Genomic DNA, 70620 nt, shown 5'->3' on the forward strand with positions numbered 1-70620 from the left:
AAGGAGAGGGCGGCAGGGAGGGAAGAGGCTTGGTGTGTGACTGGGAAGAGTGGTACAGGTGCTTCCTCAGAACAGGAAGCGTGTCCCGCCCCACCTCTGCCCGAGGCCCTGCACTATGTCTGCACTGGGTAGCTGCTCGGTGGATGAGCCGCGCCACATTTTTCCTTTTGTCTGTTTGGTTTTGCACTGCTCAGGGCAGAATCCAAGTCCTTGTTCATGCCAGGCAAGGACTCGTCAACTGAGCAACTCGCTACTCTGCAACACAATTTTGATAGTCTGCTGGACACCGATTTCTTCATCAGCATTCGATTTCTCCCATCCCAGCAATTCTCAATTTCCATCTGAACGACTTTGTGGTTTGGGAAATGCTAGCTCTAAGCGAGGCTAATTCATGTATTCCGTCACTGTGACTTAAGTAATCGGCTCAAACATGGGCATGAAACCTGAGTGTGTGCAGGGACATAGTGTTGTAGAACATTATGTTAAGGTGTGTTATTTTTGTTTTTGTTGCATTTGTTTAACTCTGTGCAGCTGTGTTACTGTGCCTCTCTAAAACATCTAATGGTCTAATAAAGAGCTGAATGGCCAATAGCCAGGCAGGAGAAAGGATAGGTGGGGCTGGCAGACAGAGAGAATAAATAGAAGGAGAAATCTGGGAGGAAAAGAAGAAAGAGGAAGTGAGAGGAGGAGGAGGACACAAGGGGCCAGCCACCCAGCTACACAACCAGCAACAGAGTAAGAAAGAAAGATATACAAAAATAGAAAAAGGTAAAGGCCCAGAGGCAAAAAGGTAAACAGAATAATTTAAAGTTAAGAAAAGCTGGCAAGAAACAAGCCAAGCTAAGCCCTGGAATTTATAATTAAGAATAAGCCTCCATGTATGATTTATTTGGGATCTGGGTAGTAAAAAAAAAAATGGTGTTTGTTTCTTATGCAAACATAAAGCAAAGCCTCAGCACTCTGGAGGTAGAAGCAAAAGGTTCAGAAGTTCAAATTCACCTTTGCCCACAATTGGTTTTGAGACTAAGCTAGGCTACATGAAATCCTACCTCAAAAAATAAATAGGGCTTAATGGGAGAGGACTTACAAGCACAAGGCCCTGGTGCCATTCCAAACACTGCCAAAAAGAGAAAAAAGAAAGTGTGGGGTGGGAGGTACATGGGGAGGGGAAGTGATGTCCCACAGTGACTTCTGAAGTTAAGAAAGCAACTTCTTTAGCTGAAGAGTGTTGCAGAATATTTCTTTACACTGTGTGAAGATGTGTCTCTGTGATTGGTTTAATAAAGAGCTGAATGGCCAATAGCCAGACAGGAAGAGGTTAGGTAAAACTTTTGAGGAAAGAGAGGACTCTGGGAAGAAGAAAGGTGGAGTCACTGGCCAGACTTGGAGGAAGCAAGATGGGCAGTGCAGAGATGAGGTAATGCTATGTGGCAGAACATAGATTAATATAAATGGGTTAATTAAAGTTATGAGAGCTAGTGGGACCAGCCTAAGCTAATGGCCAAGCTTTCATAATCCGGAAGTCTCCTTGTCATTATTTGTAAGCTGGCACTCGACAACAAAGCTTGCTACAGAAATAGATGGCTCGGCAGTTAGGAGCACTTGGCTGACCTTCTAGAGGAGCCAGGTTCAATTCCCAGGGCACACATGGCTGCTCACAACCATCTGGAATGCCAATTCCAGGACCTCTGACATCCTCTTCTGACCTCCGTTGGCACTGCACACATGTTAGATGGATCAACAGTTAAGAGCACATACAGCTCTTCCAAAGGACCTGAGCTGGGTTCCCAGCACCCACGTTGGATGGCTGACAACCTCCTGTAACTCCAGCTCCAGGGAGATCCAGCTCCTGTGGTTTCTGTGGGTACCTGCACTCATGTACACACACACACATTAAAATAATACAAGGAAATATTTAAAAATGAAGAAGAAAATATGGCAGGGCATGGTGGTACACGCTTTAATCCTAGCACTCAGGAAGCACAGGCAGCTAGGCTCTGTGAGTTCGAGGCCAACCTGTTCTACATAGTGAGTTCCAAGACAGCCAGAGCTACATAGAGAGACCCTTTCTCACAACATACAAAAAAAAGAAAAGAAAAGAGAAAAACAAAAAAGCAGGGTGGAGAGATGGTTTTGTAGTGGTTCTCAACCTTCCTAATACTGTGACCCTTTAATACAGTTCCTTGTGTTATGGTAACCCCGACCATAAAATTATTTTGTTCCTACTTCATAACTGTAATTTTGCTACTATTATAAATTGTAATGTAAATATCTGAATGTGACTCTGGGGGTTGTGACCCACAGGTTGAGAACCATTGGTTTAGAAGTTAAGCACACTTGCTGTTCTTCCAGAGCACCTAAGTTATATTCCCAGCACCAATATTAAGTGCACTCATCCAGGGAAATCCAATGCCCTCTTCTGGCCTCCTTGGGCACCTGCACAAAAACACACTTTTTTTAAGTAGTATATTGGTCTTTTATATGCCTTTAACTTGCCACACTACAAGTTAGGAAACTAAGCCCTGTGGATAACTGTACAGTTTCTACACCTACACAATCAATAAGTGGTTTGAGCCAAATCATTGCTACATTTCTCTGAAAAGAGAGACCCTTGGTAGGTCAACCCCACTCCAGTGAATGCCCACATATCCAAGAGTATATGGGCAGCACAAATTGGACTCAGCCAGGGATGTGTGTGTGTGTGTGTGTGTGTGTGTGTGTGTGTGTGTTAATGAAAATATTAATTTGGATGGATAGGGAATGTCATGTTCTACATGAGAAATTGGGTAATGAATATGATCAAAATACATTATATAAAATTCTCAAATAATTATTTTTTTAATTAAAAAATGATAAGGCATGGTAATATGTGCTTATAATCCTAGCTCTTGAGAGGCTAAGGCAGGAGTTCCAGACCATCTTGGGCTATAGAGTGAATTGAAGGTAGTCCAGGCTACATAGCAACACTATGTCTAAACGAAAAGGATGACTAAATCCTGAGAAGAAAGACAAAAACACAATACAGGCCTTTGGCAGCAAGCTTCTGGCCCCGCCCAGCAGCACAGAGCCCTAGCACTTAGCTCTCCTGTTACACCTACTCCTCACATCCTCCACCAGGTCCTCAACTCCGATTCCTACCCACTGTTTTCTAGACCCTGTATCTGGCCCCCATCTTGTCTCTATAAAAGTTGTGTTGAGCCCATTCCCTTGTGTCCCAAACTTAGCCTCTCCTTCCTCTCCCATCTGTCCTCCCAATTCAGACATCCTGGTCTAGCATTTAACCTGTCTTGGGAAATCCATCCTGTCCCTAAAGACCCAGTGCAAGACCTAATGGTCCATGAAGCTACTACCTACATCTCCCTCCTCCAAGCCCACACTGTTTCTTCCAGACACCCTAGTGCAGGCAGGGCCAGGCCCCAGCAATCAAGCCCAGAGAGAGTGGAACATGGTCCTCACAGCAGGAATGACTCAACCACCTTGAAGGGCACACCAGTGGAGCCTCACACTCCAGCCTTCACTGTCACACGAAGACTAAGCTCACCAGAATCTTTGTCTTGGAGACAGAAAAACAAATGTCCAGAAGACAACCTGGCCTCCCCAAAACCCACATCACCATGGATGATGGCCCAAATGGCCTCCTCCACTTAGGTGGAATTTGTCAAAGTACTTCAATTCTGTACTGGCTAGTTGTTATGGCAACTTGACACAAGCTGGAGTCATTTTGGAAGAGGAAACTTCAACTGAGTAAATGCTCCCACCAGACTGACCTGTGAGCAGCCCTATGATGCATTTTCTCAATGGATGATTGATATGGGAGGGCCCAGCTCACTGTGGACAGTACCATCCCTGAGCAGATGGTCCTGGATGATATAAGAAAGCAGACTGAGGAAACCATGAGAAGCAAGCCAGTAAAGCAGCTCCTCTCCATGGCCTCTGCATCAGCTCCTGCCTCCAGGTTCCTGCCCTGAGTTCCTGCCCTGACTTCTCTCAATGATGTATGTAAGATTTTAGGTGAAATAAACCCTTTCCTCCCCAAGTTGCTTTTGGTCATAGTGTTTCATCATATCACTAGAAACCCTGACTAAGACACAGCCCTTCCAGCAAGCAGAGTGTGTTGGTACTGCGGTGCATAGAAGTTGAGGATCAGAAGAGAGAAAGGGTGAACTGAAATCAGTCAATCTGCTTGTCAAAGACTCCATTCTAGACATTCACTGTTTCTCTGTCATAAAAGTATTGCAGAAGTACTGAATTTTGCTTGTTTTGAGACAGGGTCACCTTGGGTGACCTAAAATTTGCTATATAGACCAGGCTGGCCTCAAAATGGCAGAAATCCACTTGCCTCTGCCTCCTGGGTGCTGGAATTAAATGTGTGTGCAGTGTTTAAATTCCTAATAGGAACTTTCTCCTACACTGAATCAGCAGGATAACGGGAATCCTGAAACAGAAACAATGTGCTCATAGATGAGTCACTAAGTGGCAGTGCCCACATAAAATCACCTGCTTATCTCATGGGCTCAAGCTATAATTAGTTCTACAGAATTGGTGTAGCCACCGCATGTTTGTGTGGAGCGTTGACACTCTCGCTGGTTTGAAAAAGAAAATAGCATTGGTGATCTGTTGTGAAATATTAATTTAACTATGTGAAGGTGTATTACATTTGTTTATGTTGCCTTTGATTAATCATGTAAAGATGTGTTTCTGTTTCACCTTGCCTGCCTAAGGCACCTGCCTAAGAGCTGAATGGCCAATAGCTAGGCAGAAGAGGGATAGGCGGGGCTGGTGGGCAGAGAGAATAAATACGAGGAGGAATCTAGGCTCGAGAAGAATGAGAGAAGAAGAAAGAAGAAAACAAGGGAGAAAGAAAGGGACACCCCCAGGGCCAGAAGCCAGGCAGCTAGACGCGAGAAGCAGTGAAAGTGAGATATACAGAAGGAAGAAAAGTAAAAAGCCCTGAGGCAAAATGTAGATGGTGAGAAACAGGTTAAGTTATAAGAGCTATGAAAAAACAAGCTTAACATACACCCAAAAGATGCTCAATCACACCACAAGGACACTTACTCAACCATGTTCATAGCAGCATTACTCATAAGAGCCAGAACCTGGAAACAACCTAGATCCCCCTCAACCAAAGAATGGATAAGGCAAATGTGGTACATATACACAATGCAGTACTACTCAGCAGTGAAAAAACAATGACATCATGAAATTTGTAGGCAAATGGATGAAACTAGAAAGAATCATCCTGAATGAGGTAAGCCAGACTCAGAAAGACAAACACAGTATGTACTCACTCTTAAATGTATATGAGACACAAAACAAAGGATAACCAGGCTACAATCCACAACTCCAGAGAAGCTAAATATAGCCAGAAGTTTCTCGGGTCCCACCCAGCCCCCCACAGTCCAGACAAATCTCTCTCACCTGCAGTCCTGCAGCCACTCAGACCCAAGTAAACACACAGAGGCTTGTATTATTTACAAATTGTATGGCCTATGGCTTTAGCCACTTACCAGCTAGCTCTTTCATCTTAAATCAACCCATTTCTATTAATCTTTATGTTGCCGTGTGGCCGTGGCGTTACCAATCTGCCGACATCTTGTTGCTCCTTCAGCAGCTGGCTCGCATCTCTCTGCCTCTGCCTTTCTTCTTTCCTGTCTCCTTGGATTTCCTGCCTGCCTCTAAGTTGCCTTGCCATAGGCCAAAACAGCTTTTTTTTTAACCAGTGGGAACAACATGTATTCATAACATACAGAAAGATATCCCACAGCAGCTAGGTAAAAAGGAGGACCTAAGAGGGACACACATAGAGGGCCCCAGGAAGGGGAAATAGTTAAGATCTCCTGGGTAAACAGGGAGGGGTGGGTTGTAGCAGGAATCTTAAAAGTTCTTATTAATAAAATCAAACCTGAGCCAGGTATTGGGGTGAACTGGAAGATCAGAGAGACAGAACAAGCCACAGCTAACCTCACCTGGCCAACTTCTCAGCTGCTCTTGTTTCCTCAGACTGAAAGCCTCTGTGTCCTCATATCCGAATGGCTCTCAGCTGAACTGTGCTGCTCAAAACCTAAAAGCTTAACCAGCCAAAAGCTTAACCAGCCAAATGCTTCTAGTTTCTGGTCCTCACGCCTTATATACCTTTCTGCTTTCTACTACCACTCCCTGGGATTAAAGGCGTGAGTCACCATGCTTGGCTGTATGTATCCTTGAACACGTGGATCTCTGCCTCTGGAATGCTAGGATTAAAGGCGTGTGCTACCACTGCCTAACTTCTATGTTTAATATTGTGGCTTTTCTGTTCTCTGACCCCCAGATAAGTTTATTAGGGTACACAATATTTTGGGGAACACAATACCACCACAGTGGGTAGAAGAGAAGGGATGGGGGATGGGAGCAGGAGGAACTGAGATGGCCCAGTGGAGGGAGGGACGGAGAGGAAGAGCAATGAAAGAGATATCTTGGTAGAGGGAACCATTAAGGGGGTTAGGAAGAAACCTGGTGCTAGGGAAATCCCCAGGAATCCACAAGGATGACAGCAGCTAAGACTCCTAGCAATAATGGAGAGGGTGCCTGAATTTACCTTTCCCTATAATCAGATTAGTGACTACCCTAATTGTCATCACAGAACCTACATCCAGTAACTGATGGAAGCAGATGCAGTGATCCACAAGCAAGCTCTGGGCTGAGTTCCTAGACTTCAGCTGAAGAGAGGGAGGAGGGATCACAGGAGCAAGTGAGGTCAAGATCATGATGGAGAAACCCACAGAGACAGCTGACCCAAGATGGTGGGAGCTCATGGACTCTGGCCTGTCAGCTGGGAAACACGCTGGGACTGAACTAAACCCTCTGAATGTGGGTGACAGTTATGTGGCTAGATCTGTTTGCGGAGCCCCTGGCAGTGGGACCAGGACTCATTCCGGGTGCATGAAATGGCTTTTTGGAACACATTCCCTAGGGTGGGATACCTTGCTCAGCCTTGACACAGGGAGGAGGATCTTGGTCCTGCCTCAATTTAATATGCCAGACTTTGTTGACTCCCCAAGGGAGGCCTTGCCCTCTCTGAGGAGTGGATGGGGGATAGGATTGGGGGAGGTGGGGGGGGCAGGATAAGAGCAGGGAGGGGGAACTGGAATTGGTATGTAAAATGAAAAAACTTTTTTAAAAATAAATAGATAGATAAAATAAATAAAGAAAGAAAAAGAAATGAGCCTAAACTAAGGTTGAGCATTCATAACTAATAATAAGTCTCTGTGTCATGACTTGGGAGCTGGTTGGTATCCCAAAAGAACAAGCCTGGTACAGTAGTCACATCTCAGAGCTCCCCTAAGTGTGTATTCCCATGAAACATTCCTCTCTGAGTTCTCATTCCCCATCCTGTGAATATTAAGACAGTGCCTGCTTCCCGTCAAAAGTGGGAGACTTCAGAAAACATAAAGATGAGAAGTTAAATTGTCACCCATGATCCCTCAATAATATGGCTGCTGAAACGAGACATGAAGAAGTGCAATATCAGTAGACATATTGACACGGAAGGGAGAAACCTCACGGGGCCCACCCGTAGACGAAGAGCTACAGGCCACTAGGGGAAGCTGAGAAGTAGTCTTCCCCAGGGATGAGCCTACTCCCCAGTTGGTTATTCAATCCCAAGTAGTTAGCCCTGAATCATATGCATACAAGTAACACTAAAACTGAGCAGGGTGTGTGTGTGTGTGTGTGTGTGTGTGTGTGTGTGTGTGTGTGTGTGTAACAATGACAACCAAAGGGAACAAAGGCCATGATTTCAATGGGACATAGAAGGGGTTGAAGGAAGGAAAGGAAAGGGGAAAGTGATGTGACTATATTTTTTTCAGAGATTTTTTTCCTCATAATTGTAACTAGAGTGGATTTATAATTTGACATAATTGTTTTTCCACTAGAAAAACTAGACTTAATTCTGTCCCTCCCCAAAAGTATTCAATGAGATTGTGAAGTTGAAAATGCTCTGCATAGTGTGAGTTGACTATGACATAGACTTGTGTCTTAAATACTTAATTCCCAGCTGGTGGCACTATTTTGAGGGGTTCTAGAAACTTAAGGAGGTTGGGCCAAATTGAGAGAAGTAAGTCGCTTAGGGTAGTGTTTCATTAAAAACTCTTTGACATGGCATCTGCCTTCAATGTCAGCACCTGAAAAGTGGAAGCAGAAAGAATTGAAGGCCATTTTCAGCTGCTTAGTGAGTGGTTAGTCAGGGTTCCTCTAGAGTACCAGAACTTACAGAATATAAGTATATATTCCTATATACTTGTGAATATGTAATATAGATGGGATTTATTAGAATGACAGGCTGTGGTCCAGCTAATCCAACAATGGCTAACAGTAAAACTTTTAGGCATTTTATCAAGGTCCTTCCTCAGGGGAACCTGAAGGTCCCTTCTTTCTAGGGGTTCTAGGTCTGCAAACTGGATCAAGTCTGGAAATTGGTTCACAGGCCAAGATTCACCTTTGCCACAATCCAATGGAGCCTTTCTTTCATTTGTTGGAGAATTTTTTCCACTTATATAGATCAAACAAAACTTCACGCCTGGAAACACCATGACTGATTAGCCAGTACCAAAGGTCCATATGGGTTATGCCGCCATAAAGTTCACTTTGCCTGTGCTGACCATTACAGGCCAGGCCATTATGGATATTGCTTTGCCCATGCTGCCCATTATGATAACTGCAATCACCTTGCCTTTGGCAATTCAGTGCTGCCACCTGGTCCCTGCTACTTTGGGGTCCAATTAAACCCACTGCATTTAATTCATCCAACTGAGCACCAACATCTCAACCCTAGGGTCTGGCAGAAGGAAAAGGGTGACAACAATTCTTCAGATGTGCTGGTGCCCTTATCACCACTTTTTGTCTTTTTTAAAAATAATTTATTTATTTTTATTTCATGTTCATTGGTGTTTTGCCTGCACGTGTATTTGTGTGAGGGTGTCAGATCCCCTGGAACTCAAGTTACAGACAGTTGTGAGCTGCCATGTGGATACTAAGAATTGAACCTAGATCCTCTGGAAGAGCAGCCAGCGCTCTTAATGGCTAAGCCATTTCTCCAGACCCTGCTTTTTTTGTCTTATAGGATTATTGCAGGGCATGTCTTCTGGGCCTTCCAATTGGGAGGACTACTCTAGCATTGAATTTCCCTGAGACTTAAAGCCCCTTCATCAATACTCAGCTGGGGATACCAGGTATCTCCAACTCCTTTTCAGTACATCATCTTTTGACAAATTCTTCACTCAAGCATTGAAACAAACTTTCGACACTTCTTTTTAACTATGCAGGCTTCCATATTAAACCTAGAATCTCCATTCAGTGTGTCTATATCAATAAACTCAGCCTGATCAAGTTTTATGTTCCTTCCTCTATTATCCCACACCCTCAAAATCCAGTCCCACACATATTCCCCAGACTTGTTTGAATGAATTAGCAAACTCATTAAGCTCTTTAGCAGTGTAGCGCACCTCCTCATGGACTACACTTTCTAGCTCCCTTGAGGAGTCTGCTCTGCCTTAAGTCTGGTTATAGGTCTAGAGACAACTATTGGTGCGCCGTGAGGGACATCGGAATTCTCTTGCCTGGCATCTCCTTCAGAGAACGTCACTGCTGGTTTAGCAGACAATGAAGGATTGATTAATCTCCTCACTCAAAGGTGAAAAGACAATATTTCAGGGGTTCATGTGAGTACATCTTCTGTTAAGGGTAGAGAGACTTCTTTCTCAGGTGAGATAAACCCTTGAGAATCTGAAGGCTCAAAGTTCTCAGCTTCAAATTAAGCAAAAATCCCTCACTATGTGCCCCTCCATTTTGGGGTTTTACTTAATTCCAGATGTAATCAAGTTGACAATCAAGAATAGCCAATCACAGTTAGTTTGAGGCTAGTCTGAGCAACATGAAATTTCATCAAAGAAAGAAAGAGAGAGAGAGAGACAGGAAGGGAGGGAGGGAGGAAGGAAGGAAGGAAGGAAGGAAGGAAGGAAGGAAGGAAGGAAGATCTCTTTTGTAGTATATCACCTACTATTTGCTTTACAAAGTTTTGTGATGGTTTAAAGGAAAAATGGAAGTGTTGAGAGCTGTTACTATCCATTGACCAAAGCTTGTGTATAGCTCTGTGGTAAAGAATGTGCCTGTTAGGCAATTGAACCCATGGGTGTCTCTTGACTCACAAGTTCCCTCTTAAGAAACTCACCTCCACCCTAACCTTGTGAAATTCTATGTTCAAGTCCAGGCATGATGGTGCATGCCATTAGTCACAGCATTTGGGAGGCAGAAGCAGGTGGATCTCTGTGAGCTCCAGGCCAACCTGGTCTACATAGTGAGAATTTGTCTTTAAAAAAAATGAGAATAATGAAAAAGAATTATTTTTAAAACTAGACATGATGGCATATGCCTATAGTCTCAGTACTTAGCAGGCAGAGGACAAAAGAAATCCAGAGTTCTCACACATCTTTAGCTACACAGCAAGTTTAAGGCCTGCCCAGGCTATAGAAGACTTTGTCTCAAAAGGAAAAAGCGAGTGTGTGTGTGTGTGTGTGTGTGTGTGTGTGTGTGTGTGTGTGTGGCTGGCTGGCTGGAAGGATGGCTCAGTGGTTAAGAATGCTAGCTGCTCTTGCAGAGGACCTGAGTTTTGTTCCCAAAACCCACGTGGTGACTCATAACTCCAGTCCCAGAGGATCACGATGCCTTCTTCTGACGTCAGTTATAGTGACAGCAGAAAAGCAGTGACTGTAGAAAGCAGGATAGTAAAAAGAGGTCACTGCCGGGAGAGTGGGGTTGGGGAGCCACAGTGGGGGACAGCAGGGTACAAGTGACCTAACCTGGAAAATGGAAAAGGGGGGCTCTTTAAGGAGGGGAGATAGAGGTAAACACAAAATGAGGAGATAAGAGGGTAAAATAACAAGGAGTCTGAAAAAAGTATTAAGTATGAAAATGTCATAAGTATAAAAAAAGCAATAGTGTGATTCATATTATTAACTGTATCTAAAAAAATCTATAACATACGTAATTCTGTGGATAAATATACATGTATATTTTAAATAAAGTTTTCTCAATTGACTTGACAATGTTCCCTTCAAGAGCCAAAGACTACCAAAAAAATCCCAATACCAGAAATAAGCCCCCTTTTGAGTTGTTGGTCAGGGGTTGTCCAAGAATCACAAAACATACAGCCTATTGTTGTTGCTCTTGGTGGCCCCAGAGGTGGAAGGTAAATCCCTTTTGCTGAAGACACCATGCACTCCAGAAAAAGGGCCCAGAGGGCCCTGAGCTAAAACTGATCTGAACACCCCCTCCCTGAGGCCTACCTTTCATGGTACCAGCAGGCACAAGGCAAGCTTCCAAAGGAAGGATGCAGCCAACAGTCCTACCCAGGTACACTGCCTATGAACTACACAATGACCAGCATGGCAAGATAACACTAAGGTTGCAGTCCAGTAGTGGCACCATAGATTGGCGGTAACCAACAGCTCTCTACTTGGACTTAAGACACACTCAACACAAGGGAGACCATGCCTGGTACTGGAACCTAGCCAACCATTCAGTGCTAGTGAAGTCATGGATCTTGGAGGAGAACCTGCAACCACAAGTTTACTAAACCACCATGATCCCTAAGGACAATCTAAACATCTGTCCTTGTACTCACAGGTAAGTGTAGTCCTCACGCCTCATCAAGGAAACTTCTCTTCACAACATATGGAGACCACTACAGAAAACCACAACCAAGCAAAATGCAAAATGGTTGTAGACCCCAGTCCCAGTGAACATATTTACAAAACAACTTCCACACCTAAGGTTCAGGGAACACTGAGGAAGAGGAGGCAGAAAGGTTGAAGAGCCAGAGGATCAGTTTACTATGAGATTGTGTCTCTTTTAAATGCCAGAAGCTACAGCCATAGTCTCCCCAACATGGCTGCCCAAACATGAGCTGAACGAGGACAACAGCAATAAATGTGCAGAAGTGAATGGGGAAAGATCATGAGGCCTCAACTCTACACAAAGAACTACGAAGGAAAACTGAGAGTGAGAGAAATAGTCTTCTCAAAGGAGGAGGAGCAAACCAATTGGTTATCCAATACCAAATGGTCATTCTTGACAATACAAGTAACTGAGCAGGTAATGTATAGGAATAGATACAGCATACACACATATATGCATGTAACAACAATTAATGAAAAAAGAGGTCATGAATTTGAAAGAGAGTTTAGGAAGGGTATATGGAAGGATCTGGGGGGAGGAAAGGGAAGGGAGAAATAGTGTAATTATATTATAACCTCAAAAATAAAAGGAGCTAGATATTTTGGCCCACACCTTTAATCCTAGCACTCAGGAGGCAGAGGCAGGCGGATCTCTGTGAGTTTGAGGTCAGCCTGGTCTACAGAGCGAGATCCAGGACAGGCACCAAAACTACACAGAAAAACCCTGTCTCAAAAAACCAAAAAATAATAAATAAATAACTATAGCTCATGAAGAAAATGAGTAAGGGGCTGGAGAGATGGCTCAGTGGTTAAGAACACTGGCTGCTTTTGCAGAGAATCGAGGTTCAGTTACCAGCATCCACAAGGAGATGACTCACTGTCCATAACTCTAGTTCCAGGGGATCCAGGGCCTCCTTCTGGACTCCTGGGCACTAACTGTGCATGGTACACATACATACACACAGGCAAAACACCCATACACATAAAATAAAAGAAATTTTAAAAAAGAAAATGAGTAAATAATATTAATGAGCAATTTTCAGAAGGAGAAATATAGTTAGATATTTGAAGTGATGGAAATGTCAGTTATTCTAATCTGATCATTATATATCAAAAATATGAATTGAGATATGTGGCAATACATTATGATTTTTAAAATTACATTCTAAGAGATTGGAACTTTTGCTGAATCTCTCAGCCAGAGTTAATAATACACCTTGAAGTCACTCAAGACTGTTATCCTGCCAAGCATTGTGGCTCATGCCTTTAATCCCAGCAATTGGAAAACTGAGAAAGGCAGATCTCTGTGAGTACAAGGCCACTCTGGTCTAAAAAAGTAAGTTCCGGGACAGCCAGGGTTGTTACACAGAGAAACCCTGTCTAGAAAAAAAATTTTTTTTTGATATTTGATAGTTGAAGATTGGGAAACCTCATTCACACGATGCTGTTTGGGTTCTAGCCCAAAAACCAAAAAGAAAAAAATAAACCCAAAGTTAAGGACAAAATGTGATTTATCAAAGTCCTGTTGTGTGGCCTTTTCCTGAGAAAATATAGACACTTCCTCCTCGACAACAGTTCAAAGAAATGATGAATGAATGCGTGTAACCAGGGTGAGAGGTGACTCACAGAAGTGTGAGCAACCTGCACACAACTACTGAAGACAAGGTCTCTTACTCCCCAGCCACCATTAATGTCTGTACATCCTTGGAGGGTGAGTCCTTCCTTCTAGCAACCCGTGAGCTGTCTCTGAAAGCTTGGGGCAAGGCCAGACTCCTGAGCCCCTCCCCGACTCCATGATGGGGAAAGTTAATAAGCCCAATCTTACACGGGTCTCCTTCCAGGAAACACGGTTCAAAAGGGCAATGGCTTAGTCATGCCCAGAGAACAGTGTTTCACAACAGCTCCGCAGCATATAGAGGGCTGCCCATACAGCCTTCAGGATTTCCTAGTGACAGGGCAGGGTCAGCACTGCACTTTCCAGGGTCCTTACTCATGTCATTTGTCCTCCTGCCACCACAACAGGCTCCCCAACCTCAAAGTAAGTGAACTCCTGTAACCGCCCCAGACTTTAGTAGGCCTCCTCCACGGTGGAAGTACCATTCAGGCCGTAAAACTCAGCATGTAGATAATACCACTTGATAAAATGAAAACAAAGTCCATAGTTCTGGGAAAGTCTCTAACTGCACTAACCTAGATTTCAGATTCTATGGTTTTGCTTTTGGCTAACTGTTCTTACTAACTGAAGTATGTCAACCCAGACCATGATTTTTGTGCTTAAAAGTTCACCCTGAAGCTGGGCAGTGGTGGCACACGCCTTTAATCCCAGCACTCGGGAGGCAGAGGTAGGTGAATCTATGTGAGTTTGAGGCCAGCCTGATCTACAAAGCGAGTTTCAGGACTGTTTCACAGAGAAACCCTGTCTCGAAAAATTTACAAAAAGGAAGGAAGGAAGGAAGGAAGGAAGGAAGGAAGGAAGGAAGGAAGGAAGGAAGGAAAAAAGAAAGAAAGAGAGAGAGAGAGAGAGAGAGAGAGAGAGAGAGAGAGAGAGAGAGAGAAAGAAAGAAAGAAAGAAAGAAAGAAAGAAAGAAAGAAAGAAAGAAAGAAAGAAAGAAGAGAAAAGAGAAGAGAAGAGAAGAGAAAAAAGAAAAGAAAAAGCTCACCTTGAGAAAGACTCAGGGCTACAATGGGATTCCAAACATCCAGTGTAGTTACTAGCCGACTAATAAAGACTTTCTCTTGGCTTAAACCCATGTCTGAGCGGTCTTCTCTGGTGGATACCCACAACAGCCCATATGGAGACCAAAAGTCTCTGTGGATCACAGAAGTTAGAGAGCCTAGATGAAGCCTAAAGAGAGCCTGTTGCTCATCACCAGGATGTAGATGTCTTCAGGAACTGGACAACTTGTGTCACTTTCTGAAAGGTGGTGTAGAGATGGCTAGGAGCAGCTTAGATGTCCAGACAAGAAAAGATAAGAGTGTGTCCCTTAGAGAGGTAAGAATACATGAGACACCCTAGAACAAGTGAGTAGTGGAGCTAGCAGGATTGAGGTGGGGAGACAGTCTCTGCCCAAGACAGCTGTCTGCCTTGGCAAACAGGCCAGTGAATGGGGCTGCAGGAGACACAACATGGGGCAGGGGTGGGGACAGTGCACAAGTGTCACAGCAAGTCAGGCCTGAGAGATTGTTCCGTGGTTCAGAGCACACATTGACCTTGTAGAGGATCTGAGTCCAGTTCCCAGTGCCCCCCACGTCAAGCAGCTCAAAACACCTGTAATTTTATCTCCAGGGGGATCCAAAGCCTCTGGCCACGCACATGCACACACCCCCACATAGACACACGTGCATGCACATAGTTAAAAATAATAAAGGTAAGTCTTGGGTGGGAGAGTCAGGCAGAGAATGTATGTCTGGATCAGCATTGATAAACCCGATGCCTCTCTTCTGTGTGTTAATCAGTATCCTAGTTAGGTTTCTATTCCTACGATAAACACCATGACCAAAAGCAACTTGGGGAGGAAAGCTTTATTTGACTTACACATTCTGATCACAGCCCATCATGATGGGAAGTCACGGTAGGAACCCAAGGCAGGGACCTGAAGGAAGGAGCTGAAGCAGAGGCCGTGGAGGAACACTGCTTACTGGCTTCTTCTCCACAGCTTACTACCTTCCTTTCTTGTTCCACCCCGTACCACCTGCCCGGAGGTGGCACCACCTTCAGGGGGGTGAGCCCTCCCACATCAGTTAGGAAATCCAGAGATGCCTACAGTCTTGCCTACAGACCAATACGATGGAGACACTTTCTCAGTTGAGGGTCTCTAGCTTACGTCAAGCTGAGAGAAAAATAAAACAAGAAACTAACCAGCACAGCTGGATTTAGTGTGATCAGGAGGAAGGGTTCGCCTGGCTCAAGGTTTCCGACGCCTCAGCCCACGGTGACTTAGGCTCCTGTGCTTAGGCAGAGCGACATGGCAGAAGGAACATGTGGCAGACAGGGTTCTTTACTTCAGGGTGGACAGGGAGCGGAGCTTCCTAGGGACCAGGCATAACTTTCAAAGGCCACTAGTGATCTTCCTCAGCCAGGCCCTTCTTCCTCATCTTCTTCTTCTTGAAGTTTCCAATACTACCCAAAATAATGCCCCCAGCTGCGTCCAAGTATTCAACACACACATTCAAACATAAAACGTGAGAGCATATGGCCCTTAACTTAAAGAAACGTTAATCGTACCAGGAAATGTGTTTAGACTCAATGCCTCTGTCCACACTTAGAGCTGACTAGTCAGGGTGTGCTCTCAGTGGGATCCCAGGTGACCTGCAGCTACAGGACTACTCAGAAACCTGTTAGAAGCAACCATCTTTGCTGGGCATGGTGACATACACCTGAAACCCCAACACACCAGAGGCTGAGGAAGAGAATCAAGAATCTGAAGCCAACCTGGCCCACATGGTGAATTCTAGGCTAGCCTGAGCTACACAGTAAGACCTTGTCTCCAAAGAGAGACAGAAACAGAAATAGCGATATAGAGGCAATCTTTTTTGTTTTAAACATGTGTGAGTGCTTTGCCTGCACATGTCTGTGTACCACAAGTGCCCACAGAGGCCAGAAGAGGCCATCGGGTTCATTGCAACTGGAGTGTTGTGAGCCACAGTGCCAGTGCTGGGACCCGAACCTCAACGATCTGCAGCAGCAGCAAGTGTTCTTAACCACTGAGCCATCTCCCCAGCTTCAAGAAGCCTTCTTTGACCTCCCCCAGATCTACTACCTCAGAAACAGCAACGTTTTATCAAGTCACTGGTCTGTGCACATTGGTTTTGTCTGTGACAGAGTCCTGCTGACTTTCAACTTTCCATTCTCCTGCCTCAGCCCCACCCCACCCCCTCAGTGCTGGGATTACAGTCATGCACCAGCAGTCTGTCAGGATTGTTGGGGGCTTTGAAAAGGCAGTTAGAAGCCAGGTGGTGGTGGTGGCGGCGGCGGCGGAGGCGGCGGCAGCAGCAGCGGCGGCGCACACCTTTAATCCCAGCACTGGGGAGGCAGAGGCAGGCGGATCTCAGGGAGTTCGAGGCCAGCCTGGTCTGCAAAGTGGATTTCAGAACAGCCAGGACTGTTTCACAGAGAAATCCTGTCTCGAAAAAAACCAAAAGGAAAAGAAAAGGCAGTTAGATGTAAGCACTAACTGAAAACCTGTCGGGTAAGGGGAATCCGCAGCCTTGAGGAGGAAGTGGCCTTCAGGAGTGGGTTGTGAGGCTGAAGGGACCATTGTTCCACAGACTTCCCTAGATCCTCCATCAAATCCCACCCTCTCCCCAGCCTCCCTAAACCTCAGCTGGCACTCTTGGCCCAAACTCACCGATCTGTCTCATCGTGCTTCTTCACAGACCCTATCCCTCAATCCCTCACCCTCGGGTCCCCTGTCCGCCCCAACCTGTGTACTTCTCTGACCCCTATGAGACAAACACCCCCTCCCTGACCACCCCTCCGCCTAGCCTTCAGTCCCAGAAACCCGCCCCACCCACTCCAGGCCTACAAAGGCGACCTCAGGCCTGCTCGCTGTCAGGCCCCACGAGCAGCAGCGGCTGCGAGTTCTTGCCCTTGTCGTGCCAGCACACGTCAAAGAAGGGGTACACGGGCCCGGGCAGGCGCTCGTGGAAGGAAAAGAGGGGTGCCAGCGCGTCGGCGTCGCTCGCATCGTAGAACGCCAGGACGCCGTCGGCGAAGCTCAGGTAGAGGCCGATGCGCACCGGGCGCCTCTCGGGCACGCGCAGCGCCCGCGGCTCCTTGGCCTCCACGTGCGCCTCCAGGATCTTGCCATCGCGCAGGCCGAGCAGCCACAGGCCCTGCGAGGGCACCGCGTGCAGCCGGCCACGGCGGGGAGCGTCGGCCGCCATCACGCCCAGGGCCCAGCGCGGCTTGTCGCCCACCTCCACCTCCCAGTAGTGCTCGCCCTGGGCCAGCAGCTGCTGAGCCACCACCGCCACCGCCTTGTCGAACTGGCGCGCCTCTTCTCCCGCCGGCGGTGCCTTCTGCTCCGAGCACTCCACGCGGCGACCCGAAGGGGACACGACCAGGCTCGGGTGCGCGGAGCTGGGGTCAAAAGTCAGTTCCTCCAGCGCTGCCAAACAGAGCATGGTCAGGCTGGCTGGGGAGCCTTGCTGCTCCCCAACCGACCAAGGGACCTTAGACGCCTCTCGCCCACCCCGCATCCTCTCGGGTTTGCTCAGCTGCACGGTGAGGCACGTGGTAGGCAGGGCAGGGGAGTACCAAATGAGTGGTGTTTTCTGAGGCCCACAGAAACGCCCAAGGTCCAGAACAGGAGGCAGGAAGCCCCGTTCTGTGTGTCTTGATGTAGTCTCTGGGTCTTAAAAGTTTACTCTTGAGTAAACCAAAGTTCCTTTCTTTCCCACCCTACCTAGACCAGAGGCAGTAAAGGCTGAACAGCTGTGTGTGTGTGTGTGTGTGTGTGTGTGTGTGTGTGTGTGTGTGTGTGTCCGTCCTGTGGGCACCCAGAAATGTTAGCTCCTAGGAGAGGAGGCTGAGCTCTTGGCTCCCAGCTACAGGTTCCCAGAGGCAGTGTCAGATGCCCCAGGTTTCCAGGAACTCTGCCAAACCTCAGCCTACAGCCACCAGGAACCATCATCTCTATGGTCAGAGAAGGACAATAACTGGCCAAGGACCACACAGCCAGTGGCCCAGACCCAGCCATAGCAGCACTCCTGGGGTCAGCTGGGTACTCTCCATGGCATTTACCCACTGTAAACTCCAGGCCCTCACAGCTGGGAGGGTGCAAGGAAGAATCCAAACAGCAAAGAGTATCTTCCACGGCTTTCTGAGGTGGGGCTGGGAGGCTGCTCTCTGTGTCTTGGGCCTCCCTCCGACCCCACAGTTATACAAACCCAGAACCTCCCCTCTCAGTACCTGGCATCAGAGCCCGGAACATCTTCCTCCACACCTGGAATTTGAAGTCATCTGAGATGACAGGCAGCTGGATATCCAGCCTTGCAGGTGGTGGTGACTCTGACAGGATCTTCTGCAGCCTGGGTACAGAGGGGTAGAGAGGTGATGCTGGGGGTGGGGGCAGGAAGAATTCCTCCAGGGACAAGAGGACCTGGGTACAGAGGGGTAGAGAGGTGATGCTGGGGGTGGGGGCAGGAAGAATTCCTCCAGGGACAAGAGGACCTGGGTACAGAGGGGTAGAGAGGTGATGCTGGGGGTGGGGGCAGGAAGAATTCCTCCAGGGACAAGAGGACCTGGGTACAGAGGGGTAGAGAGGTGATGCTGGGGGTGGGGGCAGGAAGAATTCCTCCAGGGACAAGAGGACCTGGGTACAGAGGGGTAGAGAGGTGATGCTGGGGGTGGGGGCAGGAAGAATTCCTCCAGGGACAAGAGGACCTGGGTACAGAGGGGTAGAGAGGTGATGCTGGGGGTGGGGGCAGGAAGAATTCCTCCAGGGACAAGAGGACCTGGGTACAGAGGGGTAGAGAGGTGATGCTGGGGCCTGAGGGCTGGGGGCAGGAGGAATTCCTCCAGGGACAAGAGGACACAGGTTGTTGGAGAGGGGCTTCCAGGATCCCCCCACATCACACCCCTGCCTTAAACTCTTCCACTGAAATTTCTGTTTGGGAATATGGAAGAACTCTGGAAATGGATAAAGATGGCAACTGTACAACATGAATGTATATGATACAATTGAATATAAAATGTCCTCTCTAAAATGCTTAAGCGGGGCATGGCGGTCCATGCCAGTCGTCCTAGCATCTGAGAGGCTAAGATCATTAGTTCCAGGCCTGCCTACATTGTGAGTGTAAGGCCAGCCTGCACTGCAGGGCTACTTCTCCAACTCCTGTCCATTCCTCCAGGATCCAACTCTAACGTCCGTTCTTCTGGAACGTCTCCTTTGGCTCCCCCTTTCCCTCCCAGCAGTCTTGAGGTGATACCTGTGACCTGTCCACATCTGTGGCACTGTGGCACCAGTACATGAGGTCCCCGGGGGTAAGGACCGAGGCTGTCTCATTTCTGTGTTCAACACAAAGTGCACAGAAATGGTTGTGAGCTGAGTGAGGTGACAGGCACATGGTAAGCAGAGGGTTTCCCTGGAAGACTAGCGCAAGGAAGGTCAGCAAAAGAAAGAGACAGGTTCTCACCTGCTGGTCACCAGGCAGTATTTCTGGAGAAAGAGAAAACGAGAATGGAGATAAAGCAGCAAGGAAGGACTCTGGGGCGTTCTAATGGTGTAGCAGACAACCAAGGACGTGCGGTCAGAAAGATCAGAAAAGCCAAAGCCCAGGACTCAAAGCCACTCTTGGATGATAACTTTTATGTGAACAGAAAAAGGTGCCCTTCCTTATCCCAGAGACATATATCCACCTGTTAGAAGACTGTCCTAATAGACACACAAGCCTACACCGTTTGACGTGTATGGTGCCACTCAGACACTTACGCACTATCCAATCTGAGCAACAGTTCAGAGACCCAACTCTGATACGAAGTCCCAGCTTATCCCTTCACGGCTATGGGCGTCAGGGTCCCCCCATGACAACTGGATGAGGTCTCGGGAACCTGAGCCATGGCCAGGAGGCGGGGTGTGTGTGTGTGTGTGTGTGTGTGTGTGTGTGTGTGTGTGTGTGTCCTTCAGTGCTCACCATAAGGAACTCTGTCTGTGGCTTGTCAGCCACCTCCTCCAGCACCTTCTCCATCTGCCGCAGCTGCTCCAGGTAAGAATTCAGGCTCGACAGCTCCCGCCGCAGGGCAACCCCAGCCTCACCCCGAACCCTTTCTGCTTCACGGTCCAAAGAACTTTCTAGGGCAGTCAGGAACACCCGCATCTTCCCCAGCTGCTCCCCGACAGCTCCCCGGAAATGACGCACTGTCTCCTGAGATGGGGTGAGAAGATTCTTGCCTAAGGATCCTCAGCCTGAACCCCCAGTCCCAGGGCTCTGACACTGTGGGAGCCCATTTTCAGGTTCCTCGTGGCTTTACCCAGCAGGTCTGCATAGAGAGGATGGTTAGACCACAGGCCTGAGTGCAGGTGTCTGAGATGGTCTGCACTTGGTGGTGCTGGGGGGAGGTCTTTTGCTCCACCCCTTGGCATTTCTTTAAATACCCTAGGGCAGAGACAGTCAGGGTGCGTTGGAGTAGGTTCCAGGCCCTCTCGAGGCTATCCTGTATTTTCTATCGGTTTATCTCCACACCCTAAATCCTTTTATCTAATATTTCCTGCTGCTCCCATTCAAGAAAACTCTGGGGAACTGTGAGGTTGGTGGGTAGCTGCCCCGCATGCCACCCTCAGCCCCCTCACCTCCACCTCCACCAACTGATGCTCCAGCACGGCCACACTTTTCTCCTTCCGCATACATGCCTCCTGCAGCTGCAGTTTCTGTTGCGGAAGCTGCGTCTAGGGGACAGGATAAAAGAGATGCTGGAATGCCACCCCGAAACAACAGTCCCCTTATCTTGCCGTCTGTACTTTTCCCCCTCAATGCCAGCTCCTTCTCCAGCCCTCTGCTCAGTCCCCAATCCACGTGCATGCCTGGCCGTACTTCACCCTAGTGCCTTTGCCTGCAGTGGTCTATTTTCTTAACTCTCCGCTGGCCTCACTTTCCCCAACCTCACCCCCTGGCAGTTAACCCCAGATAGGTCCTTGCAAGGATTACAAGCACAATATCATCACCAGACTGGAAAGTGTAGCATGTGGCACACAACGGGCTTCCAGAAATGAGTGAAGGATGTATGAAAAAAGAAATAAAGCTGGCCATGATAGTGCATGTCTGTGACCCCAGCACTCAGGAGGCTGAGGCAGGAGGATCACAAGTTTGAAGTCAGCCTAAGTTATGTAATAACGCTCTGTCTCAGAGGAGAAGTAAAGAAGGGAGAGAAGGGGCTGGAGAGGTGACTCAGAGGTTAAGAGCACTGGCTCCTCTTCCAGAGGACCTGGGTTCAATTCCCAGCACCCATATGGCAGCTCACAACTGTCTGTGACTCCAGTTCCAGGGGATCTGACACCTTCACACCAGTGCACATAAAATAAAGTTAAATTACTTTTTAAAAAAAGAAGAGAAGAGGAAGGAAATGAGGGGGAGGAGGAAGAAGGGGAGGAGGGAGAGGAAAAGGGGGAGGAGGAAGAAGGAGAGGAGGGAGAGGAGAAAGAAGGGGAGGAGGGGGAGGAAGAAGGGGAGGAGGAAGGGGGAGGGGAGGGGGAAGAAAGTGGAAGAGGAGGAGGAGGGAGGAAGAGTGCAATCTTCCCTTCCTGGGTTTCGCCCCTTACTTAAAAATCCAGTCTCAGGCAGCCTGGTGCCCTGGCCAGCCTCTTCACACACCTATGGATTCTGAGAACAGAAAATGTATGTGCATACCTGCTATGAATCAACTAACCCCCCCCCCCCCCCGCCATGGGCTGGTTAGGGGTCCCTGAAATGCAAGTATAGAGGAGCTTCTAAAGGGCCTGCCACAGTCACCTCTGCCTGCCTACAACCCTTGCTCCCATCGGTCTCCTCCTGTGCAGAATGGGAACAGTCCCACCCCCACTTCAACCAAGTGACACCTCCCCTGGGGAAACTGAAGACAGGGGGTGGTGTTTGTTGAGGAATACTCCCCAGGGGAAGCCACAGAGCTGAACCAAGGACTCCTGGCTGGCTGCCAGATCAGTCTCCCTCTTGGATGTCCTCCCTTGAGGCCAGTCTGATTGCTCTAGGTCCTGCAGTCAGAGGCTCAGAGGTCTCAGGGCTGAGCCGTGGCAAAGGAGCACCATCCGGAAGGTGCTGGAGAGCCTGACTGGCTCAGGAAGTTCAAGCTTGAAGCTAGTGGAGCTCTTGGGGCTTTCGACACATCCTGGGAGGTGAGGGGAACCTGGGCCGCTGGATGCCACCAACCTCACAGCAGGCCGGTTGCCTTCTACTTCAAGGACTACAGCGCCAACTATAGCAACCATGCTGCAGGACATGGGTATGCAGGAGCAGCCAGCACAGAGTCAAAAAGGACCATGAGCCGGGTGGTGGTGGCGCACGCCTTTAATCCCAGCACTCGGGAGGCAGAGCCAGGCGGATCTCTGTGAGTTCGAGGCCAGCCTGGACTACCAAGTGAGTCCCAGGAAAGGCGCAAAGCTACACAGAGAAACCCTGTCTCGAAAAACCAAAAAAAAAAAAAAAAAAAAAAAAAAAAGCACCATGAGCCTCCAGTGCCGAGGAACTTGGTCACCCGCTCTGAGTCTGGTAAGTGGCTTCCTGACCCAAACCCTCTAACTTGTCAAAACTCCAGGCATCAAGTCCCAGAGCCGTCCTGTTCCCTTCCTCCTTCGGGTTCTTTTCTAGGATCTCCTTTAAGGCTTAGGGCTAGGCTATTGCGGGTCACTGAGACTGGAGCTTCACATCTGCCCTTTCAAAGTTCCCAGAAGCCTGATACACGTCTACTTCACAGGTTCTAGTCTCTCTTCACAGATAAAAATGAGCAAGGTTAGAGTTCCGGGGTCAGCAAAGAGGAAACTGGGCCGGGTGGGCTCCTAGCAATAGACTCCTGCCCTTCGCTAGAATACCACAGCCAGGTCTGAGCTGGACTGAGCAAGGCAGGAGCAGGAAGGAGGGCTGGGAGGCGAGGCCCTGGGAAGTCTGGGAATCACTAGCAAAGGACAGTGAAGACCAGACGCTTAGAAAAGCTACACCTCTGAGGCAGCTGAAGACACCGGCTGAAGGAGGACCGCCCCAGACCCCACCTCCTCCCCCACCTCTGCACCTGTTCACTTCTCCACAGGCTAACAAATGCTTAATAGCAGGGCTTTCTGGGCCAACCGGGCACATATCTGTCAGTATCTGAATGCATGTAATTTGTGATATGCATGACTTGTAGCAGCACGTATACCTGGCATGTGTGTTCGACTACTATCAGATATTTTTCCTGGTGCAACTTCAGGAGCGCAAGACTGTGTAAGGGCTGTATTCTAGCTCCAACTGGAATAACAGCCTGGACTGGAGTCTCGGTGCTGCCTACCTACCGCGAGCCTTGGCCAGATGTGCCTTGCCCTTCCTACATCCCTCTCGAACTTCAGGCTCACACAAGGTTAGCCGCTTCAGGGATGAGTGGACCTCTACCATGCACAGTACACAGCTGGACAGCCGGGTTCTGGGACGCCTGGCCTCGCCTCTTACCGTATACTCCACCCCGCAAACATGCCAATCTAGCAGGTCCAGCCAGTTCACCCAAGAGCGTGTGGGCGGCAGGTGGCAACCCAGTTTCAGTCTGCCAGGAGGCACAGCACGGTTTGGTCAGATCCCTCTCGGGCATCTCTAGGCTGGCTGGAAGACTTCAGCCAGGTAAGCGCTCTTCTGCACGCTGCTCCCAGGGCGTTCCTGCGGGCTTTGCTCTACTAGAAGGCTCCTGCGGACTTTTGGCCACCTAGCCCCGCAACCCTCCATAGCAACCCGGACTCCTACCCTCTGAAGTTCATAATGCAAATCAACGCAGCGTTTTTCCCGTGGTCAGACCCCCACACACACTCTATTCAGCCGTCCCACCCAGACCCCTGCTGGGTCCCGCACCTTGAGGCGTGCGTGGGCCTCAGCGGCAGGCAGAAGACGGTGGCCACGGTGTGAACCGAGCGAAGCACACACACCACACACAAGTGTGCGGTCCTGCTCACAGTAGATACTCAATGGATCCAGGTGTTCCTCGCAGTGGCCTTGGGGCACTTGGGCCAGACTCTCCACGAGACGCGCCAACTGCAGGTTAGTGCTGAGCGCCTGCGGCCGCGTGGGTGCCTGACAGCAAGGACAGGGCACTGTGCCATCGGCGGCAGGGTCGCCTGCCACGCGGGCCAGGCAGGCACGGCAGAAACTGTGGCCACACTCAGCGGTCACTGGCGCATCAAACAGCGTCAGGCACAGTGGGCAGGACAATTCCTGGTGCAGAAGGCCTGGAGCAGCCGACATGGTGAGCCTGGGAAGAGTAGTCTGTCAGAGAGACCCAAAGACAGAATTCCAGCTCGGTCCCACACTGGGTCTGTGGCCCCGCAGCCTATAACTACCTCATAGCCCATACCGGAAGAGATTTTGGTTATGGCCAACGGGTAAAGGAGATTTAGTGTCGTCCCAAAGTGAGTATATATTGCCTTTCGCGGCCCAGATAAAAACAAATGTGACCCAATTGGGCCTTTGTCAACCCTGGTTTCTAACACACCCAGTTCCTTGCTCCTGATTTAGCCCAGGCTTCAGCCTCGGACCTAGGTCTGGGCCCGAACTTCTCTGAAATGATCCAGAATCCCCTCCCCATCTGTCCTCCCACGGACCTCTCCCAGCCCTCCCTTCCCCCATATCTCCAAGACTCACAGATCTGAAGGGAGAACTCAAGCCAAAAGAGATTCCCGGGAGCACCAGTCAGGGACAGGCCTAACAGCAGGCTGATCAGAGCTGTGTCCAGAGACCAGCAAGCAGCAGGCAGCAGGTTCAGTGCAAGGACGGGACTCAGGGCCAGATGGCAGTGGGTGGATTCAACAGTTGACAAGCACATGCCGAACAGAGGGCAGACCCTCCCAGATAGCTCAGTGGCCCAAGAACTATATTTAGTCGCCCTGCCCTCTCCCTCCCACCACTTCTGGAAACTGTTCTAAAAGTGAAGCATGAGTAGTCAACAGGCAGACATCCCGTGTCCAGGCCACCTGTCCTGACCCGTCCACGTCCTCCCCTCAGGCCAGGGTAGAGCTTAGAATCAGTGGGGAAACAGGACCTTCTACACACACAGAAGACGGTTACCAAGGGCTGCCCCTCTACACACACAAAGACAGACAGATGCCCAGGGCTGCCCCTCTACACACACATAGACAGCTGCCCAGGGCCGCCGGTTCTTCCTGTTCTCACCCCTACACTCTCTGGCTTCCTTCCTCCTTGTCTGCAGTTAGTTAACCCATTCATTTCCCAAGCTGACCATTATCAAGCCACACTGACAGTACCACCACCACCCCACCCCTGTGGGAAGGCAGGACCTCCCCAAGCCCTGAAAGGTTTTCTTCTTCCATGGCTAAGGTGTGAGGGCATTTTCTCCCCTATTTCTAGCAAGGGCCCTGGAACAAATGTACCCCTCCCCTGAATGCTTGGAGAATGAATGCTAGGTAATTAATTGAAAGGACTGAACCCACAGTCTGCAGCTCAGAGCTGGAGCTTGCCCTGGGAGCACCCAGGCTTTCTTACAGGCTTATCCTTCAGGATGTCAGTATAAATTTCAATCCGACTAATAATCATGGTCTTCCTTATGGCCTGTCATCTCTGTCCTATCTGGCGCCATTCATTGCTCTGGCCTGTGTGTCTCGCCCCTTTCCTCTTGCTCCTTAAGGACTTTGCTCTTGCCACCCTCTGCCTAGAATGTTCTTTCAGCCCAGATATCGCACAGCTCTTGTCCTTCTCTCCTCACATTTCCTCTCAATGTCAACCTTTCAGTGATGCCTTTTCAAGCTCCTGGGTTTTTAATTCCTGAGTGTCATTGTGCTGCCCTATAGTAACAAGACAGCTATACACAATATTCCCACACTGTCTTTAAAGTACCAGGGGCTGGAGAGACGGCTCAGAGGTTAGGAGCGTGGACTGTTCTTCCAGAGGTCCTGAGTTCAATTCCCAGCAACCACATGGTGGCTCACAACCATCTGTAATGAGATCTGGTGCCCTCTTCTGGCCTGAAGGGACACATGCAGGCAGAACACTGTATACGTAATAAATAAATAAATAAATCTTTAAATAAATAAATTTAAAGTACCGGACTAGGGAGATGGCTCAATGGTTAAGAATCACTATCTTCTCCTCCAGAGAACCTGGGTTCTATTCCCAGTAACTACATGGTAGTGTTGTGCCTGTGTTGCAAAATACCCCAGAGACAACCAAGGAGCCAGTTTCCAATGCAAGCACACAAAGATCTTTTTACTTTCAGGTTCAAACCCGGACCACCACCTTATGTTCTGATGCAGCAGATGGAGGGAAATGTGACAGCGGCCAGGGGCTCAGGGGTAGGAGAGTTTTTAAAGGAAAAAAAAAAACACAAGCTGAGAATTACATGCCTGGGCATTTTGAGATTGGGTAGAAGAGATATGGAGCAAGGTGATTTTTTGAAACTATTGGTCTAGACTTTCAGCACGAAACCACATTTGGGTTAGACTTTTAGCGTGGAACCACAGCCTGCTGACAGAATTATCTGGATATCTTCAAGGGCCAAAAACCACAGACAGAATGTCTGAATCTTGTTAAACTTTTCTGCCCTATTTCTTAATCGGTTGCTTTTAGGATATCTGTTTGAGTTGTCATGGTACATTCCTGAGGTTCTTCCTGGAACTGAGTACAGACCCTGGTCACCAGGTGGTCTAAGATGGGGACCGTCCCTAAGATGGAGTCTGTAAAGTCAAATCTAGGCCTTCATATTGCCTTCACAATAGCTCACCACCATCTATTGTTAGGGTCCACAGATTACCCCACAAAAGACCACCACTCACGTATGCAAAAGCAAGAGCATTTATTTCTCAAGAGATGAATTCCTGCATGTGGGAGTCAGCCACACAACAAAATGGCGATGACCCCCAGAGAAGCTCCCAGGCTCCTTTTCTAGATAGCTAGGAGGAAATTAGGTCATCCTAAACATGATTGGCAGCAACAGCCACACTAACACATTTCTGTTTGCCTGGGGCTGTAAGTGCTGAATCAAGCCTGGTGTACTATATCTCCCTCACCTGCTTTACCAAAAACCGAAACTGCAACAGAAACTGAAACTCAGGCCTGGTAGAGGCTGGGGCCAAGAGAAGTCCACCATTGTACTACCATGGCCTCTCACTGTAACTCCAGTTCCTGTCACCCTCTTCTGATCTCTGTGGCACCAGGCACACAAGTGGTACATAAACATACAGGCAGGCAAAACACCCATACACATAAAAAATAAATTTTAAATCATTTTTTAAAAAAATAGCCAGGCGGTGGTGGCGCACGCCTTTAATCCCAGCACTCGGGAGGCAGAGCCAGGCGGATCTCTGTGAGTTTGAGGCCAGTCTGGACTACCAAGTGAGTCTCAGGAAAGGCGCAAAGCTACACAGAGAAACCCTGTCTCGAAGAACCAAAAAAAAAAAAAAAATTAAAGCAAGAAGCTGGAGATGGGGGCTGGAGAGATGGCTCAGAGGTTAAGAGCATTGGCTGTTCTTCCTGAGGACCTGAGTTCAATTCCCAGCAACCACATGGTGGCTCACAACTATCTATAATGAGATCTGGTGCCCTCTTCTGGCATGCAGGCAAACATGTAGGCAGAACACTGTACACACAATAATAATAATAATAATAATAATATAATTAAAAATAAATAAATAAATCTTTTTAAAAAAAGAGGATGGTGTGGGGTGACTCATGACTGAGAAGCTGAGACAAGAGGATCAAGATATTGTGGAATACTAGTTTAAGATGTGTTACATTCGTTTATGCTGTGGAACATTTGTTCAATGATGCAATAATGTGTTGCATTCTTTTATGTTGCATTTGTTTAACTCTGTGAAGCTGTGCTACTTTACCTATCTAAAACACCTGATTGATCTAATAAAGAGCTGAACAGCCAATAGCTAAGCAGGAGATGGATAGGTGGGGCTGGCAGGCAGAGAGAACAAATAGAGGGAGAAATCAAGGTCAAGAGAAGTGTGAGGACTGAGAAAAGGAGAAGGAGAGGAGGACACCAGGGGCCAGTCACCCAGCCACCTAGCCACCCAGCCTGGAGTAAGAAGAAAAGAAAGACTTATAGAATAAAGAAAGGTAAAAAGACCAGAGGCAAAACATAGTTCAATAGAAACAGGATAATTTAAGTTAGAAAAGCTGGCTAGAAACAAGCCAAGCTAAGGCCAGGCATTCATAAGTAAGACTAAGTCTCTGTGTATTTATTTGGGAGCTGGGTGGTGGGCCCCTAAAGAGTTAAATAAATAAATAAATTATGGTGTCCCATGTTGTTTTGCATTCAACACAGTGGCTGCACCTTGAGCAACTGCTATCCCAACCAGCAATTGCAACTCCACAGCAACTCGATCACAACTGCTAAAGGAAACTTTATCTAGATCTCTATCCTTCTATAGAACTCAGGATTCAAAGGTTGAGGTGAAATCCTGCTGGCTCAGAGAGCCTGAATAGCAAGTAGCTAACCTCCTCTCCTTGTTCACGTCTCCTGAAAAAAGGCCATCCTTCTGCTCAGGCCCCCACTTAAGAACCCTGGCTACATTTAGTTCCTCCCTACCACTTCTTGTCAGCTAGTTGCTGGCTCAGCCTCATGACCCCAGGTTAATTTTATTTAATCAAACAAATGTAACACATCTTTGCATCATTAACAAAGGTAGCAGAAACAAATGTAACACACCTTTGCACATTTAAAATAGTATTCCACAACATCAAGATATATTAAAGATTATATATATTAAATATATGTATTATATAAAAGAGAACCAAGCAGCTGTGGCACATGCCTTTAATCCCAGCACTCAGGAGGCAGAGGCCAGGGTTACACAGAGAAACTCTGTCTCAAAAAACAACAAAAAAAAAATTATAGCAAAAAACCCGGCTCTGGCGAGCATCTGTAATCCCGCACTCAGGAAGGAAAGGCAGAAAGACTACAAGCTCCAGGACATCAGGACTACAGCAGAAGCCTGTGTATAAACAAGCACATGAAGTAAAGCAAGATTATTTGAGGTTTTTTATTTTGTTTTTAATTTTCAGTTTGGGTTTCTTTTTGTTGTAGTAGTGTTTTGTTTAGCTGTTCGAGACAGTGTCACGCAGCCCAAGCTGGCCTCCAACTCCCTATATACCAGATCCTCCTGATTCTCCTGCCTCCACTACCTAAGTGCTAGGATCACATGTATGTACTGCCATGCCCAGACTTAAAGCAAGTATGTTCCTCTTACGGATACACAGAAAACCTCTCATTCACGAGACATGCAATGGCCCTCTGCTGGAGAGATGGCTCAGAGGTTAAGAGCACTTGTTGCTCTCACAGTGGAGCCAAGTTTGGTTCCCAGCAATACATGGTGGCTCCCAATCACCCATAACTTCAATTTCAGGGGATCCAACACACTTTCTGACCTCTGAAGGCAGGCATACACATGGGACACACACGTATGCAGAAAAGACATCCATATACATAAACTAAATAAATCTAAAAATGTGTATTCTCAATTCCAGCATGACACACACAAAAAGAACAACAGTCTTGCCCAAAAAGGCCACAACATGGGGCTAGAGAGATGGATCAACAGTTAGAGCATTTGCTCTTCAAGAGGACCCAAACTCAATTCCTAGCCCCAGCATCCAATGGCTCACAATTGCCTATAGCTCCAGGGGAATCTGATGCTCTCTTCTGGCTTCAATGGGCACCTGTATGCATATGCACAAACAGAGACAGAGAAATAAAAAAATAGAAGCTTTTGATAAAGTAAGGCTGTACATTGCTGTGGGATGGTCTGTATGTCAAGTGTGTTGCTGATTGGTCAGTAAATAAATCACTGATTGGCCATTGGCTAGGCAGGAAGTATAGGCGGGACAAGGAGAAGAATTCTGGGAAGTGGAAGGCTGAGAGAGAGAGACACTGCCAGCCGCCACCATGACAAGCCACATGTGAAGATCCCGGTAAGCCACGAGCCATGTGGCAAGGTATAGATTAATGGAAATGGATTAATTTAAGATATAAGAACAGTTAGCAAGAAGCCTGCCACGGCCATACAGTTTGTAACCAATATAAGTCTCTGTGTTTACTTGGTCGGGTCTGAATGGCTGTGGGACTGGCGGGTGAGAGAGATTTGTCCTGAGGTGGGCCAGGCAGGAAAACTCTAACTATAAATGGTGCCCAACGTGTTGGCAAGAGTTTCCACCTAAAACCTGAGTAAAAAGATTCTAAAACGGAGCTAAAAACAGCTCCTAGTTGTCTCTTTCAAGCTAGCGGCAGCCTGCGTGTTTGAGCTACTATGGCGGGTTCCTGGCGTGCATGCTTGACCTGCAGTATGGCGGGAATGAGGCCTCTGCAAGTGGCACATTAAGCTGTGTGGTGGATTTAGCCTTTGCTAGTACAAAACAAAACAAAACAAAACAAAAAGAGGTTTCTGGGCTACACGCTGCTTTGATAGAAGCATAGACCCACTATTTCTGAGAGTTGATGGCTCCCAGAGCTGGTGGAAAACCACCGCCATGTTGGGAAGCTGAAGTGGGCGGAGCCAGCAGCCATAGCACCAGCGCCATTTCAGGCTTAGAAGGCTGCAGTTTAAAGCAATAGGCTCAAGCTAATATAAAAAAATAAGCCACGTAAAGATGGCTACCACACAGAGAATCTGGATTATGTTCTCTTTGACATTCGTAACTGAAGAAAAACATTTGATTACAAAAGCTGTTGAGTTATGCCAAAATGTATATTTTAAAGGTACCTTGACTTCAAAATTTGGATGTAAGGATATGTTGCTTTGGAAAGGAGGCTCTGCTTTTGTTTCCACAGAAAACCAGAGGCTATGGATTTGTTCCAGATTAAGATACATCAGGTTTGACCAGCCAAGACCACCTGAAAGGTCTCCGATGATACCATGGCCCAGATGATCCAACATCCAGAATGGTTTCAAGGCAACTGGCTCAGACGATACACCCTCATGAACTACTCCATAATCCTAAAATATTCTTTATGTCCCCATAAGATACAGCGCCCCCCTCCAGCAGGAAGTATTAAGAGAAGCTACGCCCAAATTCCCAAATATACCAAGCTGACTTTGGAGATGTGTAAAGGTTAAAACCTTCCTTTTTAAGAAAAGAAAAGGGGAAGTGCTGTGGGATGGTCTGTATGTCAAGTGTGTTGCTGATTGGTCAGTAAATAAATCACTGATTGGCCATTGGCTAGGCAGGAAGTATAGGCGGGACAAGGAGAAGAATTCTGGGAAGTGGAAGGCTGAGAGGGAGACACTGCCAGCCGCCACCATGACAAGCCACATGTGAAGATCCCGGTAAGCCACGAGCCATGTGGCAAGGTATAGATTAATGGAAATGGATTAATTTAAGATATAAGAACAGTTAGCAAGAAGCCTGCCACGGCCAACAGTTTGTAACCAATATAAGTCTCTGTGTTTACTTGGTTGGGTCTGAATGGCTGTGGGACTGGCGGGTGAGAGAGATTTGTCCTGAGGTGGGCCAGGCAGGAAAACTCTAGCTACAGTACATCCAATACGCTCCCTATCTGCCATATAAACTGCCCCGTTTGTGCACAAAGAACTTTGTCATTTAGAGCATATTAGGAACTACAGGCATCATGAACATTTCCAAAGCGAGGGTCTCCAATGCGCATGTGCTTCCCAAGCTCCAGGCACAGCTGCTGCATTACTGTGTGAGTTATGTCGTCCACGGCAAGCTATTCAGGAATCAATCTTGTGAAGTCCCATGCCCCCTACCACAGCCTGTGTAAAGAAGTGATTGGCAGGAGAGGACCAAAATAGAATGAAAACTATAAAAATATTCAAGCCAAGGAAGAAATCTCATATTTTTATATATGTGTCCACATATAATCAATTGTGTGATAAATGAAGAAACCTAGTTTCCCACAAGTCATGTATTTTCAATTTATCAGAAGTATATGATATATATATAACTAATTTTAAACTTTTTTAGATTTAGATTCTATGTATGAGTGTTTTGCCTGCATGTAGGTAAGTGTACCTTGTGCATGCCTGGTACCCACAGAGGTCAGAAGCCATGGGATCCCCTGGAACAAAAGTTACAGATGGCAGCTAAGGCTAGCTTGGAACGTATGATTCTTCTGTCTCCACATTGCACGGACTGGGATTACGACCATGACTGATGTCTGTTTTGAGACTGACTTTGAACTCATCATCCTGCCTCAGTCCCCTGCCAATAGTCCCCTGCTATGACTACAGATGAGCCAGAGCTGACAGTCAACGTCTCCTCAAACCTCCCCTTCTCTGATTCCTTTTTCTACATAACAGTTACCACCATTTAAGATGTAATACATTTGACTCATTGGTTTATTGTCTTCTGCTAGAATATAAATTGTGTTCTATACTTGTCTCTGGCTTGGAATAAAGTGTATGGCACACTATCATGATCAACTATTATTCCAAAACTGAATAAAGAGAGAAACTAACTCTTCCTCATTTAGCCTCTCAGATTCAACCAGTTTTGCTCAGAGTTGAGTTAGCTTTGCTCATCCCTTGCTCAACGGCTATCTCACTCAGTCAAGAGTTTCTATTTTAAATTCTCAGTTTCCTCTTTGAAGGCTCTGCCTTCTCCTGCCATGGTCTTTGGATGCTGGTATTTCAGGCATGCTGTAATCCTATCTGTGTTTGAGGCTAGCGTTCTTTACCAGGGAACTGAAAAGTCCAGGCAAGGTTTATTTCTCCTGTTCTCATTATCTCTAAGCCTTCAACTACCTTGCTGGTATTTTGGACTGATCAGATTTGACCTGATGTTTGTGACAGGAAGGGTGTGGGGCAAATGGATATTTGGAGCTGTTCATCAAAGCCACAAGCAGTTTCATTTAGGTTCAAAAGCTAACATCCCAAATTCTTATCTCATCTAGAATTTCCATCACTGTCAATTTGAGGCTAACGAATCTAGATTTGATTCATCCATAGAAGTGTGTATCCAGGGCCAGAAGGTGACAGAGATGGATTAGGTCTGTCTTTGACCAAAGAAAGAGACATTATCTTAAGCAGATTACAGAACAAGACAGAGCAAGAAGCCATGTCTAAGGGAGGAGGAGGGAACCAGTGTTGCTGCTCCTGAAACTAAAGTTTTACAAACTCCCTGGGCTCAGAGACGAGGTCTCAGTTTGTACCATGGGAAAGACTCCCAACAGCTAGAGTGATAAATCAAATGAGTGAGCCATGAGCAATGGCTCACACCTGTGGCCCTCGCACCCAGGAAGCTGAGGCAGGAAGGGAGCCACAAGTTGAATGCTACTCTGGTCTAGAAAGTGAGATATCACTGGGAGTGGTGGCACACACCTTTTGGGGGGTTTTGGTTTTTGTTGGTTGGTTGGTTGGGTTTTTTTGTTGTTGGTTTTTTGTTTTTTTGTTTTTTTTGTTTTTGTTTGTTTGTTTGTTTGTTTGTTTTTATTTTTCGAGACATGGTTTCTCTGTGTAGCTTTGCCCCTTTCCTGGAACTCACTTGGTAGTCCAGGCTGGCCATGAACTCACAGAGATCTGCCTGGCTCTGCCTCCCGAGTGCTGGGATTAAAGGTGTGCGCCACTGCCCGGCAGTTTTGCTTTTTGTTTTTTCAAGACAGGGTTTCTTTTCTTTTTTTTTTTTTTTGGTTTTTGGTTTTTGAGACTGGGTTTCTTTGTGTAGTCTGTAGTCTTGGCTGTCCTGGAATTTGCTTTGTAGACCAGGCTGGACTCAAATTCAAAGAGATCCATCTGGGATTAAAGGTGTACCATCAGAGGCAGACAGATCTCTGAATGTGAAGCCAGTTTAGTCTACATAATGAGTTCCAGAACATCCAGAGCTGGAGAGAGAGAGAGAGAGACTGTTACAAACAAACAAACAAATAAATGAATTCAGGATGTTATCTCAGAAAAAAAAAAAAAGTTCATGAGCGGTGAGCATTTCTTATGACTGAATATGAGAAGCCGAGCCCCCAGCAGGCTGCTACCGATGCACACCCGTCCTAACGCTGACATCACTAACTCACACTGACTGCCCTGGGAAAATCACCTGTGTCAATGGGCTTCAGCATCTTCAGCCACACCAGCAGGATATGGCCAAGGTCCTGGGCATATCATGAGGATTAAAGAAACCAAATAAGCCGGGCGGTGGTGGCGCACGCCTTTAATCCCAGCACTCGGGAGGCAGAGCCAGGCGGATCTCTGTGAGTTCGAGGCCAGCCTGGGCTACCAAGTGAGTTCCAGGAAAGGCGCAAAGCTACACAGAGAAACCCTGTCTCGAAAAACCAAAAAAAAAAAAAAAAACCAAAAAAAAAGAAACCAAATAAACAGGGACAGCATCCAAGACCTTAGGAAGTGCTACATGCCATTATTAAATTCAAATCCTGACTCCACCATCGCGTATGTCCTTGCACAAGTCAGGTAACCTGGTTTTCTTGTCAATTTAAAATGGGGATTACATGTTACAATAAATATTATTAGGTTATTATGAAGAGTCAACAAATTAGTTCTTTGGTCTTGGAGACAGGCTCTCATATTTGTTGGTTTCTCAGAGACAGATCTACAAAGATCCAGGCTGGCCTCTATATGTAGTCCTAGCTGGCCTCAATTTCAATAATTTCTATCTGCCCACTGATGATTACAGGTGTGAGCTACCACACCCGGCAAGCATGCAAAAAATGTTCAACAAATGTTAGATATTGATATTGATCATGTTGTAGAATAGAATATTTGTTTAACTACATAAAGATGTGTTGCATTTGTTTGTGTTGCAGAATAATTGTCTAACTATGTAAAGGTGTGTTGCATTTGTTTATGATGCATTTGTTTAACTATGTGAAGATGTGTTGCTGTTTCACCTTGCCTGCATAAGGCACCTGGTTGGTCTAATAAAAAGCTAAATGGCCAATAGCTAGGCAGAGGTAAGGCAGGTGGGCAAAGAGAAAAGGGGAGCTGGCCAGCCAACCAGGGCCCAGACAGTTGGGGACCAGACAGCCAGACACAGAGGAAGCAGGAAAGCGGGATGGACAGTACATAGATGAGGTAAATGAGCCTCAGGGCAACACATAGATTAATAGAAATGGGTTAATTTAAGTTTAAAAAAACTAGCTAGAAACAAGCCTAAGCTAAGGCTGAGCATTCATAATAAGAAGTCTCCATGTCATGATTTGGGGGCTGTCAGTCCAAGAAAACCTCCTATAATTACAGTTATTACCACTAATTTTTCCAGTGAACCCTCCCTGCAACCTTGTGAGATCAGTAACATGCCCAGCCCTCAGATTGGAAAACTAAGGCTCAGAGGCTGTATGTACCAGCTCTGTTCCAAGTACTTCAAAATTCTTAATTTATTTAAGACTTTCCTGTAACTGCACTGTCCCTGCCTGTGTCTCAGGGAACCAAGGAGGCACAGAAAAGGTTGAGTAACTTGCCTGATGTTCTGGAAATATTGGAAATATGTGTTCTTTCCAAGCATGGTGGTGTATTCCTTTAATCCCAGAACTTTGTGAGGCAAAGGCAAGATGATTTATGTGAGACCAGCCTGGTCTACATAGCAATATCCAGGCCAGTTGGGGCTACATAGACCTTGTCTCAAAAAAGAAAAAGAAAGAGAGAGAGAGAGACAGAGAGAGAGAGAGAGAGAGAGAGAGAGAGAGAGAGAGAGAGAGAGAGAGAGAGAAAGGAAAAGAGAAAGGAGAGGAGAGGAGAGGAGAGGAGAGGAGAGGAGAGGAGAGGAGAGGAGAGGAGAGGAAAGAAAAGGAAAGGAAAGGAAAGGAAAGGAAAGGAAAGGAAAGGAAAGGAAAGGAAAGGAAAGGAAAGGAAAGGAAAGGAAAGGAAAGGAAAGGGAAAGGGAAAAGGAAAAAGAAAAGAAAGCCAGGCATGGTGGCACAGGCCTTTAATCCCATCATGTTGGAGGCAGGTGGATCTCTGTTAGTTCAAGGCCCTGGTCTACAGAGCTAGTTCCAGTACAGCTGGGGCTACACAGAGAAACCCTGTCTCAAAAAAACAAAAAAAGAAAAATAGAGTCTTTCTGACCCTAGAAGTAACAATATGGTTCCAACAACTAGTTATTTTAGGGGTTAGGGGATTATACACCAAGAAGCATCTCACCTTACTCACCACTCTGGCTCTGGTCCAGGGGGGCAAGGGAAAGCCTAAGCTGACTAGAGGTCCTCTGGTCAAAGCTCAGCTCTCTAGACTCTCTAGATGAGTACCTCATCTAGAAAGATGTGAGGAGCACTTCCAAAGAGAAGGGGGCATTTGACTTCCCAAGAACTCTAAAACCTACATATTTACCTCCTGGGTACAAGCTGCCTGGCAGACTCCAGGAACCAGCAGGCCTTGTCTCTATCTCCCTAGGTGACAATGGTCAAGACACTGCCTTTCTCAGAGCACTGACTGGAAGGATTGAGACCGAGAGGGGAAGTGACGTCCTGATTCAGAGACAGAGGGCCTGGGAGTTAAACCTGCCTGGGACTGACACCCCTCTGCCCCTGCCTTCTGCTGTTCCATATCTTCTGAATATGCTTTGTATGCTCTAGGGCACGTAGAGCACTCTGCACACACGGGGAAGTTAATTTCACCATTTAATTAACTTCACTGCAACACTCACCTTCCTGGTGGCACTTCCAGAGGCGCTTTGCAGGTATTTACTTCCTTTATACATAATCACTCCAAGAAATAAGCCAACTTATAGAGCAGGAAAGTGGGACCTGGAGATGTTGGGTGGAATCTGGGGGCCACAGGTGACATGTGGATAGGGTTCCCATCTATGTTTCAACATTGACTAGCAGTGTTGTTCCCAGGGTGACTTCTGAAATTGTTTCCCACTGTATGTTGGGAAAAAATACACAATTCCTTTTGAGGTTACTGGGGAAATTAAAGGAAACTGTGTGTGCTAAGTGCTTACCACATGCCTAGAAAAATAGTGAGATTCAAAAATGGAAGCTAATAATAAAAGTCATCCAAAGAGGCTGCAACTTCAGTAGAATCTTAATACATCTTTTTCAAATAAAATAGGCTTCTCCCAAAATTGTTCCAGTTCAGAATCTGCAGAGTGCTAATAGCACCCATCCACTAAGGCATCACTTGTCCCTATTGGGGTTCAGCTTAAAACTGCCATCAGGATGACACTTCCAGTTCTGTGACAGCAAGGGTGGCATTTCCCCAGTCCGTGTCTCTTGCTTCACTGTGGCATCTTATCAAAGTGCTAACACTTCCTGAGACCTGCGGCAGGTGAACATCCCAGCCAGGCATCTCTATGTCTGAATTGTAAGTAACTGCTCAGATGTCATCTGGCCCAACGTGATCCCCTCTCAGTCACCAGGAGGGAAGTCAGGGTGCGAGTCCCATTGTTCCTCAGAAGCATCACACACACAATTACTCCCTCCTGGCACTCTCTGCAGCCCCCAAGTTTCAGTTAAAAGCAAATGCCACTCCATCCAAACAAAGGCTCAATATGGGTAGCCAGAAGACATAAGGGACAGTGTATGGTACACAGCTGGAATCCCAGCACTTGAGGTCAGGGCAGAAGGATCAGGAGTTCAAGGTCATCTTCAACTACAAAGCAAATTTGAGACCCTATCTTATGAAACCAAAATAAATAATGTGATTTACCAAACAAGCCTGAAACTTTAGTTCAATCTCTGGAATCTGGGATGGAAGGCAAGTACTAACTCCCAAACGCTGTTCTCTGACATCTATATACACCAAAGCACACTACCAAAATACTGTTCACTAACAGCTATACACACATCATATTATAAAGACTAGGTAGAGACATGGAGGGATATCCTAGGGAGAAACCAAGGAAAAATCCATTCGGCCCAGACAAGAAAAATGGCAGGGAAGGGTGGGATGAGAATAGAAATTATACAAACACATAATGCCCTAGGTTCAACTACAGCTTTAAAAAGAAGACAGAAGCTAGACCAGTGACTAAGCAAAGTGCTCTTGACCATTCCACCTCTGAGTACAACTTCCCTTGTGTAAATGGAGCTACTCTTCCCCTCAAAGAAACTGTTGAAAAGCGTAGAAGTGACACCTATGGAGGACCACACTGCTACTTAGAAAAGGCAACTTTCTAAGAATGAGTTGTTTCTTTACCTATGTGCATTGGGCTTTGGCCTACATGTATGTCTGTGTGAAGGTGTCAGATCCTCTGGAACTGGAGTTACAGACAGTTGTGAGTTGCCATGGGTTGCTGGGAATTGAACCTAGGTCCTCTGGAAGAGCTACCAGTGCTCTTAACTGCTGAGCCATTTCTCTGGCCCAGAAAGGTGACTTCTCGTATCAAAGGACAGGCTCAGCAAATGGAACAGAACAAAAGAGAACCCAAGCAGAGTTAGTGCTGAATTGTAATCCAAAAGCCAGCAAGACAGAACGGCTAAAGTTAACACGGGCTCTCTAGGGTCAAGCCAAGGAGCTTGGGCTTGATTCTGCTGAGTCTGGGGAGTCGCAGGAGTGGGAGAGGGACAGGCTCCTTTGTGTAGGTTAGGAAGCTGAAGATTCTAGAAGAATAAGGATCAATGAGGAGCCATGCTAAGCCCTACGAGCCAGGGACACTAGCTGTCTGCTGTCTCACCAAAGCTGCTGCTGGAACACCATGCCACAGGATGGACATCCTCTGTCACCCTGCAAACTTAATCCACAATTTAACAGTGTTAAGAGGTAGAACTTTTGCAAGTCCTGGTGGCACAGACCTTGATCCAAACACTTGGGATGCAGAAGCAGGTGGATCTCTGAATTCCAGGACAGACTTGTTTACAGAGGTCCAGGACAGCTATCCTTGGGGGGTGGGGGGGAGTACCTTAAGCCAGATGTGGTAGAATACACCTACAATTCCAATTCCAGCCATCAGGAGACTGAGTAAAAGGACCAGGGGTTCAAGACTAGACTAGGTGAGATAAACAAGACCTTATCTAAAATAGACAATCATTAGGTGGTAGTGACTAGGTAGAGTGCCCTTGGCAAAATCCCCAGCATTATAACAACCTCCCCCCAAAAAATATCACAAGAGCTACAAATAAGAGCTCTGTTAACCAGCAGTAGCTGGTAGAATGGTCTAGCTGGGTAGATGGGGAGGGGCTCTAAGCCTGGGAAGAGCATTTGCCAAGACTCGAAAAGGCGACTGAGAGAAACTGGGAGGCCAGTGTGGCTGGAGCTTGAAGAGAAAGGTAAACTGGTAGTGTGGTATACACAAGACTGCACAGATTAAAAACTGGGATGGGCCAGCTGAACCTCCCCAGCCATGTTTAAAGCAGGTTAGGAATTCTGAGTACAGAGCAGGCTCCAATGTCATCCCGGCCAATCCCAGGAGTATGGAGTATCTAGCTGTTCACTCAGGTCTCCCCACAGTTCAGAGTTTTCTTATCTAATGGCTGTTGTCATCACCCCACAAGACATTTAACTACTGGGCATTTGGTAAGGTTTCAAGAGGCCTTAGCCCTTCCAACCCAACCTCTCATACCCCGGGCCCCCTCCTCCAGATGTGAGGCTGAGAGATGGATGAAGGAAATGTTTAATACATGTGCCTGAAACTAAGACCAAGACATAGTCACTCTCTTTTACATTTCATTTCTTCTGTGGAATTTGGGGGCTCAGTGTTCTAGCTGTTACAATTCTAATATTCTATGGCATGAGAGAGGATCCTAAGACCTGGGGAAATGAGATTTGGGGTTTCTACATTTTCAAGATTCTAAACTTCTATACTCCCTCCAGTAAACTCAGAGTGAACAGAAACGGGTTGCGCCAGCTGGTTTACAAGCAGGAACTCCTGAGCCTCTCAGCATCTCCCAAACAGCCAGAGAATAACAATTTAGCTTCACCCTCCATCTCCAAACCTCCAACACACCCCCACGAGCTCCATCCTCTACCTAGCAAAAGCCGAGTCTGAAAGTCTTAGGGGCGGGAACCAAAACTTGCTAGCTGAGGAAAGAGCGGGGAGCTGTAACTGCAAGAGGGTGGTGGAGTCTGGGCCCGCCCATCCGCCTAAACTGCTGACTTCCTGGTCACAGCAGGCGTCAGCAAGGGTAGCAGGCCACCGCGGCTGCGAACCCCAGAGCCATGGGGCAGGCGCGGGATGCCATCCTGGACGCTCTCGAAAACTTGACCCCGGAGGAGTTCAAAAAGTTCAAGATGAAGCTGCAGTCAGTGCCACTGCGCGAGGGCTATGGGCGCATCCCGCGGGGGCCCCTGCAGCAGATGGACGCCATAGACCTCACTGACAAGCTTGTCAGCTTCTACCTGGAAGCTTACGGCGCGGAGCTCACAATGACTGTGCTTAGAGAGATGGGCATGCAGGAGCTGGCTGGGCAGCTGCAAGCGGTCATTCAGAGAGGTGAGTGTGGCTGCCCCCCTGTTCGTCTACCCTCAACTTCCTGCACCCAGCCAGAGGCCTGCCTCTTTGGCTCTTAGTTTTCTCTTCCTCTTACCTTACCAAAAAAAAAAAAAAAAAAAAAAAAAAAAAAGCCCTTCCCATTGTAGCCTTGAACTTAGCACCCTGGGTGGAGGGGGCATCAGCTCCAGACAGATTACAGAAAACGGAAGAGAACCACCTGACATTTCTTTACAGAGTCTGGAGCTGTGGCAGCTGCAACCAGTGCCTCTCCTCAAAGGGCAGCCAGAACAGGTGAGGCCTCCCCATCCTACCACACCCTGGCACAGCCTATCTATTGTACAACCCAAGGCCAGAGCCAAGACTAGCCCTGCCGACCTACTACCCACACATTTCGGGGAGGGAGTGTAGTTCGCCTATGTGGTCATGGTGGGTGGACTTCCTTGATCCCCCCCCACCCCTAGAACTACATCTAATGAAATCGGAAGCAGCGGTCAGCTCTGTCCTCTCTTCTGTCCTCAGCACACTTCATTGACCAGCACAGACAAGCACTGATTGCCAGGGTCACGGACGTGGACGCCCTGCTCGACGCCCTGCTTGGCAGTGTGCTGACTGAAGAGCAGTATGAGGCAGTTCGAGCGGAGACCACCAACCCAAACAAGATGAGGAAGCTCTTCAGCTTCACTCCAGCCTGGGACCTGAGCTGCAAGGACTTACTCCTCAAGGCCCTGAGGGAAACACTACCCTACTTAGTGGCCGACCTGGAGAAGAGCTGAGGTATTTTCTCCAGCTACAGGCCCTACCCATGTAGCTCCTAACTTTGAATACACAAATTTTTAAAAAATCAGTTTGTACTGTTTTCTTTGCTCCCTTGGATGTTTGTGCCTAGCTAAGCTACATTTCTAAAGGCCAAATGAGCTAAGTGGTAGATCATGGACCTACCATGCACAAACCCCTGGGGTCAGTCTCCAACCCCAAAATTCCAGAGTTCTGGTTTCACTGTTCTAGTGTGTAAGACTTCTCAAATGATTCCTGGTTCCCCCACTGGGGAGCGTTTTCGTATTATCCCAAGGGACTACTCTTGAAAACACACTTAACATATCCATCCAAACCAAGTTAAAATGGGTATATTGGGGATATATGGGGATATGTACAATGGGGCTTAGAATCAAGAGGGGCAGCCTTGCCAGAGGCATCTAGAAACCAGTTCATAAAAGACTCTTTATGTGCTCTACCTTTTCCATAATATACTATTTTCACATGAGGCAGAAGTACCAGCAGGTTACCAAGGAGGCCCAGACGCCAAGCACCGACCAGCTTCACTCCCTCTATCAGACTTGGTCTAACCTCTTAGCTGAAACAGGCCTACAGTTAGTCCTCTCTACTTCTAGTTCCCCTCCAAAGGCCTGAGTAACCAAAACTGCTCATAGGAACAGACTGTCTTATTATCACACCTGAACTTCCAGCCTGGTCCTTAAGCCCACCCAACCGCATCTCCTCACACACACTTCCACTTATACCATACCCACTATTTGCTCACACCAGGCACTACTTACACACTTGGCATACAACTCTGGAAAGTCTTGAAATCTACTTGTCCCAGCATGCTCAAAGGCACACCTACTGGCTCAGAAAACATTTCCCAGTGTCTCTATGGTAAAGTAAACCATTGCCACAGTATATTTTCACAAGGAACCCTTCTAATAGACTGGGCCTGTCATTATAAAACAAATTTTTTTTTCCTAATTCCTATTTTTTTTTAAATTTTCACATAAACTTGTTAGGCATGGTGGCACATGCCTTTGATCCCAGCACTACCCAAGCCAGCCTGGTCTACAATGTTCCAGGCCAGCCAGGGATACAGGGATATTAAGAGCCTGACTGAGAAAAATGTATTAACTCCACAGGAACCTAATGGTTCCATCAGACAGGACCATAAATAATACTTTTGCAAGAGTAGCCTCAGGGCTGGGGATGGAACCCCACTCTAGAGGGCTTGTCTACCAACCTGAACCCTGGGTTTGTTCCCACCCGTCATGAGAACACCTGTTAGTCCCAGCACTGTGGAGACAGAGGCACAAGAGTACAGATGGGAGGCAGAGATAGAATGGCCCTGAAGCTCACAGGCTAGTTTGCAGCACAGCAGCAGGAAGAACTGACTCCCAAAAGTTTGTCCTCAAGCCTCTAAGTACAGACATATGTGCTCACACACACACACACACACACACACACACAAAATACATTTTTAAATTTTCTTTAAAATGGATAAGCCCTTGAGGCTGGACGGACGACTCAGCAGTCAGCTCTTCCAGAGGGACAAGGTTCAATATAGTGCCCATGTGAAGGCTCAGTCTGTAATGCCTGTTCCCGGGAATTTGATGCCCTCTTCTGGCCTTAGCGGTACTGCATGCATGTGGTGCAGACATGCAAAAAGCATCCATCATAATAAAAAAAAAAAAAGAAAATTTAAATAATCTTGTTCATGGCTCCTGATATCACCAAAGGCCATGCAGTAACACAGGATCTGGGCTGTCACCTGATGCAAGATGGGGATCTGAGAGTTATACTGCAGCTGGGGCCATAAAGATCCGAGTGACCTGTACTGCCACAAGATGCCCTGGTGACATCTGAGCCCAGGCTGCTGAGGACCACGTCTGGGTCTTTGTTGATGTCCATGGCCTGTGGTGCCACCAAAGGCCACACAGATGCCTGGGGTCTAGGCCCACAATCTGAGGCCATGCTGGCACCCAAGGCCATGGCACCACTACTGGGGCCACATCAATCTGAGTGGCCTGCACTATCACATGGGGCCATGGTGTCATCTGGGCCAAGGCTGCTGCCAAGGGCCATGTCTGGGTCTGTAGTTCTATGGCGGCCAGATCTGTGTTAATGTCTGTGGCTGTTGATACCATCAAAGGCCATGCCAATGCCAGGGGTCTGAAGCACCACATGGGGCTACATTGGTGTCTGAGGGTCACTCTGCTGCTGCTGGAACCATGTCAATCTCAGTGGCCTATCCTGCCACCTGGGGTCATGGTGACATCAGAGCCCAGGCTGCTGCTGGGGACCATGTCTGGGTTCATGGTTCTCCCACAGCCAGGTTCTGTGTTGATGTCCATGCCCCATGGTACCACCAAAGGCCACATGGATGCCCAGGTCTAGGGCACAACCTGTGGCCATGTTGGTGTCTGAGGGCTGTTACCACTAGAGCCATGCCAATCTGGGTGGCCCATGCTGCCACACAGGGTCATGGTGTCTTCTGGGCCTGAGTTGCCGATGTGGGCCATGTCTGGGTCCATGGCTAAGCAGCAGCCAGGGTTTGTGCGAATGACCAGGTCTGGACAGCAGACCATGTTGGTATCTGAGGGCATTGCTGCCACTGGGGCCATACTGCTCCAGGTGGCCTGTGCTGCCACCAGGGCCATAGTGACACCTGCGCCCGAGCTACTGCTGTAGCTGGGGTTAGTGATAACATCCATGGCCTGTGTTACCAGAGGGGGGGTCATAGGAACCATGCATATGAAGTCTGAGAGCTGTGCTGAGACAGCCCTGCCCCCTAGTGGACACTGTAGCAGGAGCTGCCTCCCTCCACCAACCCACTCCCACTCTGGAGAGAGGGCCCCACCACTCACCACAGGCATGGAGAGCTGCTGACCCTGATGGCATAAGCCTAGGAGAGCTGGCTCTGCCCCTCACCTGAGGGTGACAGTCCCAGTGGTCCAAACCAGCCAGTTCAGCTACCACCCAGACCCACATCCCGGACCTTGGGTCAGCCCACCCTAACATCTGCCCCATCTATGCCCTGCTGGAGTAAGTGAAGGGACTGGTCCAGCAGAACAATTCCCACAGGATCTCGGGGCAGCAGCAGGACATCCAAGAGGAGTTTCAGTGAGGGTCCAGTGATGATGGTGTGCCAGAGGCCTTGGCCAGACCAAGGACTCATTGAAATGAACATTTGCAAGTAAAGCTGATTGGACAAAAGGGTCTACTGTGTGACACACTACAGCTTCCGATGCCACTAGAATTGAATGAAGAAGTGTTAGAAGAGCGAGGTGATTTGTTTTGTTTTGAATTAATTTGGGGGGGTCATGCTGCATGAGTAGAGACAGATACGAATGGACTGGAAGTGAGCAGGATTAGGGTGAATGTGAAATTCCCAAAGAATCAATAAAGAATTCTGTTTAAAAAGAAAAAACACTTGGGAGACATAAGCAGGCAGATCTCTGAGTTCTAGGACAGCCATTCAGTCAGAATTACATAGTAAGTACCAGTCTCAAAAAAGTTTTTTTTAAATAAATCCTTAAAAAAAATAGTTCCAAAGCAATGTTTCTTTGGTTTTGTTTGTTTGTTTTGGGGGGTGTTATTTGTCCTGGAATGATATATAGGCCAGACTGTCCTTGAACTCGAGATCCATCTGTCTCTTCCTCGAGTGCTCAGATTAAAGGCTTGTGCCACTATGCCCAGCCTGAAGCAGCGTAGTTAATAGTTTCCCCGAGGGCTAAGGAGATGGCTGGGGGTAGAGGTGAGAGAGTAAAGTACTTGCTGAACAAAGGTAAGGATCTGAAGTCAGACCCCAGAACCTATATGTAAGCTGGAAACAAACCAACAACCTCACCTCTTTGGTAAAATGGGAAACAGAGAATGCCTGGAAGCTCCCAGACTGGTCATGAGACCCTAATTCAAACATGGTAGAAAGCAAGCACCAACACCCTAGGTTGTCCTTTGACCTCCACATATAAGCCCTGGCCCTGGTGCTTGGAACACACACACACACACACACACACACACACACACACACACACACACAATCAGATCTTGGGGACTCCCCTTCCTCTTTGTATTTTTTTTCCTGGGAGTAGGGAATTCAGTTATAGAAGTCTTAGATTTAAGACATAACATAGTGGTTTTAAGATGAAAAGTCAAACCCAGCTCCTGGTCTTACTATGATGAAAGCTGTACCCTCAGCAGCCCTCTGCAAAGAATAGTAAGACCTAGCTCACCTTTTTTTTTTTTTTTTTTTTTTTTTTTTTTTTTTTTTTTTGGTTTTTCGAGACAGGGTTTCTCTGTGTAGCTTTGTGCCTTTCCTGGGACTCACTTGGTAGCCCAGGCTGGCCTCGAACTCACAGAGATCCACCTGGCTCTGCCTCCCAAGTGCTGGGATTAAAGGCGTGCGCCACCACTGCCCGGCTAGCTCATCTCTTAACAGCACTGGGAAATGCACATTAGTGTCAATAACTCTTTTTAATAGGACATTTAATTGCATCTGGGTGCCTGTGTTGCCCACTACATGGAAGACCATCTATCTAAAATTACCTTCCAGTCTTGGTGGTATCTAAAGCTAACCCACAAAACAGCCCCCCGACATCTCCAGTGTGTTGGAGCACATCCCAAAGCTAGACGTTCGGAACACTACAAGCAAGAACTAGACAGCCACTGGTCAGATCAGTCAGGCCACAAAGGAGGAGCTTTTGAAGGCACTGGACAAAGTGACAAAACTCAAACTAATGTTCACCAGTAGTCCCAACCAGGAGTCCCACAGAAATTCCCAACATCATAGTTTATGCCGAACTCTTTAAGATCTACCCCCCTCTGACAGGGTTTCTGTGTAACCCTGGAACTCACTCTGTAGACATTCCCTTGCCTCTGCCTCCTGAGTGTTGGGATTAAAGGTGTGTGCCACTACTGCCCAGCTACACCAAACTCTTATCGACGCCCAACCTAACAAAAATTAGTTATAAAAAAGACAAATCTGAAACTTTTAGGTTTGGGGGGGGGCCAGGTTGGCTTTATTGAGACAGGGTCTATACAGAGCAGGCTGGTCTCCTACTCAGAGATCTGCCTGCTTCTGCCTGAGTGCTGAGATTAAAGAGACTCACTGCATCACATTTTCCCATGTCTTCCACCCAAGTGCTGGGACTACAGGTGGACTATATAGGACTACTCAAAATGATAGACCTTCCTTCTCAATCTAGTCAAGCTTCAGTCTTTGAACAAGAATAAAAGCCAGCCCAAGCTAGGCTTGTGCTACTTACAAAAATTTGTATATAGGCTGGGTATAGTAGCATACACCTTAATCCCAGCAATTAGGAGGCAGAAGCCTGGTCTACTGTTTCAGGACAGCCAGAGCTCATGATTCCAATGAACATACAGAAGAGATGATCCAAGCACACATTTTCTGCCTAACTTCCTCTTCCTAAAATTTATCTTTATTATTTTTAATTATGTATATACATGTGTGTCTAGGGGTGTGTGCATGTATGTGGCCAGATGCTTTGGATCACCCTGGAGGTGGAGTTACAGGTGGTTTCGAGCTGCTTGATGAGGGTGCAAGGGACCAAACCAACCTCTACAAGATCAGTGTGTGTTGATCTTGCTCAGGCAGTCTTTAAAAAATTAAAATTAGAAAAGGGGGGGGGCATTGAAGAAATAACTCAGCAGTTAAGAGCACTTACTGTTCTTGCAAAGCATCTAGATTTGGTTTTCAGCATCCACATGTTGGCTCACAACCATTCACAGTACACACATGATTGATAGATAGATAGATAGATAGATAGATAGATAGATAGATAGATAGACATTCTCCATGAAGGCAAAACACTCATACATAAAATATGTAAACCTAAAAAAATGAAGATAGCTATGTTTACTGGCAGAAACAACATAACATAGTGAGAGGCTGGAGGAAGTAGAACCTGAGGCAGGAACGAGAACAGTGCAGGGACTGTGGAGCTGTCATAAGTCAGGGCTGGAGAGATGGTTCAGTGGGTCAGAGCACACACTGATCTTGTGCCCACATCAAGCAGCTCAAAACCACCTGTAACTCCACCTCCAGAGTGATCCAAAGCTTCTGGCCACAAACACGCACACACTCCCAGACACACATGTATATACATAATTAAAAATATTTAAAGATAAATCTTAGGAAAAGTCAGGCAGAGAATGTGTGTCTGGGTCATCTCTCCTGTATGTTAACTGGTATCCTAGTTAGGTGTCTATTATCTGTGATAAACACCATGACCAAAAGCAACCTGTGGAGGAAAGGCTTTATCTGGCTTACATGTGCTGCTCATGCTCAGGTCATCGTGATGAGAAAGAAGGCAGGGTAGGAACAAGGCAGGAACTGAACCAGTACTCCTTAAGATAAAGGAAACTCCCAATCCCATTAAAGAAATAAGGAAGAAGGAAGAAAGGAAGGAAAGAAGAAAGAAAGAGAGAGGAAGAAAGGAAGAGAAAGCAAGCAAGCAACTTCTAGTAGTCAGGTAGTAGACCCATGCCTATAATCTTAGTACTCAACAGGTAGCAGATCACAACTTCAAGGCCATCTTATGTTATAGTAAGGGTCCATTTCAAAAATAATAGTTAAGTCAACATGTAACCTCACACTGGCATGTCACCATCAAAACACAAGAACACTATGAATGCATGAAATTACATATACCGAAAGTATATGTGGAACAAGAGAATTTCACGTTTTCAGCCCCAAAATACAAATATGAATATTCCAAAACTTAAAAATACCAGAAACCCAAAAAAAAACCTCCTGATCCTAATTATTATGGATTTGGGTTATTAAATTAGTAGATAATCTGCACATTAAACTTGAAGGATTATTCAGACCACCTCAACTGACACAAGTTTAGAGGTGGGATTAAAGGCATGCATCAACACACTCGGGTGCTCTCTGCCTCATGTTGTCAGTCTTGAGATGTGAGCTCTCAGTTGTTCTCACTACCATACCTTTGCTCTACCATCATGAACTCTAATGCTCTGTAACTGTAAACCCAATGAAATGCTTTTAGGTTGCCTTGGTCATGTTTTATCACAACTAAGACAAAGTCCATAGTAAATAAAATTGACTAAACTTACCTCCAACTTTAAAAAAAAAAAAAAAAAAAAAGCCTATCATAAAACCCCAGACATTTCAAAGCACTAAATAATCTCAATTGGAAAACACTGACCCCTTTTGGAGGTGGTGTATGGACAAGATGCATCCCAACCCAGCCTGTCAAGCCACTTTTTGAAAAATGTTTAATGGACTGGAGGGATGGTTCATCTACTAAACATACTTGCCCTTCAGAGTTTTGTTCCCAGCACTAGGGAGTACTCTCTGGCATTCACAATACCTGCAAACACTCACATACATAAAATAATTAAGCTAAGCTTAATGGTGCTCACCTTGAATCCCAGCATTTGGAAGGCAAAGGCAGGTAGGTCTCCACGAGTTTCAAGGTCAGTATGGTCTACATAGGGAGTTCCAGGCCAGCCAAAGCTATAGTTTGTCTCAAAAAAAAGAAATAAATAGTAGACTTGGGGGAGGGGGTTAAAACCAAAGTTTTTCGTGTTTTTGTTTTGTTTTGTTTTTTGCTTTTAAGATTTATTTTATTATATATAGAGCATGTATGACTGTAGGCCAGAAGAGGGCACCAGATCTCATTACAGATGGTTGTGAGCCACCATGTGGTTGCTGGGAATTGAACTCAGGACCTCTGGAAGAAGAATCAGTGCTCTTAACCTCTGAGCCATCTCTTCAGCCCTCGTTTTTTCATTTTTTGAGACAGGAGTTTCTCTGTGTAATTCTGGCTGTCCTGGAACTCATTCTGTAGACTAGGCTGGCCTCAAACTCAAATCCATCTGCTTCTGCCTCTGCCTGCTCGGATTGAAGGCATGCATCACCACCATCTGGCAAAACTAAAGTGCTTAAAAGGATGCCCAGAGCTTGGCTTTCCACTCCAGTACCAGCACTCAACCAGACAGCACAAGTTTCTATGTTTATCCCAACAAGTTGGCTAGCCCTCAATTGCTTCTCAACAAAGCCCTTCTCCTCCCAGCACACACAATACACCAATACCCAAAACCAACACTACATCCAAGAGTCCTGAGCACACTGTGTATTAGCGGGAGTGCTTTGTCTGCCAGATCCCTCTTATTCCAGACTCATGAATTCTGACAACTTGAGATTCAATTATTTCCCAAAGCTCTGAACTGCTAACCATCAAAAAACCTTGAGATCAAATCTGCCAACATGCTCTAAGTTTAAGTCTATTCTCTGGATGCCAGCACAACTTGTGGTCTTCCTGCTTTGGCTTCTGAATGCCAACCAAGATGACAGGCATGTGCCATCACACTTGTTCTCCGAAAGCCCAACAAATGCATTAAAACTAAGTATTGTAGCAGTATCATTTCTGGGCATATACCAAAGAAAATGGAATAAACAAAACCATTCCAATACCCTCCTTTTGCAGTACTCACAAAGCTAAGCTATGCTAAGACACCAGCTAATTAAATTTGTCTGGAGTGTTCTGAGAGAGGTGCTGTGATTACAGGCATGAACCACTATGACGAGCAGATGAGCTGCATGTGATATACCTTCATGTGTGCACAGGTCTGTGCAGAGGCCAGACATTAACTGTCTCCCTCAACAGTTCTAATCACTGGAGCACTAGGTCATCCCCAGAAACTAGCAAGTCCAAGACCAGTCTGGGCTACCTAAGACTCTATTGGGGAGGGGGGAGTGCTTGAGAGATGGCAACAGTTAAGAGCACTTGTTGCTCTTCCAGAGAACCTGGGTTCAGTTCTCAGCACTCACATGGTGACCCACAACCATCCCTAACTCCAAGTCTAGGGAGCTGATGCCCTTTTCTGATCACCATGCATAACCAGGAATACCCATGGTGCACATATACATGCAAGCAAATATTTGACTGAAGAATTCCCACAGAGCCAACAGCCAGTTTGACTCTCGTGTTAACATCTAGCTTTGATCTGCCTTTTGTGATTGCTACCTCCTGTCTCCATACCTTCTGAGTGTTTTCCTAGGGGATCAAAGCCTATGCAAACTTAAGTTTAGGAACAACCCAGAAAACTGGTATTCTTTACTGAGGTTTTACATTTGGCGTTGTCCCTCTGAGGGGCTTAGGTAAAAGACTTTGGAATTGACGTATTAAAGGTGTGAATTATATAACAATAAAAGGTGCCATTGCTCAGGGAGGGCAGTTCAGTCGAGACAATCCACCCTGCAGGTGGAAAAGGCTAAAGATTCATCCGCAAGGTGCCTCCTTTCATGATTCCACTGACACATGAGAACACCCACACCTGATATACAACTACACATTAAAAAGTAAACCTCCAGGGGTGGTGGAGCTCATCTTTAGTTCCAGCACTCTGGAGGAAGAGGTAAGCAGTTATGAGATACCTGAGTTCAAGACCAGCCTGGACTAAACAGTGAGAGTTTCTCTGTATGAAGCTAGAGACCTTGTCTCAAAAAACAAACTCATCTTTCAAAAAAAATCACTCAAATAAAATAAAATCAATTATAAGATGGGGGAAAAGACATAGTTCAACAGGTAATTCAAACAAGTAATGCAGCTAAGCAGTGGTGGCACTTGCCTTTAATCCCAGCACTCGGGAGGCAGAGACAGGCAGCTGAGTTGAGGCCAGCCCGGCCTACAAAGTGGAGTTCTAGAACAGTCAAGAGCTGTTGCACAGAGAAAACCCTGTCTCCAAAAAACCAGGAAGGAAAAAACCAAACACGCCACTGGGTGTCACAATTTTGTCATCAATGATGACCGGGCACCAGAACTAATTGTCTTGTTATCCATTTATTTCCTCCCACAGACTATGCTGGACCTAACCACTACCAATCACTGGGCACTAGTTACCTGATAATAAACTTCAACCTTAGGGCTGGAGAGAAGGCTCCAAGGTCAATAGCACATAATGATCAAGTTCCAGGACAGCCAGGACTATATAGTGACCCTATCTCAAAATACCAAAACAAAAAGCACATACTGGTCTTTACAAAGGACCCGAGGTTAGTTCTCAGCAGCCATAGCAGGTAGCTCACAACTGCCTGAAACTACCTCCAAGGCATCACTCTTCTGGTCTCTGCATGCACCTATAGAACACATGCAGACAACACATACACATAAACAAAAATGAAGTATTTAGTTAGAAACAAAAAAGCTTCAATCTCCATTTCTTCTAGCTGCATGGATTAGGGAACCAAAACCAAACTCTAATGTATTAGAACCCTAGTAGGTGAAACAGCAACAGTACACATCCATTAGGCTTCTCAAACCAAATTAACACATCAAATAAACAGCCTATCAAATAAGCAGACTCAGGGGCCTAACTACAGCTTAGCTGAGGATTCTTATTCAGGCATGAAAGATTTGCACAGGTACCAAGTTTAATGAGACTAATACACTTCCCAAAACATTCAGGGCCTTTAACCTTAAAGCATGCCTACTCAGAGGTGAACCTTTAACAAAGCCATCAAGAAACTCCTCTCAGAAACACACTTCAGCATAAACTTCAACATAAGGCTGAGGATGGTAGCTCAGTAGAAATTCTAGCACTGCTGAAGAGGAAAGGAAAAAAAAAAACTCTGCAAGAAAGCACCTCCCGCCGGGCGGTGGTGGCGCACGCCTTTAATCCCAGCACTCGGGAGGCAGAGCCAGGCGGATCTCTGTGAGTTCGAGGCCAGCCTGGACTACCAAGTGAGTTCCAGGAAAGGCGCAAAGCTACACAGAGAAACCCTCTCAAAAAAAAAAAAAAAAAAAAAAAAAAAAAGAAAGCACCTCCCAACAACAGGTCTCAACGCATCTGTAGGGCACGCTTCAGATAATAGCTTCTGTATACAAACTGTTCATCGGGCATCATAAATCAAGCCCTACTTTGTGCTGACATGGTGCCTGTCTGTAATCCCAGCGCTGGGAAAACTGAAGCAGGATTCATACATATTTAAGGATAGCACAGGCTACCAGGCCTGCCAAAGCTAAATGACAAGATCGTCAAAATAACCTTCAGGAGGTACAAATTAATGAGCAGCTCTAGAGCTGTCCAATATTAAAGATTGTGGGATGGAAACTAGTACAACCGAAACACAAAATCCGTCTTTGCTCTAGGCAGTTTTACCATTGTGACCTGATGCTGTCTTTTAAAAAGTTCATGCTCGGGGCTGGAGAGATGGCTCAGCGGTTAAGAGCACTGGTTGTTCTTCCAGAGGTCCTGAGTTCAATTCCCAGCAACCACATGGTGGCTCACAACCACCTGTAATGAGCTCTGGCGCCCTCTTCTGGCATACATAATAAATAAATTAAAAAAAAAAAAAAAAAGTTCATGCTCAAAAACCATGCAGTTGGTTGGGGATGATACCCACCTCATCTTTAATCCCAGAAACAGTGACACATTGTTAAGAAACATATTACGCCAAGCGGTGGTGGCGCACGCCTTTAATCCCAGCACTCAGGAGGAAGAGCCAGGCAGATCTCTGTGAGTTCGAGGCTAGCCTGGGCTACCAAGTGAGTTTCAGGAAAGGCGCAAAGCTACACAGAGAAACCCTGTCTCGAAAAACAAAAAAAGAACAAAAAAAAAAAAAAAGCATATTACAAAAATAAAACAAAGAAAAGAGCATGTTTTGATTACTATTTTGTATTGGGCTACATTCTAAGATTTTTGCCTATGGACACTAATTTCTTACTGACCTATTTGGGTTTTGTTTTTTGTTTTTTTTGCGGGGGTGGGAGATGCTCCCCCCCTTTTTGTCATGACAGCAAGTCCATGCTGGCCTTGAACTTCCAATCTTCCTGACTCCACACACCTAAGTACCAGGATTACAGAAATCCATAACTGGTTTTGGTTTGTTGGCTTTGGGACTATGTAGCCAGAGAGCAATCAAGTTGGAAACCCTGCCACCAGTGCTGGGATTACTATACTTAGTTTTCAGTTCTATATGCTAATATAAACATCCAATAAATAAGTTGCCCAACAGGGACGTTACTAAACACATCAAGTGAAAAGGCTGGGGGTTACGATGTTTTAGCTCCTCACTGACGACCCTTTTATCATTCAACTTTCCTTAAGAGGAACTGTAGCCAAGAATAGCGTCTTCAATCCTAGCACCCAGGAGGCAGTTTTAGGTGAGCCAGAGCTACACAATTACCATAGTCCTATAATCCTAGCTGATAGGATGAAAGGGTAGATTATTCAATCTACTCTGAAAAAAGGAGATACAGATATGATAGAATAAGGATAGATTACTGAATCTACTTTTAAACCAAAAAGCAACTACTAGTTTTAAATATTTTACATTGATATGGATCTTTGTATATTGATATAAATTTGAGATTTTTGTTAGAACTGTACATACATTTCAAATCTTGTTCAAGATATTGCACCTATACAACTCATTTAAAAATTGTCCTTGAAAGTTATTATTATCAACTAATTAGGATATAAAGAAATGCAGTAGTCATGTTACAATCAAACTTGTAGTCACGGTAGGTTGTTTTCAAGGTCAAACATATATTTAGATAAGTTAACTTCAAACACTTAGAGATCTACAGAATATGGCATTTAAGGTATTTTAATAACAGGGTTTTTTCTTGTTTTGTTTTATGACAATGAGACATGCGCCTGCTCCTGGCAGCACCAATTTTACTTCAAAGATGGGCATCCAGGAAACTCCATATAGTTTACTTTCTTTGGGGCAAAAATTAGCCATTGGGCAAGAAAATGCCCTTGTCTCAACTGCTGACAGTATGCTGTCCCAATGGGACAAGTAGGACACAAAAGGACTGCCAAACTTGGCTAAGACAAGGTAGAGAGTCCTTCAGAATATCCTGCTTCACAGAAAAGTCTGTCAGATATTCCAGGCCTGTAAACCAAAGATGAATGCTCCAACGTTGCAAAGGAACCTTAGGTGACTGTGTAGGCAGCCAGCTGTTTCTGTCATTTCTCGCATTTTTTTGGAAGTCGCTTGCTTGCACTTCCCACTTACTCAGGTAATATTTCCTTCTTGGGTCTCTGGTGGAGCTGAATTAACAGTTTTCCTTGTTACCAGATTCAGAAAAGAAACTCACCGAAGAGGTGTAAAATGTGTAAGACTGAGACATTAATACTTTTGGTAATGCAAGTTAGGACAGAAAGTGAATTACATACACTTTGGACTCACCAAGATAGGACAGATATGGGATATTTCCTCTGAATTTGTCAAATGTTAATGGACTGGACACTGTTAATGTAATACTTGACTGTATAGTTATTGTACTTACTGTATATCGTTCCTTACATTAGTTATAACCTTATTTTAGACAAAAAAGGGAGAAATGTGATTATTTTGTTTGTGCTTTAATAAAGCTTGCATGGAGCTAGCCATTACAGGCCAGGCAGTGGTGACACACACCTTTAAACCCAGCACTTGGGAGGAGGAGACAGAAGTGATATCGCTGGGCAGAGAGGGTAAATGGTAAGGCAGGGTGGAAACAGGAGCTCGGGTCTTTTCAGTCTGAGGATTCAGTAGAGGAAGAAGTAGTGGCTGACTGATCTGCTTCTTTGATCTTTCAGCATTTACCCTAATTACCTGGCTCCAGGTTTTTATTAAGACCAATTAGAATTCATGCTACACCTGGCTGAAATAGGACTAAGTTCAAAGCATCAAATTTCAAAATATCAATGACCTATAGAAGTCAGGATTTAAAAGTGATCCACCTACACCACTGTATGCATGGTCCTTTTCCTGAAAACTAGGTACCAATCATTTACCTCTTTCCTAGAAACCAAAGAATTCTTTTGTCTTTTCAATGTTGCATCAATCAAGGTTACGCTAGATAGGAACAATTATTCAAATTCCTGCTATGCAAGATGATGTGAGGGAATATTTCCCCACGTGCCTAACACAGACCCATCCTCCAGAAAGTAAACTGGGGGCGCAACAGACTTTAACTAAAATGATGTTTTTTAATGGGAACCAGAGATATGGTTACAATTATGGTAGTCTGACACAAACAACACACATACACACACACACACACATACACACATACACACAAACCAAAAAAAAAAAAAAAAAAAAAAAAATCCATGGGCAATCCTGAATTGAAAGTTTACAAAATAACAAGGGTAACACTGGGTACAGGAAGAAGAGCTGTTCCAGAACTTCAGAAGCCAGGCTAATATGGCCTCTCCCTGCGATCCTGTCTGTGCTCACCCCTGAAAGAAGAATTATCAGTTATTATGAGTTACACCAGACTACCCATGCACACCCTTCAAATATCCTACTTGTCCCAATACCCAACAAATGACTTTTTTTAAGACTGTGTTCCTAATTCTTCTACTCCCCCTTCCCAATAATGTAACCAGCTGAGCTCTGTCCTTTCCTAGGAAATCACTTGGCAAAACCTTATTTTCTCCCGACCTCTGACCAATTTCTCTATTTTTGTTTTGATTTAGACTTACTCACCTAGAGTCCATCTTGCCAGGGCCAAAACCGCCTCTGTCCCCACCACCCCGGCCCCCTCGGAAGCCCCCACGGTCCCCGCCTCGGCCCCGGTAGCCGCCTCGATCATAGCCTCCTCTGCCACGACGATCATCACCATAGTTACCCCCTAGGACAGAAAAAATGACATATATGCTTGTTCTTCTACCTTCCCTCCCACTACCCTTCCAAATCAAAAGCATAGAGTACTTTTAGGACTTCTGTAACAAGCTCTGCTCCGTTCTTACCCATGTGAGAGCCTCCTGGTCCTCCTCCCGGGCCATCTGGCTTAGGGGCCTTACACTGGTTGCATTCATTTCTCCAAGAGAAGTTCATGTTCTCACATGTACTAAAAAAATGAAAGAGAATTAATTTGGAAGAGTGCAGTCCAGATCACTGAATTCACAAGACTGCAAAGCCTTTGTTTCTCAAGTAGGAGCCAAAACAAAAAAAGTATTACTAAACCTAGACCACTACCTTTCCCCACTACAGCCTCCTTTCCATGGTAAAGTTTGCCACAGCTCAGTTTCAAACACTTCAGTAATTCATGTTTGAAATCTTAGTCTCACTCCACTAGGTCTGCACATGAGTCATCCATCACCTTTCTGTCCAGGACACCAATGCTACCCTACATTATCCTACCCACATAGAATCTCAGTTGTAGGTTTCCATCTGTGGTTTGAATTAGAATGGCCCTCTTAGGCTCACGTTCAAATACTTGGTCGCCAGTTGATGTAAGTATTGGGAGTAAAAGCAGGCAGGCAAGGGACCGACTTTGAGACTTCAAAAGAGCAGTTAGTGCTTGCTTTCTTGCCTCGGAGATAGTTTTTATCTCCAGATATGAGTGCTCAGCTACTTACTACTCCATGTCATGCCTGCCTGTCCCATGGTCCCCACCATGATTAGTCTCCACTCTTACCCTGTGAACGGTGAGCCCCAAATTAAACACTTTCTTTTATAAATTGCCTTTGTCATGGCATTTTATCACAGCAATAGGGAAGCAACAGTGACAAATGGAGTTCTAGGTATTGACTTAGAAGACTTTAACTAACCCTCCCTAAATAAACTATTAGCCTAATCTTCCATCTACAGGATCTTAGTTTTAAAAAAAATATCTTTCTAACTCTTAACATAGTATCAAGGATCATGCACATAAGAATTCTTTAAAAAGAGCTAAATTCACTCACGGATTAGGACACTTCCAGTCCCCAGCTCGTTGCTGTCCGCCACCTCCACCACCGCCACTGGGGAACCCTCCCCGGCCACCGCCACCACTGCCACCTCCTCCATAGCCTCCACGGCCCATAGGTCCTAGTACAAATATAATTATGAATGTATTTCCTTCATCTGGTTAGTCTACCTTTTCCATGAAACTTCTTTTCCTCTTCTTCCACATTATGCTTGATGACCTCTTTAAACCAGAAAAAGTAAATGGCTCACCTCCTCGCCCTCGGCCTCCACGACCATTTCCACCACCCCGATTGAAGTCAGCTCGGCGGGTAGCAAATGAAACCTTAATAGGATTCCCAGAAAATTCTTTACCTAAAGAAATAAAGATGGGTTAATTAACCAAAATGAAATATATTTGAAAACCCTAAACCCTATGTTGAAAGAAATCTATTACATGTTAAGGTTTTGTTTTGGGGGGTTGAGACAGGGCCTCACTATTTAGCTCTGGCTGTACTGGAACTATGTACACCAGGCTGACATCAAATTCAGAAATCCACCTGCCTCTGCCTCCTGAGTACTAGGATTAAAAACACGACACCCAGCTCCGCTGTAAATTAATTTTCAAAAATCAATACATTTAGAAAAAAAAATATAAAGGTAAATATGAAAAGATTTGGGAGCAGGGAATATAAAATGCAGTGTGATATGCAAGGGCCTGGTTTAGATCCCCAGGCACCATAAAAAATCAGGGAGAGCAAGAAGGCTGGGTGGGTGAGAGTGCTTGCCACCAAGCCTGATGATCTAAATTTAATCCCATGAGCCCACATGGTGGAAGGAGAGAATTAACTTCACATCGTTTGTTCACTGACCTCTCTCTATGCCTATACCATGGCATGTATAGATCTACAGTAAATGTTGAGAGAGTTTAAACCTACAGATCTAAAACACTTTTAAAAACTAAGAGAAATGGGCTTGAGAGATGGCTCAGTGGTTAAGAGCACTGGCTACTCTCTGGGTTCAATCCCCAGCACTCACATGGCTGCTAGCCCCTGCCTTTAACTCCGGTGCCAGGGGATCGATACCCTCACAGAGATATATGCAGGCAAAAATATCAATGCACATCAAATAAAATACACATGAATTAAAATTTTTAAAATCTAAGAGCAGACTGCCTTCTTAAAATGACTTATAAACTAATGAAACATAAACAAAGGAGCTTACACTGAAATTACACATCAAGAAAGTACCAAAGGTACACAAGATGGATCAGCAGGTAACGCTGACTGCTGCCAAGCCTGATCACCCAAGCTCCATCCTCATGACCCATATGTTACAAGAACCAAACTGAATCATCTCTTACACATACCATCAAACCAGTCGATAGCTGCTTTAGCAGAAGGTGGGTCATCAAATGAGACTGTTGCCTCACCCTTCAGCTTGCCAGTTTCCCTGTCTGTATACAAATTAATCATAGGCTGTCCAGTTTTCTTATTTGTCTAAAGAAAACAAAATGAATCATCAATTTTTAGAAGATACAGGGAGGTTTTAGCCTAGTGTTTGTATATAACCTACACACAACTCTGTATTCTCTAAATCATCTGTATAGGCTGAATGTACTCAATGGTTACAGTACTTTCTTAGCAACCACAAAATAGCACAGGGTTCAATCTCTAGGCAAGACTCCACATTACTTACAATACCTAAATAGTAATGTTATACAGTATGGTATACTGTTTTAGAATATGGTTCTGTAGATGTTATACTATTTTAGTCTGGACAAGTTCAAAATTAACATGATCTAAAGTGGGTTCAATCTACCAATGTAGAGCCTATGGAAACACAGAACCTCCATCATTCCTGAGATTTACTTCCGAACTTGGGCTCCTCTCTTCCCAGATACTCTTCTTACCTCTCATGAACTTAAGCCCTGGTTTATACTATGCCCTTGAGTACCTCCTTCATCAGACCTATCTTTTTGTGGTTTCTCTTAGAAAGTACAACAACAAAATATTCTTTGCTCAATAAATTAAGGTGGCGACAACCTTTTAGACTTTGGCTTTGCCAGATACAAGAGGCACACACTTGCAATCCCAACATTCAAATTAATTTTTATTTTTTGAAGCACGGTCTTTACAAAATCCTGGCTGTCCTGGAACTTACTATGTAGATCAGGATGGCATTGAACTCAGAGATCACTTGTCTCTCCAGGGAATAAAGGTATGTGCAACCAGGGCTCTACTGAAATTTAACAGTTTTAAGTATTGTACCAAGTTTAAAGCCAGCCCGTGCTACATAGTGAACACCCTAATCTCAAAAAAAAAAAAAAAAAAAAAAAAGTCAACCAGATTGCTTTTGCTATTAACAATCAACAAGACCTTTATTTTTTCCCCTTCCACCTCTCTGTATAGCCTTGGCTGTCCTGAAAAACTAGCTCTGTAGACCAGGCTGGCCTTGGAACTCAAGAGATCCAACCATCTATGTGCCTCTGCCTCCACAGTGCTGGGATTAAAGGCATATGCCGCCACCCAGAACCCAGACTGCTGTTTTTATTAACAGGTAAAGAGGAAGCACCTACACTGTTTCACACGTACCTTAATAATTCCAATCTGCTTGAAGTAATCAGCCACCGATTCAATGGTAACATTCTCGCCCAGGCCTTGCACAAAGATGGTGTTGTTGTCTGAATTATCCTGTTCTACTTGTTCAACAAAGGATAAAAGAAAAGTGAAGAGCACAGGAAAGACAAAGGTTAGTATTAGGTATTTGAAATGTGCTTAAGTATTTGCTATTAAAGATTTCAAGGGAAACGCTCAGAATTCTGACCAGTCATGTAACGAATATTTTATTATACAGACCGATACCCACGGGGATCGATGGTTCTCAACCCCTTTCACAGGGGTCATCTAAGACCATAGGAAAGCAGATATTTACAATTCATAACATCAGCAAAATTACAGTTATGAAGTAGCAATGAAAATAACTATGGTTAGGGAACTGTATTAAAGGATCACAGCATTAGGAAAGTTGAGAACCACTGATTTAGACAATCCAATCCAAAACAATCCATCCTTATTCTAGTATTTGAATATTCATCTACCTCCTTAAAAATGTTATGTTTAGTCTCATAACTATCCTTGAATACTTTCCCAACTTTCACTCCAAGACCCCTTAGTAAAAAACCCCATTTCACATTGGTGAGGCATAATAGAACATGCCTCTAATCCCAGCATTTGGAAGGCAAAGGCAGGTAGATCTCTGAATTCTAGGACAGCCTGGTCTACTTATTAAGTTCCAGTTCCAGGACAGCCAGGGATAAGTATAGACTCGGCCTCAAAAAAAAAAAAAAATTTATGGGGGGGGGACCCACTTCACATTCAAATTAGTAATACCATCAAGAGATATTGCTTCCCTTTATACATCTTGCAATCTGGTCTTTTATTCACTGAATGTTGTTTATTCAACAATCTAGATATGTGCATTTTCTTGTTGTTTGGGTTTAAGACTGTTCACCTGCACAGCCCTTGCTGTCCTGGAACTAGCTCTGTATGTAGATCAGGGTAGCTTAGATCTGAACTCAGAGATCAGCCTGCTAGGAATAAAGGTATGCACCTGGATTAGTTATATGTGCACTTAAAAACGCCATTACTAACCAGGTGTCGTGGCCAACACCTTTAATCTCACTCAGCACTCAGGAGACAGGCAGATCTGAGTTCGAGGCCAGCTTGGTCTACAGAGCAAGTTCCAGGATAGCCAGCGCTGTTAGAGAAACCCTGTCTTGAAAATACTAAACAAAAACGCCACTACTAACTTTAAATGAATACCTTTCAAGCAAGGCCTGTAGCAGCCAAAATATCACCTGGGACTTACTAGAAATGATAATTACCAGACCCATCCTAGACTTCTGGATCCAGTACTTCTGATATTTATATAAATCACTGACCAGGTACAGTTAAACTCCCTCCCTTCTCCCCACTTTTTCAGTTATTTGTTTCAAAGAATATCCAGATGAACACTGCATGAAAACCATGAACTCACCAGAATCATGACGTGATCCTTGATCCCGAGGGCCTTAGTTACATGAAAAAAAAGAAAACAAAAACAAAAAAAGGGAGCCATTAGCTAACAGGAAAGGACAGATAAGGCAATAAATTAACATCTAATCAAAATTCTTGCAATGTATCAAGTAAATGCTTCCAGCCTCTCTCCAAACCCTATCCTGGGGCCTGCCCAGTGGAAAATAGACTCTAGGCGGGTCTCAGGGAGACAACACAGGCTCCTTTCTTAAGATCTGTTACTTTGAGTCCCCACACAGGGATAATGCCACACTTCAAGAAAATACTCTCCCCCAGCTAGGCTGGGAAATGTCCTCAGCACAGATGGGGATGGGGCAGTACAAACTCAGTAACTCATTTAAATTAACCAACCAACTCATCCATAACTTGGCCCTGTTCTCTCACCAGAGAGACATAAGCTCAACACCAACAATATGATGTGCATCCATCCAGTTTCTCCAAACTTTTAATACCAAAAGACAACCCTTGTAGAACAATTTTTAATTTCATCTTGAAAACCATTCTTAACCATGTTGTTTCCCCAAAGCAACATGAAAGTAAGAAACATACATAGTAGCTATTGTGGTTTAAAAGCATGTCCAAGGGAATAGACCAGAAATCTTATTTTCATAATACAGCCTTTTTTTTTCCCAGACACCATCTTTAACCAATGTTTATCTAAATTCCATATATAAATATTGTACCTGTACACAAAGACACCTAAGTCATGAACCCAAGCCTTTGGCTTTAAGTGTTTAGACAAATCAAAAAACCATTTTGTTTAACAACCAGAAAAGTTCCAGCTTACTGGGAGACTTCTCAAATTTGCCATTTTTCCATGAATCCAAGTTTGTGCTGTTTTAAACCTGGTTATTTCCCATGAGCAACACATGCTCTCAAGATTTTTCTTGAAGTAGTCCACACCTTCCTTCCCAGATCTAGTTTCTATGCGCTTGTCTGAGTACATATGTAGAATTGCATTGACATCACTTAGTATTTAATATAAGCATATATACCAACATTATCATCCTCAGGGCAGGGCAATAGTTCATGTCCCTCTCCCTGATTAAAACATTTGGGAGGTTATGTACACACACTCACTCACTCACACACTCTCTCTCCTTTCTCTCCTTAGACACACTGATCAAAAGGATCCTAAAGCCAAGTTGGCACCACATGTTCCAAAACACTCCAGTTGCTCATGATGGTGTGGTCACTAAGTGCTAGACGTGGCAACACCCATCAAGAGGTCTAAATATTTCTTTTAACTTGGGTAAAACCAAATAAGTAGCAAGAGATTATCCCTGCCTGCCTGCCTCCAGGTTAGCACACATCTGGCAGCAGGAGGCATTCTACCCCACCCCCTTCCTGGAGGTGGCTACAGACACTTTAGAAACCTTTGACACTTAACAAGCTAAGACATCTGCAAATGAACAATCAGACAAAGCATTGCTGGGATTTGGGAATTTTGGAAACTCTGTTCACTTACCACCAAATTTATTGAAGCCACCTCGGTCACTTCCGCTGGAGAAGACAAGTTAGAAGAAAGGACATGAAGCTTCCAACAGCTACAAAAGGTTTTTGTTTTTGTTTTTGTGTTTTTGTTTCAACATTCCCCAAACATGGGTAGGTGTTTTGGGAAAAAGATTCAAGTGGCTACTAAAATACACCCCTTCCTGACCATCCTTGTCTGACCTTTGAGCTTATCACACACACGTGTGCAATTTCTCAGACACAGTTAAGGATTTTTCTTTAAAAAGTTGTATCTATATCCCCTGGAAAAAAAAAAAAGCTCATTTTTCCTTGGTTGTTCTTCTGACGTAGATTTTTTTTTTCCTCTTGTTGCAAGTGGTGGACAACCCAGCAGTTGGTTTAAAAGATCTACCCCAAATTACCCAGAAGACATTTCACACCAGGCCCCTGGGATAGCCCTGAACACATTTTTTGTGTGTGGTTTTTTTGCTTTGAAAGCAGCAAGCAGACCCAACCCCATTCCATAAAAAGTCATAACCAAAGGCAATTTCCCCTTAAAGCAAGACAAACTCAGCTAAGCCCTATCCTTACTACTGAGCTGGTTTTGATCACCCTTCACCCCCGGGGTCACCCCTTCTACACTGTGAGAAGAGCGGAGTATTTTGCAATGTCACCTTTCATACCTGTGGCACATAAAATGCAGAGCAAGTTAACAGTCACATAACAGTTGTTTTTCTTTTAAAGTTTTGCATTAAACACACGCACACAACTAGAGTTTTCCATATTTTTGCATGTTTTTTGAGACTACCCCCACCCACCTCTGAATACTTACCATGAACAAACTCAAAAAACCTACTTTTTTCAAAAAAAAAAAAAAAAAAAAAGGGAACATCAACTGACATTTTTCCCCTTTTAGGGAGATAACAGGGTCCTTCAAAGTCACCAAGAGATTTGACAAACTGTTTTAACATCAAATCTAAGGTTTTACTTGAACAAGGAGAGATCCGGTTGGACAAGCTGATTTAAACTGACGAGAAAAGCTGGACAGTGGGATAAGAAAGCAGAATACCACTGTCAAGTGTATTTTGCCCCAAAGTTTGCACACTTCAGTCAGAAGACCCCATAAATGAACCAAGTCACACACAAACCATAGTCAAATTAGTGCAAAATCAGGCTCATGATTCAAGTAACTACAGAATATGGATGAGTAAGTAAACAGCCAATTCCTAGAAGCTGAGGTCAAGTTTACCATTATTACCAATTCCCCTGGAAGACACATGGGCATACACAGAACAAGTTTCCCTTAATATTTCCCAGGAATGGGATTAATAGGTTTCCCTTGCAGAGAAGTCTTACTCCCAAGTTTCTTGCCTGAGATAACAATGACTCCAATCCACATCTACATGTATTCTTTTTCTTTGGAAAATAAATGCACCAATACTCAAATCTCTACTCAAGAGCTGTAAATGAGATTTTGGCTCCCAAGTTCTCACAAAAACATAATAGGAATGAATATACAAAGAAACACTACTGCCCACAAATTAAAGCCCTTACATATCCCCAGAGAACAATACTAATCATGCACTAGGGACTGACTTCAAGGGAGATCCATGCAACACTCCCCATCTGAAGGTACTCCCTGACTCACGAAACACCTACCCCATGCCGCCTCTGCCTCCTCGGCCACCTCCACGGCCTCTGGGTTCATAGCCACCACTGCTTCGGTTGTAACCACCTCCACCGCCCCTGCCTCGGCCCCCACGGTCCTGCTGGCCTCCCCCGTAGCCACCACCGCCGCCACCACTCTGGTCCTGATTGCCGTAACCACCGCCGCCACCACTCATGGAGGACTGATCTTGGCCATAGTTGCCTATAAAAATAATAATAATAATACTTTTAAAAAAACAGGGCTGGGGTGCTTAGTACTTATGTATGCTTAGCATATATAAATTTCTGTTGCAATTCTCAGCAACAAAAGTGAGAGGATGTGAAGTATCGGAAACGGTCAATGGTGCCACTACAAAGGACAGGAAGAATTAGAAACTTAGTAAACAAGAAAGCCACAATTTAAAGTTAAGGGGCAAATTCAGAGAATAAGACGACAAAACTAAGACACTTTCTCACCTCCACCACCCCCTCCACCACCTCCACTGCTGCTGTTGTACTGGTTCTGTTGTCCATAGCCCTGAGGTGGGTTATAGGAGCTTTGCTGTTGTCCATAGCTTTGCTGCTGTCCACCATAGCCAGACTGTTGGCCATAGCCTCCACTCTGGGGCTGCCCATAGCTGCTGCTCTGAGAACTGCCACCGTAACTAAGTGGAAAACAAAGAAAAATCAGAATTATGCTATAAAATGACCAAATACCTCCTTCACTTTTAGTCCATTCCCTTTCTTTACTCAGAGATCCAACCATTAATTTACCAACACTTTCTGGCCTTACCCCACTCTCATACTACCTTACCTTCCCGAGGTGCTGCTAGGAGCTGGCTGTTGGCCATAGCCAGGGTAGGAGGACTGCTGCCCATAAGAAGACTGGGAACTTTGGCTGCTGCCATAGCCTCCAGTGGAACCATATCCCTGGGGAGCTGACTGAGTGCCATAGCCTGCTATGAAGAAAACAGAATTACAAATGCTGTAAAGACAAAAAAGGCCAGGTGCAGTTGTGCTCATCTCTAATCCTAGCATTGGGGAGGCAGAGGCAGATCTCCACTATCAAAGCCAAACTGGTCTACATGTCCAGTTCCAGGTCAACCAAGGCTACATAAGATTAGCAGAAGGAAAATGGAGGGATGGGGCAAGGCATAGCTTGAAGAAAACATTATATACTTCCCAGTACTCACCTATTACTTGAGGGAAAAAAAAAAAGTCAGCTTAGAGGCTGCTAATAAGAGGTTTACTGAGGAAGGCCAGCTACCAGAAGACTGGGGTAGGAAGGTCACAGTTTAAGGCCAATCTGGGCATCTTAATGAAACTAATTCAAATCACTTTTTTTTAAAGGAAAATTGGACTTGCTGTGAAAGTCTTATCAACCTGGGTTCAATCACCGGAATCACAAAGGTGGGCAACAACTAACCCTGGGAAGTTGTCCTCTGACCTCTACACATGCACCATGTAACAAGCATGCCTGCACTCACACAAAATAAAGATACAGAAATCACAATGCCTGCCTAGCTTTTTAAAAAACACAAGAGATCCCTACTAACTAAATTTAAATGTGCTGATATAGACACAGTATTTTTTTTGTCCTTTTGGACCTAAGGGCAAACCCCACCTCTTTGTGAATCACATGTATCAGCACAACTTCAAAAATTTTCAAGGAAACCATTTTCTTCCATCCTAAAACTGGTTCTCTTTAGGAAACATGCTTTTTCACAAAATGAAAATATGGAGAAAATTGTTCAAAGAAACAATCATACATCATTTTTAAAAAAAGACTGACACAAAATTTTAACAATTACAGATTGACAAGGGAAAATATGGGATTTTCAGTACTGTTCAGGTTTAAGAAGAGCTATTAACACTCAGAAAAAATGGGTGAAGATGTGTTCCACTAAGAGACTCACTGTTTTGGGTCTGTCCATAAGAAGACCCATAGCTGCTCTGGCCATATCCTGAAGTGTCAGCTGACTGGCCATAACCACTGTAACTCTGCTGGCCATAGGGTTGATTGCTCTGTTGGGAGTATCCCTGCCCAGGCTGGGTAGGATAAGCCCCATAGCTAGGACAGAGGGGGGGAAAAAAAAAACAGAAACAGATCAGTAAAGTTATCTTCAACTAAAACAGAATAAAAAACAAAAGCATACAAAAACAGATAACTAAAGTTACAATGGCCACCCTTACCATCATCAAATGCCAGCCCAGAAACAATACTCACCTTTGAGTTGCTTGTTGGGTATAATCTGTGAAAGGTGGAAGGGAAGAAAGTCATGTTAATTTTAGTTAAGACTGGAATAGAATTTAAATTCAACTTCAGGGGTGGTGGTGGGGCAAACCCTTAATCCCAGCACTCAAGAGGCAAAAGTAGGCGGATCTCTGAGTTGGAGGCCAGCCTAGTCTACAGAGCCAGTTCCAGGACAGCCAAGGCTACAAAAAGTCTTAAAAAACAAAACAAAAAAGAGGCAATCCTGCCAGGCGGTGGTGGCACCACCTTTAATCCCAGCACTGGGGAGGCTTGAGTTCGAGGCCAGCCTGGTCTACTGAGCGAGATCCAGGACAGGCACCAAAACTACACAGAGAAACCCTGTCTCAAGAGGAAAAAAAAAAAAAAAAAAGAGGCATTCCAGATCAAATAATGCTATTGCAAAAACAGGCTAAGTCCTTCATCATTCATGAAACCAGTTGTGAGTAAAGCAAGCTGGAAATAGGCAAGTTTTAATACAATAGCAAAGAAGGCACAAATTCCTAGATATCAACTAAACCTTAGATTTTTGTTTTGTTCTGGGTAGAATCCAGGACCTGGACCATGCTAAACAAGCTACCACTAAGCTGTAACACCAGCCTAAGGCATCAAACAAACAAAAAAAAAAAAAAAAAAAAAAAAAAAAAACCACCAAAAGATTTCTGTGGATAACTACCACTATCTGAAAATATTGTCAAGGGAATGGTTCTGTATTATTTACCTTCAATTTTTTTCCTCGTTTTTGGTTTTTTAGAGGGAGGTCTCTTATTATGTACCTCTGACTGTCCCTGATTCACTATGCACACTAAGCACTCAAGAAATCCCCCTGCCTCTGCCTCCCTATCCCTAGGATCAAAGGCATATACCACCACACTAGGCTTAATTTTTTTCTTCTTTAAAAAGTCTCAAAATACAGCAGAGAACATCCATGAACTTTAAAAATCCTGTCTCGGCCTCTCCAAGCCCTGCAAAAAACACACACACACACCCCACGTTCATCTTCACAGCAGTTCTATAGGAAAAGTGGTGTCAGGAGTCAGGATTAACTTGGACAGTCACAGAGCTATTACAGAGTTCGAGTTCAAACAGTCAAGAACGTGACCCTCCAACACCTAACAAATGCCCTTAAAAGCATCCATTCACCCTGTGGCCAACCTTGCAGACCTTAGGAAGGCGAAGTGAAGCTTTAGTACAAAGCCTAACGAGGCAGCAATGCTCTCTGACCCTAGGTAGCCTCGAGGCTCCAGACCTGTGGCTCCCTCCCAGTGATGGCGTTCCCGCCTACCGGGCGCACGACAAGCAGAGAGAGCACATTAAACAAGCTAAGCAGTAGCTCAGCTCCGTGCAGGAAACCCGGGGTCTGCCCCCGCACGAGGCAGAAAAAAAAAAAAAAAAAAAAAAAATGACAGCCAAGAGGGTGTGGCCTCGGATAGCGACTCCTTTCGTTTCCTTCCTGCCTCAGGAAAACCAGATCCCGGCGTCCGTTGGTCCTTCTCCCAACCTCACCGACACGCGGGCCAGTTCTGCGCGCGCCCGCCCCGGCCGGGAGGCCACGGAGGCGGCAAGAGAGCGGCCCCGCCCCTTCCCGAGGGACCCGGGGAGCGGGGCGAGGCCGACACCGGACCGGCGGTCTTCCGCCGAGGGTCTCGCGACAAAAACCCAAACCAACCCGAGGCGGGCGAGGTGGGGGGGAAAAAAAAAAAAAACCGCGCCGAGAAAGGGGGAGGGGCCAGAGGAGCGCGTGCGCGCACCAAGTGCCCGGATGCAGCACTGCGACAAAGCGAGGCCCGGCAGGCAGGGAAGCAGGGAGGGGGTGGGGCGAAGCTGGACGGCCCTGGCGCCTCCTCAGCCCTCGCTCCACGTCGCCAGGCAGCGTCCCTCTCGACACCCTCGCCAAGTGGCATGGGCCGAGAGGGAAAGCGCTCAGACTCCGCGCCAAAGGCGCCCGTGGAGCCACACAAAATGGCGACGCCGCCCTCCCCTTTCCTTCCCCCCGCCGGCTTCCCGCCACAGCGGTGCGGGAGCCCACACTCGCCCGCCACCACAGGCCCGCCGAAAGACCAAGGGCCTGGCTGGGAGGGAACGAGGCCTCCCCGGGACGCGCCCTCGCCGCCGCGCGCCCTCGCTCACCGTTTGAAGCCATGTCCGCGCACGCGCGCACGGGCCGCCCAGCAACAGGGTTCCAGGCGACTGCGAAGCGACGCCGCGAGGACTGAGCGGCCCCGCCTCCCGCGCCGGCCTTAAGTACGCCTCCCGCCTACGCGCCCCCGGGGCGTACCAAGTTGGACAGCGCGAGGGGGGGCGCACGGCCAGGGTCCCGCCCTTGCCCGAGGATACGGTGAACCCAGGGAGACCAAAGAAAAGTGAATTCGATTGCCCATGATCTCCGCGTGTGCACCCTCATCTTTGGGAAGACGAACTCCCATTCGCTCCCCCGGGGCCCGTCTTCCACACACTGCTACCCCTCTGGAGGCATAATGGTACGGCCCAGCCTCCCGCTCTGGGCGGTGCCAGGGCCCTGAGCTTGAGAGCAGAACTGCAGTCAAGGCCTGGAGTCCCCCGGTGTGGGAACCGAGATTCCTCCGGCCGGCCGGCCCCTCGCCTGGGCCCCACTTTCACTGGGGAGGGCGTGCTTCCGCCTGCCCTGGCCAGTCAACTGAGTCAGACTCAGTGTCGCGCTGGCCCTCCGCATTCTCTCCTGAAAGCATGATCTGTCTCTGTCCCTCACTCTCGTTTTTTTTCACTTAAGTAATGCCTCAGCTTGCCTTCCCTTAGACCTTACATGCCAAGGTTTATAGATTGTGACGTTTGACCTGAAAAAAGATGGGCTTTACCCTGGACCCTGTGGCCCTAGTCTGGCTCAACACTAACCCGTGTCTACAGCTTACGTGGTTTCGAAACCCACGATTTCTCACCTTTTTTTAAAATTTGGCCTCTCAGTGCAGCCCAGCCGCCCTCGAATTCATGATCCTATTTGCCTTACCCCAGCGCACTCCAGTATTACAGTCGGCCTGGCTTTCCCCATCATCTTGTAAAGAAAATAAACGTATGTGCCTGCAACAAAAGAAGTCTGGGGATGGAGTGATTGCTTAGCCTGTGCTTGACCCTGAGTAAATCTCCAGTCCGGGAGCTAGGCAGAGGTGCGGGGAAGTGGGATTGGATCTTAGAAATGAGAGCAGTGAGACCCTAGACTAAGAACATGTCATGAGTGTAAGGCAGTTCAGGGTCAGACCTTCTGATCTTTAAAATATAAATCTATGAAACTACCAAATGCTTCTTGGTTACATGAAATGATTTAGAGCATTTAAAAGCCTGTACACTTTTTGTAAGGACAAGGACAAATATGAAATTCAAGGAGCTGGAGAGATGGCTCAGAAATCAAGAGCACTGGCTGCTCTTGCAGAGGAACCAGGTTCAATTCCCAACACCCATATGACAGCTAACAACCATCTGTAACTCCAGTGCCAGGGGATCCCATGCCCTCTTCCGGCCTCCATGGGCACCAAATATGTATATGGTGCACAGAGATATACACAGACAAAACATCCATACACATAAAATATGTTTGGGTGGGGTTTTTTTTGGTGTTTTGTTGTTGTTGTTGTTGTTTTCTGGTTTTTCAAGACAGGGTTTCTCCGTGTGGTTTTGGTGCCTGTCCCGGATCTCTGGCCTTGAATTCACAGAGATCTGCCTGGATCTGCCTCCCAAGTGCTGGGATTAAAGGTGTGCGGCACCGCCTCCCATCATAAAATATGTTTTAGTGAAATTCAGGGACTGGAGAGATGGCCGCTCTACAGAGGACACAGGTTCGGTTCTAGTGTCCACATGTCCACATGGTGGCTCACAACCGACTGTAACTCCAGTTACAGGGAATCTGATGACCGCAGACCTCATATGGACTCCAAGGTCACTAGGGACATGAGTGGTGCATAGACATCAATGCAGGCAAAACATCAATACACATAAAAATGTTTTAAATAATACTACAGCTGGGTGGTGGTGGCACACACCTTTAATCTCACCACTCGGGAGGCAGAGCCAGGCAGATCTCTGTGAGTTTGAGGACAGCCTGGTCTACAGAGCGAGATCCAGGACAGGCACAAAAAC

At 46.0% G+C, this 70620-nt stretch overlaps 3 protein-coding genes across 5 annotated transcripts; 1 reads left to right on the top strand and 2 right to left on the bottom strand.

Moving 5' to 3' along the window:
* Window positions 1-16717: 16717 nt before the first annotated feature.
* On the bottom strand, window positions 16718-24624 carry Trim72 (tripartite motif containing 72). The gene is made up of 6 exons (XM_059250771.1): window positions 24234-24624; window positions 21005-21100; window positions 20349-20579; window positions 19851-19873; window positions 18625-18743; window positions 16718-17821 (listed from the first exon to the last, which is right to left on the bottom strand). The coding sequence occupies exons 1-6, from the start codon at window positions 24621-24623 to the stop codon at window positions 17247-17249; spliced, it is 1434 nt and encodes a 477-aa protein (XP_059106754.1). The 5' UTR covers window position 24624; the 3' UTR covers window positions 16718-17246.
* Window positions 24625-40336: 15712 nt separating this feature from the next.
* Window positions 40337-41511, top strand: LOC131899344 (apoptosis-associated speck-like protein containing a CARD). Of its 2 annotated transcripts, XM_059250783.1 has the most exons (3): window positions 40337-40667; window positions 40902-40958; window positions 41187-41511. In XM_059250783.1, exons 1-3 carry the CDS (start codon window positions 40394-40396, stop codon window positions 41438-41440), a joined length of 585 nt encoding a protein of 194 aa, XP_059106766.1. In that variant the 5' UTR covers window positions 40337-40393; the 3' UTR covers window positions 41441-41511. The 2 variants fall into 2 exon arrangements, with proteins under 2 accessions (XP_059106766.1, XP_059106772.1); XM_059250789.1 differs by lacking the exon at window positions 40902-40958.
* Window positions 41512-55536: 14025 nt separating this feature from the next.
* On the bottom strand, window positions 55537-68750 carry Fus (FUS RNA binding protein). Of its 2 annotated transcripts, none has more exons than XM_059266162.1 (15): window positions 68644-68750; window positions 66490-66514; window positions 66179-66333; window positions 65077-65218; window positions 64740-64927; window positions 64275-64485; window positions 62632-62666; window positions 61126-61158; window positions 59682-59785; window positions 58457-58586; window positions 57361-57462; window positions 57108-57231; window positions 56169-56269; window positions 55906-56050; window positions 55537-55655 (listed from the first exon to the last, which is right to left on the bottom strand). In XM_059266162.1, exons 1-15 carry the CDS (start codon window positions 68654-68656, stop codon window positions 55616-55618), a joined length of 1548 nt encoding a protein of 515 aa, XP_059122145.1. In that variant the 5' UTR covers window positions 68657-68750; the 3' UTR covers window positions 55537-55615. The 2 variants fall into 2 exon arrangements, with proteins under 2 accessions (XP_059122145.1, XP_059122136.1); XM_059266153.1 differs by having other exon boundaries at window positions 65077-65221.
* Window positions 68751-70620: the final 1870 nt, after the last annotated feature.

The sequence above is a fragment of the Peromyscus eremicus genome, chromosome 1 (assembly GCF_949786415.1).
Source record: "Peromyscus eremicus chromosome 1, PerEre_H2_v1, whole genome shotgun sequence".
NCBI lineage: Eukaryota > Metazoa > Chordata > Mammalia > Rodentia > Cricetidae > Peromyscus > Peromyscus eremicus.

What these genes read in the sequence shown, in the direction of transcription:
- LOC131899344 (XM_059250783.1), top strand. Translation starts at nt 40,394, where the DNA reads ATGGGGCAGGCGCGGGATGCCATCCTGGACGCTCTCGAAAACTTGACC. An exon ending in GCAAGCGGTCATTCAGAGAG is followed by an intron (nt 40,668 to 40,901) that starts GTGAGTGTGGCT and finishes ATTTCTTTACAG; the next exon opens with AGTCTGGAGCTGTGGCAGCT. An exon ending in TCAAAGGGCAGCCAGAACAG is followed by an intron (nt 40,959 to 41,186) that starts GTGAGGCCTCCC and finishes TTCTGTCCTCAG; the next exon opens with CACACTTCATTGACCAGCAC.
- Fus (XM_059266153.1), bottom strand. An exon ending in TGGAGGCCGAGGGCGAGGAG is followed by an intron (nt 57,232 to 57,360) that starts GTGAGCCATTTA and finishes TATTTGTACTAG; the next exon opens with GACCTATGGGCCGTGGAGGC. An exon ending in CCTGGCAAGATGGACTCTAG is followed by an intron (nt 55,656 to 55,905) that starts GTGAGTAAGTCT and finishes TTCTTCTTTCAG; the next exon opens with GGGTGAGCACAGACAGGATC.
- Trim72 (XM_059250771.1), bottom strand. Translation starts at nt 24,623, where the DNA reads ATGTCGGCTGCTCCAGGCCTTCTGCACCAGGAATTGTCCTGCCCACTG. An exon ending in AGGCCCACGCACGCCTCAAG is followed by an intron (nt 21,101 to 24,233) that starts GTGCGGGACCCA and finishes CCTGTCCCCTAG; the next exon opens with ACGCAGCTTCCGCAACAGAA. An exon ending in TACTGCCTGGTGACCAGCAG is followed by an intron (nt 18,744 to 19,850) that starts GTGAGAACCTGT and finishes CTCTGTACCCAG; the next exon opens with GCTGCAGAAGATCCTGTCAG.